General features: G+C 46.2%; 1 protein-coding gene across 1 annotated transcript; it reads right to left on the reverse strand.

Moving 5' to 3' along the window:
* Positions 1-2,360: 2,360 nt before the first annotated feature.
* LOC144132524 (sulfotransferase ssu-1-like) lies at positions 2,361-26,875 on the reverse strand. The gene is made up of 5 exons (XM_077664998.1): positions 26,748-26,875; positions 15,203-15,387; positions 14,932-15,084; positions 9,799-10,171; positions 2,361-2,639 (listed from the first exon to the last, which is right to left on the reverse strand). The coding sequence occupies exons 1-5, from the start codon at positions 26,817-26,819 to the stop codon at positions 2,409-2,411; spliced, it is 1,014 nt and encodes a 337-aa protein (XP_077521124.1). The 5' UTR covers positions 26,820-26,875; the 3' UTR covers positions 2,361-2,408.
* Positions 26,876-57,056: the final 30,181 nt, after the last annotated feature.

Below are 57,056 nucleotides of genomic sequence, written 5' to 3' on the forward strand. Positions count from 1 at the left end.
GCTGGTCATCCGAATGTGAGCTGGACAGCGCCGCCTTCCAGTCCTCACTTGTTGAGGTATTGTAGCTTGGTATTGCTGGGGTTTTCTGGCACGCCCATACCATATGCTATAAGTCGGCCATTTCACAGCAGAAGGCGCGCAGTGTGGATCATACAAATTTAGAAACATATAGCTGAATTTGACAGGATTAATATAAGTATTGTATTGCAATTTTCTTAAAATGACCCTTTGCTCCGGGTTTGGATTTTTGTGCTGTTCGGCGTATAATTTCCTTGTTAATCCCAAATGTCGGAGTAAATCCTTCTAGCTTAATAGTGGTTCAGAATAATTATGTTCTTGCGAATGTTGGGGGCCCCGGCTAATAGCGCGCGGGCAGCGGCTTGAGCGCCTTCGTTTCCACCATACCAAACGGTTCCTGGAGTCCATATGACCGTGGATTTAAGGCCTGTATCTTCTTCAGTTCTGAGTATTCTGTTTGCGTGTTTACCCATCCTTTCTCTTGTACAGTTACGACATGCAGCCTGGGAGTCCGTAATTGCACACGAGACCTTCCTGGAAACCATCGCCAAAGCTTTCGCCGCTTCCACAGTTTGGGCTATTCTCTGGCATCGAATTGATGCCCCATCAATTAATTTCCCTTGCGCATCCGTGCATGCTGGCGTTCATGTCCCGCTGACCGCTCCTGCCACGTCCACGTAAATTGCCCCTTCCATCTTGCCCCATGTTCTCCTAATAGCTTTCGCCCTTATCTTTCTTCTTATGATATTTGGGGTGCACATTTCTCGGAATGGGTTGTACATCGATTTTGGTGCTAAGCTGATCTCCCAAGTCCTCTCTCTTCTGCGTAGACCAAATGCATGGGAGCCCTAGTCTATCGAGTACGTCCCTTCCTGTCCTGCTTCCTGACTGCCGTATCCTCTGCGATATCTGATGGCCTTCAGTAATTTCATCTACAGTTCTGTGCATGCCCATGTGTAGTAATCTTCTGTCCCTGCATTGACTCCCCTACAGAGGGGAGTTTCTGCGCTGGCAGTCAAAACAGGATTTCACATAGCGTCGCAATGTAGCTGCAAGCTTGGGCCAATAGTAATTCTGGCGAATTCGTGCCTGTGTTCGAGTGAAACCGCGTAAACGTGAAGTTCCACGTCCACTTCATTTTCTCTCGTTTGCTGAAGGCGGTATTCATGGTTAGTAAATTATTCCTTGCTGCGAACTCTACCAATAACTCCACCCTGCTAATCTAAAAGCCTATGCCATAATGACCCACTGCCTGGTTTCCAGCATGTATCTTGCTTACCTTGGCACTGAAGTCGCCTATCAGTACAGTGTGTTGTATTTTTGCTTTGCTCTGCCGATTCCACGTCTTCATAGAAGCTTTCGACGAGCTGGTCGCCATGGCTGAATATAAGCGCGTAGACCTGTACCAACTTGAGTTTTTACCTGTTATTAGGATTAATTAGGTTAACTGGCACCCTATCGTTAATACTATAGAATGTCTTTGCTGACAAGTATATTCTGCCTGATCAGGAAACCCACGGCTGGTTCTCGTCTGTCCGTTAAACCACGGGAGCATAGTACGTGCCCGCCCTTTAGCCCTCTATACTCATGCTGGGTGAACAGCGCAACAAAGGCAGGACAAGACAAGCGCTGTAAGGTTAGTTTCTGCACATGCTAGAGCCCAAAGTACTAGACATCACATAGAGTAAAGCTGAGATTTGGGCTGATTGGTAAGAATTCATGGTGGGTAAAAAGCGCAACATAGGCGGGACAAAGACAAGGGTTCACCCACCATGAATGCTTACAAACTCACCCAAATCTCAGCTTCACTCTAAACTCCACAACTGTGCTCCTAACCTCACTAAGCCATATGTCATCCTTTATAGTACCGGCTAGTTCCTGGAGCAACACTGTTAGACTAGCCACACTGGATTAAGCTCTAGCATTAAAAGTGGCCAGGTTCAGTTTCCAACGGCGGCCTGTCTAGAGCCAGAAATTCCTAGCACCCTCCGTTGCGCCGCCTTGGACAGTTGCTCCGCAGCCGCTGGAAAGTGGTGACCGAAATTTATTTTTTCTATTCATATAGGAAGCTGCGGACAAGTACTTCGCCAGGGTGGCCAAATCCTATTCTAGTGTGAGTGTGCGTTGCGGGTCTTCGATGCCAGACCGCACCTCAGGCCTGGTTATGCAATGCCATGAACACGCGTTTTTTTTTCCGTTGGAGAATTTCTCGGCACCAGGGTTTGAACCCCGGTCCTCCTGAACGTGAAGTGGGTTGTTTACCCTACGCCATCGCTGCATTACCTCCTCCCTCCCACCCGCCCACACACGCTCAAACAAAACGAATCGGCCAAAACGCGGGATGAAATAAAAATAATTTTCTTTTATTATTATGCCGACCGTTGCCCTGATCACCGGGGGATGTCGGTGTCCTTCCACAGGTCCATGATGTCGCTGCCGGCGGTCTTGACCCTTATTCGCTCGAGGAGTCTCTGCACCTGTGCGGAGGACATGTGCTCCTTCCAGTCGCCCACAGCACCCTTTCGCACGAAATCGCCGGTCATCGGCGCCCGAATCAGCTCTTCCAAGCTCAGCTCCTTGGTCGCTGCAGGCGCGGGAGCTTCGCCAGTCGTCGCATCCTTCTGTAAGAGGCGCGGAGAGAAAAAGAATGAAACGCAGTGTTTAGCAAGGTGTATGCTTCAAGCGGCTGGGTGGAGTTATCGAGAAATTCAGAGGAATGATTCCTTGTTTTATCAGGCTGAAAACCCCCGAGCGGAAAAACTGACAGCACTGTCTTGCCGCGACCCCCTCCCAGCAGACTTCATTCCGTAGCCCACCACGATCACAGGATTACAGGAGACGAGTTCTAAAGCACTACTCAGGTTATCCAGGTGGCGCTGCTTCCATTCCGTGTGACCTATATGCTTTGGTTCACATAGATGGTAATCTTGACGAGGAGGTTTACGCTGTAGTTTTCGGTTACATTGTGCGGCGGGAGAACCTTGCAGCCGGCGAGCCCTGTTGTTTGGCCAGCGCCCTTGTAGACCGCAGCAGCGGTGTCATCTTCGCCGCAGAGTTTCCCGCCGGTGAGCCCTTCAGATAACAGCCAATCGGAGCCTAACCGTCATACCGACGGAATGTATCGCTTTAATCTTTACCCTTGACTTAGCCTTTGCCTTAGCCCAATCGTCATGCCTTTGAGGCGTACTAATAAGCAGCGTCTGCCATCAAGCCGTTTCAGTATTCGTCGTCTTGTTCCAACCTCACCCATAACAATTCCGCAGTCTACAACACAGCCTCTCGCTCGCATTTGTCGCAGTTGCACACATCATACTACGCCGACGCCAGCGAAGTCAGATATGAGGTTTAAAGTTGGAAAAAGGCCTTGATGCAGCTACAGATTTAAAGCGCCTCAGTAAGATTTCCATTTCTTTCAGAGCAATGGGTACATGCACGAAAGATTTTAAAAGTGGCCGTTACGTCGCATTTCTTGAAGCCGAACCTGACGGCTCCCCCTCCCTAGTTGGCCATCACCTCAGCGCGCTTGCGTTTGCGCAGCAGACCACCCCTTGTCGCGCCGGGACACCGGCAACTGTCAGGTACGCGAATGATGCAGACGAATTGAATGCTGATGCTGAAAATTTAGCAAGCTGACTGTTAATCCCTTTAAATCTAGCTTCGTAATCTTTTCATCTCCTCATAAGCCTGTTCTTGAATCTGCATATATTTTCCTTGGCCCTCACATACTCGTTGCTACTGATATGCAATGTTTCCTCGAATAGAACTTGCCTCTAAATTATAATTCCACATATACATCAACTGCCTACCAGGAAAAACAAGTATGGCATAATGATAGTGATTAAGGTACGAGAGAGAGAGAGAAACAGATTGATGGAAAGATAGGGAGGGTAACCAGGCGATGACCAGTAGGATACCCTACACGTGGGGAGGGGAAAAAAGGAAAGAAAGAGCGGCAACGAAATGAGTTTCTCACGTGTCCATCGATCACTATGGCAAGGAGACCGAGGGCGCACACTTAAATCTTAAGGTTTATAGTCGGGAACTCAACCCCGGGTCTTTTAAGAACTTCAGGAGCGCCTTCACTGCTGTCTTTTGTGATGAAGGTTTTGTCCAAGGCCACAGAATCTTGCTTTCTGTAAGAGGTCGAGAGTCCAAGCGGTGGAGTGTAGCAGCCAGGAAGGCCCGCGCTGGCTCAAAACGAGGGCAGTCACGGAGTAGGTGCCCGATCGTTTCATCGCAACCGCACTGCTCACACGCTGGGGGTCTGCCATTTGGATGAAATGGGAACAGGCATTTGTGAACGCCACTCCCAGCCACAGGTGGCACAACAGCGTAGTATCACAACGGAGGAGGCCGAATAGCATTTGAAGTTGAAGTAAGGGGTCTAAGTGGTGCGAGCGGGGTGTCCAGCCTCCAGGGGTATACCGCAGTGACTGTGCAGTCACGTTTCGGGCGAGCAGTTGAATGTGCATTGCTTCGTCAGCTCTTGTTAGTGGTATGCGGATAACGTTGGGTGTATCGGGAGCCGATCGAGGAGCATCGTCAGCTAAGGCGTTGCCAACAATGCCACTATGGCCTGGTACCCACTGGAAGATTATTTCGTGACCCTCTTTTATTGCCTGGTGGTGCAGATGCCGTGTCTCCGCTACAACTTGCTGATGGTCGCTATGGTTCAAGGCAGATTGAAGACATTGTAGGGCAGTAGAATCATAGAAAAGAGCCCATTTTTTAGAAGTGGCCGCAGTTCATTCGGCGGTAAGGTACGAAATTACTTTAACTTACAGAACCTCATTTCACGCTACTACGCTTTCATCCATAGTCATTTTAACTGCCGTATTTTTCTTGCAGAAACACCTACAGAATACACATATCACCGCTACAGCACATACGGGATAAAGCCATGCGCATTATTATGTCCATTATGTCCAATAACTATTTATGCAGTGCTGCACCCTTACTGCAGGCTCATAACACCCTGGGAGTCTCATCCATTGTTCCCTTGGCATTCTAATCGTTAAGTTCGCGAAAGGATCCGTCCCATTTCGATAATAAATGATATCTAGTTTTCTCGGCGAAGTTTCACTCGCTTCTCATGCGGAAATAATTTCCTACTACCGAAGCCTAGAGCTAACTGGATTAAATTCACAGTAAATTTCTCTGCCATATTTTTCTGCAATTCATTATCATTTTGTATAGTGCAGTCATCTAGCATTCATGCTTTCAAGTGAAGTTTTAGTACTTTCCTTCAATCTCGATAAACTTTTTCATTCATAGAACAAAGGGAGCACTAACTTGATTTGGTTTCCTCTTTTTTTTGCATACATATGCAAACAAAAATACGTTTCGTTGATAGTTGCATCATGTTGGATTTCTGCGTGTGTTACAAATAACTTGATGTAATCAGTTTCCGTTTTATCCGCTGTTGTTTGTATGTAATTAGTGTTTCCATGTTTGCAACAGCAGGTTCCCTGTGAAACTGTTGGCTTTGGGACCTCCTCTTGTATTTATCAAATATGTGTACGCACTGATTGATCGTTTAAAATAAACTGGTCCTGGTTCTGACAAAGCTGCGTTCAAAGTTACTACTCGCTGCGTCATCGGTCAAAGACTCCCAGTAGTCCTTGCGAAAACACGTGACATCCGGCACGCTTTCTCTCATGCAGCTCGGTTAGCGAGGGCCCCTCCTGAGCTTTCCTGCCTCTATGACGGAACACAATAAGCGCGAGTGGTGTTAGTGGAGGTCGCTTTGTCGCTGCGAATGCGTGATACCTATCAGTGCTGTTTGGTTCAGGAAATGTTCCCGCTTTGATAAATCAGGGGAAGTAAAATAAGGCAAAATGGAACTTTTACGGAGCACCAGGGGGTTTTAAGAAGCGAAATTTTCTCACTTTTTCAGAAAAGGGACGGTTCAAACTGCTGCATAATACGACGGCTTGAAATAAAGGCGTTTGGGTCTCAGTTAGGCACTTTTCGGTTACGGCATGGATGGAGAATCACTGGTACCCACAGTTGTCATTGTCGTCTCGTAAAAAAAAAGCACAGGTCTAAAAAGAACTTCTTAGGAGACAGATGCTCTTGGAGTGGAAATCCTGAAGACGAGCCTGTGTTCGCGTGAAAATATCCAGGACTATGAAGGGAAAAGGCATGATGAGTGCACCTTGAAGAACACTGCCGCGGAGGTGGCGAGATGACGGTGAGACAGTCTGAAGAGAAAAAAAATTTGAGGAGACACTTACGCTCCCCATTTAGGGCACGATGCGATAGCGTAATGTGTTAATACGCATATATGCAGAAGGTCAATCTATACATTCATAGATCCCTGGGAGTACTCGTACGACTACTGGCCCAGTGGTGCCGCGGTAAAGCGATGCGCCACTGCCCTGCGATGACAGGTGCTCCCAGCGGTGGGCCTTCTGAGGCCTTTGTTGCTCTTTCTGAGTGACCAATCATTAATCTAACTACCTCCTGCAAGAGCGGGCAGTTTTCTCACTATCCGGTGGTGAGGATGTGATGACGCCGCAAGGTAGAGTGACCTAGGTGGCCCACCTGCCTCCTAGGTTGTTCTTTGGAGGCCTCCTACCAGAGCCATCCCCGTGAATGTTCGCTCTCAACGCTGACGACGAGAACGATGACACCGGTTTTTCTGGAGAACGAGGCCATTGACGTTCTCGCGTTGAAACAAGCAGCAGAAGCTTTGTGGGATACGGTTCACCGGGTTCATATAGGGATGCACTTGAGGGAATTCAGTCTCTTGCCATCACGCTTTTGCTCGGGAGGTAGGACCGCTGTTTGGGTGCCACTGTGTTAAGGAAAGAACATGGCTGGGTGTCTTTTTGCGAACGTCGGAAAAGTGTATTGCTGAACCTTTTTTATTGTATTTACCACAATCAAGCGTATTTACCACAGTCAAGGTGACTGTTGGCTTCCTTAATATGTTTGTCAAACGAGCCCCTCACTTCATTTGCCTTGTCTGCTACAATATATATATATATATATATATATATATATATATATATATATATATATATATATATATATATATATATATATATATATATATGAAGGAAGCCAACAGTCACGGAAACTAAGGTGCACAGGGGAATGTTTTATTTTTTTAAATTTGTAGTGCTCATCCATTGGGAGATTAATACTTCGATTAATGTGTCGCTTAAGGAAAACTACTTAAAAGGCAGCAAAAAAGCAACCATGCCGCCGGTGGGATCCGAACCCACGACCTCCGAATATCGTGTCCGGTGCTCTACCAACTGAGCTACGGCGACGGCTGTCCAATCTGCTGCTTTCGTGGGTATTTATGTTTACTGGGTGCAAGCGAACCATTAGCCATTAGCGAAAATTAACGTTGTCTGCTATATATATATATATATATATATATATATATATATATATATATATATATATATATATATATATATATATATATATATATATATATATTCTCCCAAGACGAGGACTTTGTAAAAAATTCCAAACGCATGCGTGAAGTCCTCATTAAGCAACGATACCCCCCCGCCATTGTCGACGATGCCATTGAAAAGGCATCTAAACTCAACCGAGAGCAAATACTGGAGGGATGTCGCTACAACGACGAAACAGACCACCGGGCCAATCTCGTACTTACCTTCACCAGTAACCCGCCTAACGTAAACAAAATCCTCAGAAAACATTTCAACATCCTCAAACAAAGCGAGCGCCTCACCAAAATTTTCACTGCTCCCCCTCACGTGATCTACAGACGACCAAAAAACATTAAAAATATTCTTGTACACTCAAAAACAAATAACCAGCCGGTTTTGGGGTGCCGGCCCTGTGGAAAAAGTAGATGCCAGGTCTGCAAACACATACAAACATCAAGCTGTGCAGTAAGCACAGCTTCAGGCTTCAAATGGGAAATTAATGGCAACTTTGATTGTGATTCCTGCAACGTAATATACCTCCTAGAATGCAGTGTGTGCAGTATGCAGTACATTGGACAGACCGTCAACCCTCTACGAATTCGCTTTAATAACCACCGCGCGCATATCTTATCCCTACCCAACCTTCCCTTGTCAAAACACATTAATGAGCGAAACCACCCATTTGATGCAATTAAGTTAACAGTCCTACAGGGTGGGTTCCACAACACCCGGGAAAGAGAACAACGCGAGTCGTACTTCATTTACAAATTTGAAACAATTCCTCACGGCATTAATGAAAGTCCAGGTGTATTGTCCTCCATCCGCCCCTTGCAGGGCCGTTGCTGACATTACGAGAGCCAGCTTGACATACCTCGGTCGTTTCTTGCCAGCGACATCTTTTTCAAGCTCACACAAATTTCTTCATTCCCTACCCCATCCTGCCCCTATCTTCCCAGTTCGATTACCTTGACGACGGGGTGCAATTGAAGAACCCTTGCCTAATTGCTCACGCCATTCACATTTACCTCCCACACCACACTTGGCCGAACTCGGATGTTTTTCCACTTTTTTTCTTTTGTGGGTGTTTTCAGGCACAGTGCACGTGTGTGTAGTTAAGCTCACGGCGCCCTGATTCTACCTTGACTCGGGCTGCGGAAATGGTTCCAGATGACGGAAGTCTCCTGTCCTGTCTGCATTTTATTTTGTTTATTTGTTTACTTTTTCTGGCCAGGTCACGCGAGTGCAAGCATCTCCAATTTATATATGTTGGACAATTCCGCCACCGTCTGTTTCTGTACACCTTACTCGCTTAAATGCTCCCGCCATTGTCATTTAGCCGCCACACGACACTGGCATGAGCTCGGATGTTTTACTGCTGTGTGTCTGGGTGTTTTCATGCACAGTGCACGTGTGTTTAGTTAAGCTCACGGCGCCGCTGATTCGGCCTTGGCTCTGGCTGCCGAAGTGGTTCAAGATGACGGAAGCTCCGACCCTGTCTGCATTTTATTCTGTTTATTTGTTTACTCTTTGTGTACGGGGCACGCGAGTGCACGCGTCTTTAACTTTTGTGTTTAGGGCGATCCCGCCACCGTCTGCTCCTGTCCACCTTACACGCCGCCGCTCTGTTGCCTTGATGGGTAGCCATTATCCTCTCCCGCTCTGTGTTTTCCTTTTTTTTGTTTCCCTCGTCCGGGGTCGGCTCCCCGCGGCTTCGGGGTGGGCGGCGGGGTACAACACGTTTTTCTTTTTTATTTGTTCCCCCTTTTTTCCCTTTCTATCTGTATCTTTTCTAGTATTCTTTGCCACCGTTTGTTTCTTTTGTTCATGTGTCGTACATGTGTGCCAGTGCCAACTCCTTAAGAAGAGGAAGAAGACCCCTGTAACTTCAGTCTTGAGAAAGGACAGGCTCTGTCCGAAACGTCGACTCAAAATAAATCTATGGCTAAATGAAGCGTTTTCAACTTTGAATTTTTGCCTCTAGCAACCAAATACGTTTATCTTTCTATACTATATATATATATATATATATATATATATATATATATATATATATATATATATATATATATATATATATATATATATATATATATATATAGACTGCGCTGGAAAAGTCTATATAACGGTACATGTCTTTCATTTAATGATCTTTCGAATAGCTAGTGCTCCGTATGCAGTGAAATAATTTTGTTTGTCATTAGAGTGCAGTAATCCAGCGATACAGAACAACATTAGTTTGTCCTGCGAGATAACAGCAAGGTAACGCAACGCCTACAAGAAGGAAGGCAGACCATGCGTTTTGCTATTTCGTCTTTCAGTTTGTCCAGTTGTCCCAACAGTACACCCAGATATATGAGAACAGTACCTCGTCTTTGATGTTAAAGATTTTCTTCATACTGTTCAGTGCCGCTGTTTCTAGGATGCGACCGACCAGCCCCGGCTCCCGGTGCAGCCTGTCTTTGTACTCGTCGCCCAAGAAGGCGGCGATCTTGGCCACCGCGGCTGCGGTGTCCTTCTTGAGCTCCTCGTAGGTGAGGAACAGCACGTTGGAGTCCGCGCGGTGCGGATACCACGAGAGAACGTGGTTGAAGTAGTCCCCGTACTCCATGTCGCCCGTCACGAACAGCTCGAAGAACTCGTCGAAGGTTCCTTTGCTGAAGCAGTAGCCGGGCAGATGCTTGGTGTGGTAGTAGTAGGAGACGCAGCAGTCGAACGGGTTGCGAGTGATGTACAGGTACCTGCGGCAGAGATGCAGCTTTTACGTGCAGTACTGCGAGCTCAGGAAACGCAGGGTGGCCGAGCCTATTTACAGTGCTCTAGTATAGCATCGTAGAGAGAAGAGATCTGTGCGCACCGTTGCTCTGTTCTTCGAGTAGCATGCAATGTTCCGGGAATCGGACAGCTCGTGGAATGCGATAAGAGGTGGTAGTCAAGTAGGGTACACGAATAAAATGCATCGACAGCATAAAGACACTGGACTCATCATGCTTTTGTCTTCCCGTTCTGCAATATGTCCTTGCCAGTATGTTCTCCTCGAAGAGCCCTTGTCATAACATTTTTGACCATGATTCAACATTTTACGGTACCACCGGCAGTACGCTTAACACGAATGCTCGAGCGCGTGTCTTCCGCTGACATTAGCGCCGATAGGCGTCGGCAGCTAGGTCTTATCGAGACAACGTTAGGGTGGAAGCAGGACAGCAGCTGTCTGCAACCACCGCAAGCACACCACGCAGCATGGTCACAGACCCAGAGCCCAGCACTCATCGACTTACTGTTAGTTCAGGACGCGCACTCGAGCGTTCATGTAACGCGTGCTGACGGCGGTACATTAGGTATTTTCCTTCCGTAAAGGAAACCATGCATTGATGGTTTCCATGTGCTCGCTCTATGTATAGTAACCTGCAAATTGGCGCCTCATGTGATGAATCCATCATTAAGGGCGCAGCTGAATCATCATCATCATCATCAGCCTGACTACACCCACTGTAGGGCAAAGGCCTCTCCCATGTCTCTCCAATTAACCCTGTCCTTTGCCAGCTGCGCCCTTCATATGCCTGCAAACTTGCAAATATCATGCAAGGGTGGTCAAACGGGCTAGTTGGTAGCTCATATTTGGAAAAAACAGCGCACTTGCCGACAGCACTTGCCGACAGAACTGCAGAAGCCTTATGGCAGTACGAGCTCTGCTATCTACGAGCCAACACAGAGAAGCAGCGCTTCAGCTTCAACAAGGTGCACTCGCTCGAAAACGTGGTGCTGCCGGACAAAGTGACCAGTGTTCTCAGCCTGGGCCCGAAATATGCCGTTGAACCCAAGAAGTTGCCCACATAACTCCTAAGCATGGTGAGGCAAGTGGCAAATCGTGCTCCTGACTCTGAGACTTCTAACTGCTTGTCTGAAGGCGCTCAAGTTTTGCTGCGCTACAGGCAAAAGGAAAAAAACTGGACCAATTAATTATGTCGCTTCATTTCTAGGAAGACATGATTTATCGCTATTAGTTGCGGCCAAAGAGGATGGCTTTCTTGTCCTACCCGAAGGCTTGTTTGGTAAAAAAGCAGCTGAAGCGTTAGGGGCTGTTTTCGTCCGGCGTGAACAGGTTTCCCTTTCCAGGGTAAAATCAAAGGCTAAGCAGGTTTGCAAGCGACTATCTCTTGATAAACTTGTTGCAAGCATAGATGCGGCAGATAAGAAGAGCTTGGACGTATTTTTTTCAGCAAAAACGCATAAAGTTGACTGCCCATTGCGGGTAATTGTCACAGAAAAAAAACACTTTGCAGAAATCCCTTGGGCTATTCCTTCAAACCAAACTCAAAGTTTTGACATTAGATGACCCTTTCCTTTTGAAGGATTCAAGAAAAGTTGTAGAATTTTTTGCAGCTGAAAAGAGTGCTCTCATGCCTTTTTCGGTCGATATTAAGGACCTTTATTACTCTATTCCACATGAAAAGCTTCTTTCGTGCGTTGAAAGCTGTATTGACTCATTCGGATCAGTCTCCTTTCAGAATTCTATTGGTTTCACTGTGGCCGGCTTCCTAGAACTTTTGACAGTTTACATTAACTCTTCTTTTGTTTCATGGGATGATAGTACTTTTATTAAAAAAAAAGCGGAGTGTGCATCGGCTCCTGCATTGTTCCAATCCTAAGCGATATTTTCCTCGCCCATCATGACCGATTGCTAGAAGTGCAGCTTTCTTCGTCAGCTGCTGTTAAGGTATTTAGATTTGTTGACGACTACCTAATTATTTTGGCCAGTAACGAATATACTTTTCCTAATGCCGTTTCAGATGTGCTTTCTTCCTTTGAACAGTGCCTCGCGCCCGTTGCTCTCACCCATGAGTTACCTGAAAGTGGATCTTTACGCTTTCTAGTTTTAAGGCTATCGACAGCAGATAACCACCTTTGTTGGTGGTTCGAACCAAGAGGGGGCAAGTCCCTGTTACCATACAGTTCGGCTCACTCGAAGCTCGTTAAGCGAAGTATTGTCAGCCTATGCTTCACAAATGCTCTTATAAAATCTTGCCCACACTCTATGTGCCAAAGCTTCAAAGAGCAAACCCTTCGGCTGGCAAAAGCTGGCTACCCTGAGCACTTGCTGATCTCAGCAGCTGGCTCCGTCTTCAAAAAACTCAAAGGAAGAGTAGGGAGTGCTGGCCCAGACCACCAACATAATGTTGCTGTGGTGCCTTACCTGCACAACCTTTCGCACAGGCTCAAAAAGATTGGGCAAAAAGCCGGTGTCCGTGTTGTCTTCTCGGCGCCCGACAAGCTATTCAAGCTCTGTCGTAGAGTGAATGCCCCAGCCTTGCGAGGGCCAACCTGCCCAGTTAAACACCAGGCACCTTTCGTTCCTTGCGAAGTTGGTGTGGTGTACAAAATTGGTTTGAGCTGTGGCAAGGTTTACGTGGGCCGAACCGGGCACGGCCTCAATGAGCGTCTTATGGAGCATTCAAATAATGTCTGCAACACTGCAAAGAGAAACCTGGGAGCCCACTGCTTAAAATGCCCCTCCCGTTCCTGTGAGCCCTTTTTTCACGAATGCACTGTTCTCGCGAAGAATGCACATCAACTCACACGTGAAATCATAGAAGCCGCCCACATTTTAAAGCTAGGAGAAGACTGTGTGAGCACCCCATCGATAGCTCTAACCAAACGGGTATTAGATTATTTGAACCAGGTTTCCTTGGAGTAATTAGGCAGTCTTTTCTTAACCTCGATGTCTTTTTGGTGGATTCTGAATCCTATCCTCGACGTTTTTATTGGATGGGTTCTGAATTCAACCTTTTGATCTCATTGGCCCTTTTGGCATCAAATTTTCCTCCTGTTTTATGCTTTTTTTGGCTCTTTTAGTCGATTTTAATTGTCTTCGTTTTTAACGGCCTGGTTTGGACCTTTTAATGCATTTTATCTTCATTCTGCTTGTAATGCCCACTTGGCTTTTACTATATTTTTGTTATTTTTTCATGTTGTTATCGCATTGTCATTTGTCATTCTGTTACTGCCTTTCGGTGCCATCCTCTACCAGCCCTTACTTTTTTACACTCCCAGTTGCACTTTATCACCTCGTGTCTTTTCACCTCAGTTATCTTTCTGTCGCGTGCAAACATAGCAGCTGCTTCCCATGTATTCCCGCCCACTTTTCGTATATATATTGTGTCACTCTGCAATAAAGAACAAGTTGAAGTCAGCGCTGTGTCGTTATATCTGCCTCTGTCCGTATCTAAAGGTGCGCTGTTTTTTCCAACAATTCCTAGTATCATCCACCAACCAAACCTTCTGTCGCCCCGTGAAGCTGAATACATACCCGTTATTGTAACTTTGGAGTCAAGTCCCACTTTTGGAGATGAAGATACGAAATGAAAATGAAATGAAATCATTATTTCTCGCTCAACATTTACAAATGTGGGAATGGGCACACAAGGAATAAAGCTGCCAGCCGCAACTGCAAAAACCCCCTGTGCCTGTTGGTGAAATAGCAGCCATGGTTGAACACCATGGATTTATAAGAAATTTGTACCCAAAAAGCAAGTTATCAAAGCATGAAAATTACACACACTGTATAAGAATCGTATATTAAAAAAAAATTGAACGCAACACGCAACTTACAAAAAGAAGACAACGGAATGAAAGGAAAAAAGTACACATTTCAGACCTGAGGTAACTGTTTCTACTTCTAGGATATTTGATCACTCGCCTTTTACGATGATTGCCTCCATGTCCTCAAGTGGAACGTGCCTCTGAGGCTAAATTTATTTTCTTTTGGGGAGGGAACAGCTGTGTTGCTAATACCGGTCATGTTTTGGGAGCCTGGGAGATCCATGATCGCAAATAATGAGACTAAAAAGTTGCGTTTTTACCTTTAATGCGCTATTTTCAAGCTACTTCTGGTTATCTCTCACTAATGCTTGTTTCTTTTACGGCACTTTTCCTCTCTTCTCGTAGAAGATATCGGCGCGAAGCTCTAATGTTTGTTTGCTCATTCTCGAAGCCGCCTGTCTGTGGCCCGATCACATTGTTTGGCACGGTAGAGACTACCAGATTCCTCCGGCAAGATTGTGGTGGCGAGAAACAGCATCCCCGACGTTCGAGGTCACCGTAGGTGCTTTCCGTGCCGTTATCGGTAGTTTGCCTCCATTAAACTGAGCGCGGCCGAGAGCAGCGGTGATTATGTTCGACAACCACCGAGCGCACCTGCTGCTTGTACCATAGTCAAGTTGTTGCTTTTTGTGGCCACAAGATTGGCCAATACACAGTTTTCAAGTTCCACGCAAGTCTGCCAGTCGTCCGTCTTGAATGCCTGCAGTCAGCACATTGTGACCACTACGTGACCACCACGTTACTACTACCCCGACGGGGTAACGTCAGAACCACTACGAGGGACCTCTTATAAAGAACAGGCGATGTAAGACGGTTGGGAAGATTTTTGCCAGTCCTTCTCTAAAACATTAACCCCCATTATGCATGCATGTCGATATGCAGGCACATGGCTCTAGGATACCTGGCTTGCGGGTTGTATGGCTGCCTGTTGAAGGGAAGGTGCGTCTTGATAGCGCCAGGCCTGGTTCTCTGGATGGAGCGCGCCGCTCCAACCATCTCCAGGAAAGGCGTGTTGTCCGAAAATTGCTCGTAGTCTTTGGGAGGCACACCACCGCTGCACGGAGAGGGACCGCATAGCGTTCGTGAGAGGATGACCGAGAGTTTAAACGTTCTTAATCAGTGACTCTTCGGAACCGAGTACAACAGTGCCTGTGTTGTCGCTGCGAATTCACCTGTAGATGTTGTAAACAAGGTACTGGAGCCAGGTGGTGCCACACTTTGGGTAGCTGACGATGAACACGTCGTCCGGCCGTGCCTCGTAGGCGAGCGCTGAGCGGACGCACTCTTCGGAAAAGTAGTGGCTCCAATGCATGCCCGCGATCTCGCGGGTCAGCGGACGAGCCATGGCGATGCGCGCCTGCGTGTGACACAGTGTCGATAAGACAATGCCTACCAGATCGCTGCGACCACTGGTGCCTAATTAGTTCTTCAAATAATACTTCTCTTATATTTTTGTAGGGGAATATTACCGGCCTAGTGACGCTGACTGCAGAGCGATGGCCCCTCCTAATCACCTCACAATTCCTCCGTCGTGGACGCAAGAACGGCCACCGTAGACCAGAAAACCCGGCAACTTCGTCGGCCCGCGCACACGACTGTCTCGCGCCGTCGACTACGCTTCCGCCCGTTCATTCGGTATCCGTGATGTCAATTTAGGAGACTGCCGGAAGTCCCTCGTGCCTGTTGCATGTTCAGCTCAAAGCCGTTCACATATTGCGGATGTAGAATAAAATTATTTATTTATTTATTTATTTATTAGTACCTCACAGGCCCCGAAGAGCATTGGGTGAGGGGGGCAAATCGAAAAAAAAAGATACATACAGATGGAAAAAAAACCATAATATCGGTGCAAGAACGCGGTACAAGTCAAATACAAGAAAGGAACACGAAATTTATACAAAACCGAGTTAAAATAACATCAGACACGAAACAACGTAAAGAACAAATGAAACTGTTGTACATTTCGAACATCACTATGGCAATAAATGTATACATAGATGTTTTTTAAACTCACCAGGATCAATGAAAGAGATTATGTTGTCAGGAAGATCATTTCAGAGTTTTATTGCTCTAGGTAATGCAGAGGAATTAAACGACAGGGTTTTCCCATATATCCGGTTGAAGCTGAGTTGATTGTGTAAGCGTTGTGAAGAGCGGAAAGGTGATTCCAGAGGTAACAACGAAGGACGGGTGTGAACATATTTATGGAATAAACACAGAAGTGAAATGGAGCGACGAATTTCAAGTATCTGTATGTCATTAAGGTATTTAAGCTGGGATACACTTGCGAGGGGACTATAATTGCTAAAAATGTACCGGGCAGCTCTGCTTTGAATGGACTCGAGCATATCTATGAGATATTTTTGATGGGGAGACCATATAGGTGAGATAAATTCCAGCTGTGGGCGAACAAATGTAAAATATGCAAGTTTTCGAACGGAGCTAGGTGAGTTTCGAAGGTTCCGGCGTATGAAACCTAATGTCCTCGACGCTTTGTTGCAGACTGCAGAAATATGAGAAGACCATGAAAGATTTGGTGTGAACTGAATTCCAAGGTATTTGTACGACGTAACCCTTGATAGAGAGGTAATATTTATAGAGTATATGAAGTTAGAAACAACATGCTTGCGGCTAGAAGTCATTGATTTGCATTTATTAGGGTTACGAATCATTTGCCAGTTTTGACACCAATCAACAATAGTGTCAAGGTCATTTTGAAGGGTCAGGTGGTCAGTCTCAGAAGCGATCTTACGGTAAACAACACAGTCGTCTGCGAAAAGGCGTAAACGGGATGAAATGTTTGTGGGAAGGTCGTTAATGAAGATTAGAAAAAGTAAGGGTCCAAGTACGCTTCCCTGTGGTACGCCTGAGGTTACGTCACATAGGGATGAGGAAGAGCCGTTGACAACTGTGAATTGCTGACGTAATGAGAGAAAGTTTCGAAGCCAAGATAATGTGAGGGAATCAAGGGAAAGGGTAGATAATTTTGTAAAAAGCCGGCCATGTGCAACTCTGTCAAATGCTTTTGAGAAATCTAAAAAAATGCAATCTGTTTGCTGGTTATCATCCATGTTGAAATGCAGGTCAGTAGTAAATTCAAATATCTGGGTATCACATGAGTAGCCTTTCCTAAAACCATGCTGATTTGAAAAGAAGAAGTCATTTCGTTCCAGATGGTTGTAAATGTGAGAAGCGATAATATGCTCAAGTAATTTACAGCATATGCATGTTAACGAAATAGGCCGATAGTTATCAGGAGAGTTTTTGTTACCCGTTTTGAAGACAGGGATGACTTTGGCTTTTTTCCAGTCAGTGGGCAGTTCTCCGGAGGATAATGATTGCTGAAATATGTGACACAAAATCTGGCTGGAAATTGAAATGGTGTTTTTAAGTATCTTCGAGTTAATGTTGTCCACTCCGGCAGATGATGATAACTTTAGATTTTTAATTAGTGATGCGATACCCTCAGCACTAATGGTGATGGGCTCCATTAATGGGTAGTCAGACTCGAGAACAATTGGCATACCGGAATAATCTTCCTTAGTAAACACTGATGCAAAAAATCTGTTGAACGCGGTTGGACATTCAGTGTCAGCTAGCGGCAAGTCATCAGTATTGTGTAGTTGTATGAGGTCATGTTTACTTTCGGGAGATAGTCTGCCAAAACGTCTTAGGATTAGTCTGCAAAAGTGACGGCAGTTCATGAGTGAAGTATTTGTTTTTGGCAGCGGTAACAGCAGAACAGTACGCTTTCAAACACAGTTTATATCTTTCCAACGAGGTTGAAGAAGGAGCAGATCTAGCTTTTCTGTATAGGCGCTTCTTTTTATTCCGTAATCGACGGAGGGTCTTGTTGAACCATGGATTTTTTATGTCATTAGCTATTGTAATCAGAGGAACATGTTTCTCTATCAGTGCAGATAGTTTGTGTTTGAAGAGCAACCAGTTTTCTTCGGTAGATCGTTCGTTCCTTAGCGGGAAAAACACCTCATTGAAAAATGAGGCAAGTTCCGTGTTAATTCTATCATATCGTGCTTTACTATAATCTCTAATTTTTTTTAGTTGTAATACCTGCAAACAAGCTCGGAACTAGAATATCAAACTGCAACATCTTATGATCGCTAAATCCGTCGATACATAACCGGCCCTATGGTATCGGGAGCAGTAGATAGAGCTAAATCAAGAATGTTAGAACCACGCGTATGCTGGCTAATCACTTGAAATAAATTGAAATCTAGTGTTAGGTTGATGAATTCTGTTGCAGCATGACTAGTTGAAGACAAAGAAGGCCAATCTATTTCAGGAAAATTAAAATCACCCAACAAGTAGATGTTGCTATGTGAACTGTGTTCGACAGCGGCAGCAATGCTAGACCGAAGATCATGAATGAAAGAAGTCGTACAATCGGGCGGACGGTAACACACTCCAAAAAGTAAATTCGAAGATATAGTTTTGCAGGCAGCCCAAACTATTTCGAGGTCTGAGTTAGAATTGATAGCAGTGGATGGTAACGTTTTTTTAATACCAAGAAGCACCCCACCCCCTCTTTTATCTGCACGGTCATGTCTGTAGATATTGTAAGCATGGGCGTCTGGAAAGATTTCATTGTCTTTGATACCGGCGTGCAACCAAGTTTCAGTTAAAGCAACTATATCAGATTCACTGTCTTGCAGAAAAGAGCAGAGATGATCACGTTTAGGCATCAAGCTTCGGATATTAGAAAATGAAAGGGACAGCGTCGGAGCCTGGGGGCATGACGTGGACTGAGGACAATCACTCAATCTAGGTGCATTGCCTAGCTATGGTGATACTAATATGACCGAATCAGTGTCTCGGTCATACGCATATGTTTGTCCATTCTAAGTTTATCAAATGCCAGTTTATAAGACTTGGATTGTGACTTTGCAAATTTGGTCAACTTGCTTCTAGCCTCACGAGTTGTAGCGGAAAAATCCTCACGGATTGCAAAACTGGAGTCCTTCAATTTGTGGCCATTTGAAAGGATGTTCTGCTTGTCTTTAAAGAAGGTCATCTTGGCAATGATTGGTCTGTGCCTATCAGTTTTGAATTTGCCTAATCTATGAACCCTTTCAAACTGTGAAGCAGTCAGATAAATCTAGGTGCTCTGAACAAAATGCAATGACTTTCCCTTCACAATCTGCCCAGCTTTCGTCTTCCACATCGTCGATGCCAAAGAAAAGCAAGTTATTTCGGCGCAATCTATTTTCAGCATCATCACACCTTGAGTAAAAACTAGAAAGCTGGGAAGAAATGGCTTGTATGGCATTGTCAGTTACAAGAGAATCAGGCCTATCAAGTGAGGTTGCCGTTGCCTCGAGGGCTGCCACTCTCAACGTCAGCTGCTTGACTTCTTTATCGGTAGCATCCTGCCTTTCTTTAACACCTTTGATTTCATTAAGTATTACAGCTTGGCCAGCTTCAATTCTTTGGACAGTCAGCAAGAGGGCTTCCAATGTTTGTCTTTCAGTTGCATTCATAGGCCCAGGATTGCTTTCGATGTCACCCGACAGTGAGAGCAGCATACCATAAAAAAATAGGTAAAGGCGAGAAGGCAAAGACAATACACGCTTCAGTACATCAATACACTCTCCAGGGCACGACACCGTAAATAGACAGTAATCACTGCTCTTCACACAGGCAGCGCCTTCCAAATAACTAACCTGCAAAATCCGCAGCGGTAAGATTTCCATGGCGTTCACGGTGCCGTGCCCGAGGTGGGTGTTTCCGGGCTTGCTCTTATATGCGTCGTCGATGTCGGAGATAGTAGCTGAAGATCCATGTTGCCAGATGAAAAATCGGTCGCCAACTACGTATGGCCAAAAAGCAGGCGAGAGCGAAGGTCGCTCAGCGGCAGCGGATGGCGATGAAGCAGCGGGATCCGGGAAACAGCAGGAACCACATAGGAACGCGGCCTGCAAAATCCGCAGCGGTAAGATTTCCATGGCGTTCACGGTGCCGTGCCCGAGGTGGGTGTTTCCGGGCTTGCTCTTATATGCGTCGTCGATGTCGGAGATAGTAGCTGAAGATCCATGTTGCCAGATGAAAAATCGGTCGCCAACTACGTATGGCCAAAAAGCAGGCGAGAGCGAAGGTCGCTCAGCGGCAGCGGATGGCGATGAAGCAGCGGGATCCGGGAAACAGCAGGAACCACATAGGAACGCGGCCTGCAAAATCCGCAGCGGTAAGATTTCCATGGCGTTCACGGTGCCGTGCCCCCCGCGCTTTTGTCCTCTAATCCAGACCACTCATGGCTATAATGTCACCTGCACCATTTTTACCTCTATAACTGGCAGTGCTCTCTCTGTAGAAGTTTACAGCTTCTTCATTCCCCGGAAAGCTTCGGCCTCAGAGGTAATCGGTGTTAAAGTAACTGAAATCAAGAAAGCACTCCTTAGCCTTGTACTGAATATTGCTGATCGCTGAAAACTTCTTCAATTCCGGAGGAGAAGCGTGACGTTTACTTGTCAGCTTTTACGCTTCCAAACTGTCTTCACGTCTTTGGGAGTTGCTCTATGCGTGAGATGACTTCAGCACCACTAGCACCCGTTAATACGCTTGCATACCTGACTTTTATATTCTAAATGCAGCTTGCTCAGATAGAGCTGATGATGCCCGCATTAATTAAAGGGACACTGAGTTAGTCTGGATTTGAACGAAGCCGTACCGTTGTAATGACGAATTTGCTGTTTTCACCTTAAGCGGAGGTTTTATAAGCCAGAAAAAAAAATTAAAATGAAACTAGGGCATTACCAACAGCGGCAATTTAGGCAAAAACACTGCTGTGACGTGAAACTTTTTTTGGGGGGCAGATCCCATAAGCAAGACTGCATAAATTTTCACTTCCCAGCAGTGATAACAGAGTTTTGCTGATGTTGACGTCGCTGGTTTGAGTCCAGTGGCAGAGAAATATGCTTGGGTATATTTGGGGAAATGGGCTTTAGCAGGGCATGTAGTGCGAAGGCATGATAACTACTGGTCTTTAATGGTAACGGAGTGGATTCCAAGAGAAGGCAAGCGTAGCAGGGGGCGGCAGAAAGTTAAATGGGCGTAAGAGTTTATAAAGTTTTCAAGGACGATGGGCGCAGGTGGTAAAGGGCAGGGTTAAATGGAGAGACATGGGAGAGGCATTCGCCCTGCAGTGGGCGTAGTCAGGCTGATGATGATGATGACAGTTGGAGTATGCCACCTGTGGTATATACGCGATGCGGGAAGTGACCGCTCTTTATATCCAGTCTGAATCGCAATCTGTCAGTGTACATGCCAAGAGAGGATTTGAAGGTATATAAAAACGCAAAATACAATATATACAAGGACATGCATACAACATTACAGAGAGTTAAACGTTTCAATACATAGCATTCAGGATAAAAAAGCTGAGCAATCATAAAATGGAGACAACTGACTTTCGTGAAGTGATTCAAAAACGAAAAAATATTTAACTACGCTATGATCACACGCAAGATACAACACAATTCCAATCAGGTGCACAACAAATATTTACCGGAAGTGTTTGAAACAATGCACTGACCGAAACAGCAGCAACCAACAAGCAACAAAGAAAAAAAGGATTTAAAAAATGTGTTAAATGAGTCGCTAACATATTATTTCAAGTGATTGCAAATATTTGAAGCGGGCGTTTTTAAAACCTATTAAATCAAAGCACTCAAGTTATCTTTCGGTCATAATTTATTTTTTCTCTATGATTTGAACAAGAAATGAATATTTGAGATACTATGTTTTACAATCCCCTGGTGTGACGTGTTCGCAACGCTTTGTTCTAGTGACACTAAAATTCAATGCTTTCATGTGTCTCCAAAGTTATCTCATGGCCACCACTCAACACAAGGAAAAAGAATTGATCCTGTTACGCTGAATTTTCTGCTTCATTGTGTTGAGCACGACCCTGCTGTTAGGATCGGTTACTGGCTGGGCTCTACTGTATGAGTTAAAAGTAATTACATAGCTTATTATGTGCCCGCTCACAATTTAGTATGTTTTCTTTGACTAAAGCTCACGCATATCAACGGCATAAATTAGCACGTGAAGTACAATCATTTTAAAGCAATTATTTACTTCCGAGGTGGCATCTTCAAGTTTTCGTCACAGGAGCAAAGCTTACGCAAGGCCTTACTGTAAACGTTGTCAGCATGCGCTGACCAATTTATGTCTTGTCCGAGATAGATCACTAGTTATTAGGCTCCGCAACATGAATCCTGCATCATTGATATTGTAGGGCAGAACGAAATGTACGCGCATTTTGCAGTCCGCCGCTGTGGCTCAGTGGTTAAAGCCCTTGTGTACTGAGCCGGAGTACCCGGGTTGGAACCAAACCGCGTTTCGATGGTGGCCAAACGCAAAAGGCGGCCGTGTGCTGTGCGATGTCAGTGCGCGTTAAAGATCCCCAGGTGGTCAAAGTTATTCCCCACTACGTCACCTCTTGCCTCCTTTCTTCTTTCGCTCACTCCTTTATACATTCTCTTACGGCGTGGTTCGAGTGTTGACCAAGATATTTGAGACAATTACATTGTCATTTCCTTTCCTCACAACGAATTTTCACTGTTTCACTTTGCATGTCATACAGATGCAAAATATTTGGGATGAATTCGTTTCCATTTCCTACTCGTCCCTCCAGAGATATATTTCTTTCAAATTTCAGTTATGTTACAGCAGGTGATTTGAATAATATATATTTCCACACAAATTGGCTGTAATATACATTTTATTGCTACTTGAGGGGAAAGCCTAAGCTCATATCACTAATATGCAGGGTGATATCTTTTAACCTTTACATATTTTTATTTTAAAGATTGAGATACGTCGGTGTGGTCTGTTGAGCTGGAATGTGCAGCAAGGCGGACATTATGTACCACATATTGATAAATAATTAGACGATTAATAAGCTTAACTTAACAAACATTTTATTGTTGAGTTTAGGGGACAAGGTTATATTGCGAAACTGATGACAGTCAACATCGAAGGTGAGCCCTGTTTTAAATCAGCTTAATCGGCAATGTACCTCAAAATATCGAGCATTAAGAACACGGATTTGAAAACTTGTTGAGTTGTCTTAGCCGAGCGCTGTAGCGTCGTGGTAAGCAGGTTAAATTCTTGTGCATCCTCAAATACACAAACTGGGCGTGCATTAGATGCATAAGAGATGCGAGCGACGCCACTTTATAAATATACGATCCGAGAAAGCCAACTCAACCAGCTTTAAAACGGTTGTTTACAAATGCAATATTTTTGACGTTCGATATTTTGAACCTAACAGCCGATTAAAATATTAAAACACAGCCCACATTTGATGATGACGGTCATCAGTTTGGCAATTTAAACTTGCCCGCTAAAATCTAATACAAAAATTATTTGCTTCTTTAGTTAATTAATAGTTTAATTATTGATTCATGCGAGGCAAACAATATCCGTCTTTCTCTACAATGCAGCTCAATAGATCGTATCGACGTATCTCTCTCAGGTTTTTTTAAATAAAGGCCTGTAAAGTTTAAAAAGATCACCATGTACATGGAAAAATGTAAAATGGCCCATTACTGATCCTTGCTGCAGACCTAATAAACTCATTTGTTTGTACTGGAAACAGAATTTAAGGAAAGAAATTGCTCCGTTTATGACAGGCACGTGTCTGTTCAAGTTATTATGATTGTTATACACCACTTAGCTTTTTGTTTGACGCATGATAGCCTTGCTTGCTTATACGCCACAAAACCGAACCCAACGCAAGACGTTCTACCGCGAGAAGAGAGAATTTTATAAGAAGCTTTCTGTGAGATATTCGCTCGGATGCTTTCCAAAAACGCAGAAAAATGATATGATTTTTGAAAAACACATGGCACTACAAGTACGCGCAAAAGAGACGAGACGAAGCCAAACGTATGTTAATGATATGGATTTGTCGTTTTCCATCAATACACGCACATACTGCATTTGTAAGCTCCACCAAAATTCATTGGTTTGGTTTTAGGAGGGTTAACGCCCTAAAGGGACGCCGTAGTGGAGGGCTCTGGCTCAAGCACCTGCGGTTTTTTAACGGGCACTGAAAGTGCACAGTATATAGGCCAATAGCACTCTGCTTCCATCGAAATGCGATCGCCGCGGCAGGGATCGAACCCATCTCTTTCGGGCAGCAGCCGAGCCCTATATAACCACTGAGCCACCACGGTGGCTCTGTTAAAATTGCGTATTTTTAGTATCCTCGCCGTAAACCATGCTGATTTTTACCCACAATACCGTTTTCCTCTCTAAATTTCATGAAGTAGTTGGTTAAATTGTGCTCCAGCTTGTAGTACAGCAACTTGCCAAGCAGATCGGTTGGTAAATCACATCAACTTCTACGCCCTGTTTATGAACAGCATTACCTAAGCCCGCTTCCAATAGTTCGGAACTTGATCGGATTGAAGGGATTTAGTCAAAATATCGACAAGGTAGAATGCAGACTGCTTTGCGTATTACTTTTAAAAAGCAGTCCCGTCTTTTCCTAGCCAAGGAGCATCAAGAAAGGTGAAAAGAGTGGAATAATTGATTTTTCCTCAATACAATTATTGGACGGAGTTATCCTCACTGCCCCTTATACGGCAGACCCTTTCTGACAAAAACTTCGGTTCATATCCAGTACAACCTCTGCAGGAAGTCCAACGGGGACCGTCGAAAACTATTTCATGAGAATGCGACAGGAGAGGTTGAAATTGCAAAAATCTTTTTTGTAAGCCACCGTTGCTTGCAAAAGGAAACCGTAAGGTGGTCTAGTGCCGCATAAGCCCACTCTATTTCTCTGTCTGCTTTCTTGTGCACGCCGGCAGCTACAACTGAAGATTGTCACGTGCACGCTTTGTCAATTATGCCCACTTTCAGCCTGCAAGCGTGCTAAGCCGTTCATCTATATACGGCGAACACCTCGAACGTCATTGACAAGACACTTAGATAAGTCGCTTGTATTTGCACCACAATACGCGACTCATGTGCAACAGCTTCAAAAGGTGCGAGTTTCGGGAGCCTGCATTCAGGGAGGGCTACACCAAATGAACCAGCTTAAGAGAAATTCATTTTCTCACGACCAAATAAATGACGAGACTTTACTTAACAGAGTGTCTTGAAAGAGTTGTACTTTTACAGCAGCGCTTTCGATCAAACTCATGAACGCTCAGTGCAGAAACACACATCACAACGGATATGCATACTGGTCGAAAGCTAGGTATTCAAAGGCAGAATGGCAGACAGACAATTTTTCGAACAGCCAGAAGCTGCGATGAACTATTACTAGTTCGGATATGCTGTCGACGAGGACTATTCGTCGATTGTGGTCGAGTATGACGGATGCCGACGTTCTGTAAAAACAATGAAAGGTCAGAGAAGCAGACGGAAGCTCTTTAGCGAGACTTGATTTTGTGCTTTCTTGCAAAAATGTACCATAACTTTACCTTACTAACCTGTGGACTTAGGAGGTGAGTAAATTCAAGATAAATAGGACAAAGCGCTGATAAAGAACAATTTACAGCGAGCAATAAAACATGCGGAATTTTCTCTGGGTTCAAACAACATCAGTAAATTGTAAATTATTCTACACAGCAGAACCTTGCCCATGTTATGTCCAACGTTGTTCAAAATTATGAGTAAGTTTATTAAAACTATTTTAGTTTAGACTTTGCAGAAAAACCTAAGGGCTGGGAACAAAACGCACCACTAACCGGTGCTTGACACGGTCCTCTGACCCATAAACAATGTTGACAGCTGTGCTTGGAACAGCTAATGATTGGAAGCAACCGAAATAAATAGCGGAACAAGCCCCCGCCCCCCCCCCCCCCCCAAAAAAAAAAAAAACACTCAAAGAAGAGAACGATTCAAAATAATTACTGGGATACTTTGCACAACACTCGTGACAATAAATGAAAATGTAAAAGTCGTTCAAACAAAAACGAAAACATTAAAACACTTTCAGTCTCTAGATACAGAACTAAAGGTAAGAATCAAATTATTAATCAGAGTCCATTGAAGTGATAAACAGTCACTGTAGAAAAAGAAAACAGAACACAACAGAACATTAAAAAAAGAAACAAAGTGTCAACTAAATAGACCATAATACATCTACATAAACAAACTTTCACGCAGCACCCTTCTCAATGCTTTAATAGAAGGATCAGTAACTGTACCGCCAGCCCTACAATAAAAGAAAAAAGTAAAGTTTGTTTTCGAAAGAGGCTTTAAGTAAACTGTGTTGGAAACGTTTCCTACATGAAGAGCTTGATATTGAGCACTGAGCTCTACCGACCACCTGTCTCTGTATCCTTAGCCAAATATCAGAGCGCAAGGGGCGTACAGTAGGCGCAAATATGGAGGTGACAGCTTTAGGGCTAACCTACTTTGACAAAGCGCTTCACCGCAGTTTATACCGGTGAGAAGACCGAGCAAAATACATGAGCTTAGTTGTCTGCTACGCCTTTGCAACCTTCACTGCTATTTTTGGGAAAATGAGGGCCGGTATTAACAGGAAAAAAATTTTTTTTTTTCGCCCGGCACAATAGCGGTCACAATCAAACTGACACAGACTGTACGTAGGGCATGGACATGAATAGTCTGTATTTGCTCTACTAGTTATGAGCGGTATTCTCACATTGCATGTTACTCATATCTTCTCAACGAATGTTCACTGCCGAGGGCAATTCTTAAAAAGCAAAGTTCCCTTACAAGATCTCGGCCGGTGTCGCAGGAGGTTGATAATGTGGCTTGGTCGAAGGCGAAGTCACGTCTGTTGGGCATAAAGCACAAACCGGAGGAAGAGACAACGTTCTTATCGCACGAGTGCTCTCAAGGGGCGTACTATAAGCTGCGCCTTATCAGCCGTGCGTGTACATTAGCGATAATTTTGCCATGAAGCTTGCAGTATACCCCGCTGGCCCTGAGGCAGCATTGTCTCGGAGGACCTTTTTGCTGTGTGACGATTTCAGATTAGAACATGCAACGGGTGACTGGTCGACACCTTAGATTTACTTCATATTTTTGTAGTTCATTGCCTGAGGACCAGATACCTATGGTGTTATTTTGCCCAAAGAAGTATATTGAAGCGCAGAAATTAATGATTACGAAGATATTGCATTTGGTGGCTACATGCGCAGCTGTTTCGTCTCTTTAGCTGCAAATATCTGGACATATATTAAAATGATGTATCTGAAAATATATGCAGAAATATATATGAACCTGAAAATATATGCACCTTCCTTATTTCTCTACAACGCAAACTGCTTTTAGAAATTATAACATAATTCGTTTTGAACATATGCATGTTTTTCGCATTTTGAGGCTTTTTTGCCATTCTTCTCCTGCTTATAGAGATTTCTTAATACGTACTACACATTTAAGGACCGCTTCGAATCGACTGTACACCCAAAACACCGATCTTAGGTATATTCCATATTTTCGAAATAATTATAAACTACAAACGCTTGAACACAATTTATCGACCACTCTTAATAAGTACAAAGCTTGGCTAGTGTTAAACCAAGCGAGTTAAAAATGTATTTTGTTAATATATAGCCAGGTTGCATTTTATGTGCCTCTGTTGTCTGCCGGTGCCGTGTATGCCTATTGAGTGTTTTTTCTTTAATTTTCTTGGGTGCTCTCCATGTTTAACATGCGCCTTTAAACTATTGTTAGTGACCATACATGCTCATTGTTTTCATTGCATTGAATCTATATGTCACTTGCTCCGTTGTTTTTTATGTTTGTTCTAATCTATATATTTGTAAACATTTTTTTTGCTTGAAGTGCTTTTGTCGTGTACTGCCATTTCAGAGGTGCTTGGGTCCAGTCAAGCTGCTTTTTGGCAGCTTTTAGCCCTTGCATCTCTCTAGGATGTAACTTGCATTCTGGAAAAATAAAGTGAAATGAAATGAAGTATACTACTTCCGAAGAGTGCGCCCAGTTATTATGACAATTTCGAATTTTTATATTTTTAAATAAAAAATTGTGAACATGGGGATGCAGCTTTCTGAGGACTTGGGAGGTTTGCATAAAAAAGGCGAATAAAGTTGGAATCACAAACGTTTTAACTCTGCATTCTACATAAACTCTTCTAGTAATTAATATAAACTTCATCGATATGTTCCATATCCATACGAAAATGGCACACAACAAAAACTGTAGATGACGAGTAATGAAAACTACCAGTTTTCATATTTTTTATATTCTGTGCAGGTATTGTGCACTATATGAATATTCATGAGCAATAAACCATGTTTCATACTTTTGCTGCTGTAATAGATGCATGACCTCTAAATAGACACTTAATTACGTACATTGCTATTGGAGCTAACTTTTGTTGTGAATAACATATATGTTCCACGTAGGTGCTTGAAAACTTTTAGAGGACATCCCTACTACCAGTAGAGGGCACTCAGTTAGTCTTGCCAAATTATTTTCTCCAATATTTTGCAATTTCGCGCACACAATGTCTCTTGGTTTATTTCGGAAGAGTTCATCTTAGCAAAGAATCAAACCATAAGCATAAACAGTTGGTTCTGAATTCTATGTAAATTTATCTAGTAAACTATAAAATAACCACTAAAATGCATTTTCGGGATACGGAAGTATTAGTCCTCAGAAGTGTAGGAAACACAGATCAAGAAAGACATGTAAAGCGATAATATATTATTTTACTGATAGTTTTAAATTCAGCACATTATAAACCTCTTGCATAATATCAAACGCGCAAACCGCACGTCTAACGAGACCCTTCTGCAATACTGGATAAATTTCTGTCTGTCTGTCTGTTGTTGCCAGGAAGAAAGAAAAGGAAACTGCACAGGCCTGCCCACTGGCTCAAGTCGAGCCCCAATCGCTACCACGTGCAGATAGTAGGAGAGTTGAAAGATGGAATAGAAAGACAGGGTAGTAAAGACGCGCGGTATAATGACCAAGGCCGATCCCGCAGGCAGTGCAATAACGGGCCAACTGGTGGGGGAAATAAAGCAACCTTCGAACTCTCCGCCACATTTCCAAAAATAAGTCCAATTGGGACCCGCAACAGATATTCTACGGGGTAGGGACACCGAGATGTGAGGTACCCCATTTTCGCCAGCATGTATGAAGCGCCGGTGATTTTCTTTCACTTGAGTTACATAAATGAACAACATGATGTGCGAAGCCCCCATAACTGGTGCCATAACACGAAGTACCGCGGTGACGCACAACCCAAACTTCGGCTACCGCAATACACGTGCGTACATTCCCATTTCCGCCCCGGAAAACGCTGGACAGCGCAAGTTCTTGAAGAAGCTGCATCATATTAAAATCCTGTGTGAGTTATGCGAGTCTTCCGCCTCGTGGTGTGACGCTCGTGGCGGCGGCAAGCCCCGCCCACCAAACGCGTGGCCACGCACTCATTGATCACGCGGCTTCTCCTGTTCGGAAAAATTGGTGCGCCGTGCGCTCAGTGCAGCCCCAATAAACATATCCTTTTTTAATGCTCCGCATACTCACTTTTAAGTTGGTCTTTAACTATCACTATCAGCTTGACTACGGCCACTGCAGGGCAAAGACATCTCCTGTGTCTATACAATTAACCCTGTCCTTTGCCAGCAGCTCCCGCCCTATGCCTGCAAACCTCCTAATCTCATCAGCCCACCTAACCTTCTGCCGCCCCCTACTACGCTTGCCTTCTCTTGGAATTCGCTCCGTTACCCTTAAGGACCAGCGATTATCTTGCCTTCGCATTACATGCCCTGCCCAATCCCATTTCTTCCTATTTATTTCGACATGGATGTCATTAACCCGCGTTTGTTCCCTCACCAACTCCGCCCGTTTCCGGTCCCTTAACATTACATCTATCATTTTTCTTTCCACAGCTCGCTGTGTCTTCCTTAACTTAAGCTGGACCCTTTTCGTTAGCCTCCGCGTTTCTGCCCCGTAGTTGAGTACCGGTAAGAGGCAATTGCTGTACACTTTTCAGGGATATTGGTAAACTGCCATTCATAATCTGAGAAAACCTGCCATATATGCTTGTATTTAAGGAGTAAGAAAGAAATTTGTTTTTCCTATTGCAACAACCTTGTTGTTCTCTGCTTTCTTCAGTTGTTAGCAATGATATTTCCTTATCTGTAAAAGATATAGGCAACGGCGAACGTAACTCCTGCGCCGACGGGAGCGCCACTCGCGGCGAGGAGACCAACTGCTGCAGGATAAGCTCGCCGCTGCGCGAGCTCCAACGGCTGCAATTTGATCGAGGCGGCGGGTCCTGCTGCGTTCTCAGTTTTCTTACACTGCCGATTTTAAGCACAAATTGTCGAGCAGTCGCATTGTGGTCTATTGAAGAGGCTTGCACAACCGATACGTCACCACGAAGTAGGTTTGACAGCTCCGATAGATTGCGCTTGTCCCTCGGCAAACGTTAGATCGCACACACTGTAATGTGTGTCGATTACCGGATAATGAAGCAATGAATGCAGATTTCATGTAACAATAATTGTGATTGGCTGCCCACCCGGCATTGATGAGTGGCAAGCTTTTTGTTGGCGGTGCGAAACCAGATGAGACCCAAACCAGCTTACTACCGCTAGGCGCTGCATTTGTATAAGCGAGACGCTAACTTCTGCCTAGGGGATCTCTCTGGTAGTGCAACAGTTTCTTGGCGAAAAACATTACTTCTGGGCTAGTGTGTTTTGTGCACAAATTCTCATAACTCTGCTGAGCACTTGTCTCCGAAACCAATATGTGATGATTTCAGAACATGGCACAGGGGGAAGCGCTTCTGCGGCGGCGGCCATCAGCTCGCCGTGCTAAAAAAATACTGCGTACGAGATGCACTCGGATACTTATGACGCGCGCAGGAAAACTGCGCAAATAAAAAATAGCTTTAAGGGTGTTCTCTTCATTGCGGAAAGGTTTTTTTCGTGCTGCTTAAAAGACAATCATAATTCTTCTAATGGATAGTTACAGCTCGTTGCAAATATATGTCGCCAATCTTGTCCTGGTGAAAAATATCTTATTCGGTAAGAATGAATTAGAGTTTTTGTCAAAGATAGTGTAAATTGGTTTTAGCTGAAACCAAGTGCTTGATCACTTGGGATATCTTCACCTGAGCCAGTTAATAATTGTTAATTACTCCCTTCATTCACTGCTGTCCTCCTATATGCAGCAACCGCCGATTGCTTTCAGTGCGGTTTTCTACCTGCAGAAGCACCTCATGCTCGTGTTCGGCTGATGCGTGACCAAAACTTCGAATCTTGCGCGCAGTGCTGCGACAACTGCACCGTGATCGCATTATTTTGCCAGCCGCGCTACAGCCGTACGCCACCGGGAGTATTTTGATGTATGCAGCAGAATTCTAGCACTCTCTTACGGTAAACACGCTAACTACACTCTAAACAGGAATACGCCCATATGGGAGTAAAAGGGGAGTAAACTGTCCTCTAGCGCACACAATTTTTCAAAAGGGTGTGCTCCAGAGGACAGCGTACTCCCCTTTTTACTCCTTTCTGTTTAGAGTGCACGATACTGACCGCAGGGAAAATGCGGGCAAGCACAGCGCAGTGGTGGCGACGGCCAAGCTTTACCGTATTGGCCGGACTTTCGGCTGTGCTAAAACAGTCTAAAAAAGCATAATAGGCATGCAAAATACAAGCGTTTATTGTGAGGCAGTACAGCGGCGCGTTTATCATCGACGACGCGCATTTCGCAGTGATCTCCGCGGCGCCTGACAACACTGGCTCCACCACGTGATGTACGTGTCCTTATTCAAGAAAACTCTGGCCCATTTTAAATTTGTTTTGCCACAAAAGAAACCACCGAACTCTACTGTCGAGGCCATGCACTTCTTTTGAAATAATTATCCGCAGGCTTTCCCTTGCGATGACTTCGGTTTTGCGCTATGCATCTGAATGCTATGCCGGCTGCACCGGAGCGATCCTGCAGTACTCTCCCCGCCACTCGCTGGCTTCTAAGGACCCTGGCGGCTGCAAGCAAATGTCCGTTGCTTATAGAAATGATTTTTATGTCGCTTAGTAAAGAAGCTTGTACAGAAAGCAGTGCGTACTAATTTTGCTCACAGTTTATTTCTTTTCTGCGATGATGGTCTCCAATGCTAGCAAGAAAACTTCCTCCGTGTCATGTCTAAAATTTTGTAGAAGCAGTGCAAAAGTCGGTAATTCGGCAAGAACTAGACGCATTCTCCAGTAAGATCAAACCTCGGTAATAAGTTTCAGGCGTACCCTTAAAATATATTGCACGTTATTCACAAGTAAAGTTGGCCAAAAATGCCAGGTATGTAGTCGAGGCTTTGACAACATACCGTCTGGTTCAGGAATCATGGTGATTAGGAGTACTGATCACTGGCACAAGTCAATAAAGATGGAAATCTTTATTGACTTTGGCCAGTGACCAGTACTCCTCACTGCCAGTTATGTAAAAAAGCCTCTTGAGAGGTGATGCATCTATTACACCAGAAATATTATCCAGCGTGTTTTAATGCTTATGAATACTGATACACAATATCTGGATAATCTAAACAATAAGATATGCTTTTTCCAAGACCATGCAAATTTATTTTCGTTCTGTTCTTCCCTAAAGTTTTGCAATCACATTTTCTCAGCCTTATAATGAATTTTAAGTTGGCAGATAATTCTTAAAAGACAATAGATAAAGAGGAGAAGGGAAATGCAGGAATGTTAACTAGAAAGGGGTTCCGGTTGGCTACCCTGCACTGGGGAAGAGGAATTAGGGGACTAAAAGGAGGAAGAGGGAAGGAAAAAAGGCATAACACACACACACACACGCACAACGCTGGCACAATTTGTCACTCAATCCAGTCGCTCTCAAGTAGGAAAAGAGTGCCTTGTATGCCTTGAGGGCAGTCGACTGCTGTGGCCACGGACCGAGGATTTTTTGCTATGTTGATGGGCGAGGATCGAGGTGGTCCAGGGCACAACACAGTGTATGTCTTGCACTCGCAAATGCAGGGCACTCACAGAGATGATGAGCGATGGTCTCCTCACAACCACAGCTTTCACAGGCATGGCTGTCGGCCATCCCATCCAGAAAGCATAGTGGCTGATAAAAGCAACACCGATTCATAAACGGCATAACAATGTTGCTTCGCGACGTGCTAAGTTATGTGGAAGACGAAGACGCAGTCCAGGGTCCAGTGCCTTGAAGCGTAGGTTGCAAAACTCTCCCGTGTTCCACGCTGAATGTGTGAACTTCAGCGTCAAAGGGCGAAGCCCACACGCAGCGTCATGTCTTGATATTGGGATCCTCACTGGAAGTCCGTCGTTGTGAGCAGAACGCGCAGCCGCATCGGCCTGGTGATTACCGTTAATACTACAGTGTCCTGGCCGCCATTGAAAAAGGATGTGATGGCCATTGCATACGGTGCCGTGGTACAGTAGACAGATCTCAGCAACAAGTTGTTCCTGCGACCCGCGGCGTAGCGCAGCTTGCAGGGCTTGAAGGGCTGCTTTAGAGTCGATGAAAACCGTCCACTCATATGGAGGTTCTTGGCTGATGAACTCTACCGCAGCCCGCAAGGCTGCGAGTTCCGCACCAGTTGAAGATGTTGGATAGGTCGTCTTCACTTTCATGAAGATGGATCTGGCCGGTATCACCACCGATCCCGCAGAACTGGTTGAGTGAACTGATCTTTTTGTGTAAACATGTATGCGGTGACTGTAGTAAGAATGCAGGTGATTAAATGTCAGCTGTTTGAGAGCGGGCAGTGATACACCAGGTTTCTTCGTAATGCCACGAATATGGAGGTGAACCCGAGGTTCATGAAGACTCCACAAGGGTGAGCACGGTCTTGACGCAGGGGTGAACTCCGATGGAAAATATGCGCGATGGGCTTCAATGACTTCGGCGAATGCAGTACGCGGCCTAATTATTGGGAGTGTTGCGAGGTGATGACAGGGAACTCGTGTGAGGTGCCAAATATGTGTTCTCATGTTGTTAACAGCAATGTATGTAGTAACAGGATGTTCCCGGGCAACAAGAACAGTTGCTGCTGTTGATGCACATTTAGACAGTCCAAGGCGGATACGGAGAGCTTGCGCTTGCACACTTTGAAGAGCCTTGATATTTGTCTTTCTAATGGAACGGAATATCGGAAGGCTGTATCGCATGTAGCCCAGAAATAGGGAACGGTACAGTTGTAGCATCGAGAGCACTGGTGCGCCCCAGGACCCCCCGAGGAAGGAGAGGACGTGGACAATCGCAATTACTCTATTTCTCATGTCGTAGATATGTGGACTCCACGAGAGGTTCTTGTAGATGACAACACCAAGGAATCTGTGGTTTCTCTTATAGGGAACGGCTTCGCCATTGATGCGAATGGTGTAACGTGACATTATTTTGCGTGTGAACGCCACAAGTGAACACTTTTCGTTCGAAATGTTCAGGCCCCGCAAGCGAAGATAAGATGTCAGTATCGATGCCGCCTTTTGAAGGCTTGCACGAACTTGAGGACGGGTCACCCCTGATGTACAAATACAGATATCATCTGCATATACAGAGATCTGAGCAGATTGTGGCAATACATCGACCAGGCCGATGAGAGCAAGGTTGAAAAGAACTGGACTGAGCACTTCACCCTGAGGGACTCCGCGCGAATTTCGGTGTAAGGACGTTGGTCCGTCCGCAGTCAGGACCACAAGCGACCTCTCTGATAAATAGCTGCATATCAAGCTGAACGTACGGCCTCCGATCTCAGCAGCTTACATTGCGTCCAAAATGGCCTGATTCGTTACGTTGTCGTACGCGCCCTTGATATCCAAAAACAATGCCACGGTCCATCTTTTCAAACTTTTGCTGCGTTGCACCGACGTTACAAGGCCAACCACGTTGTCGATAGAAGAACGGCTCCGTCGGAACCCAGACATGAAGGTTGGATAAATTTGATATCGCTCCAAGTACCATTCCAAGCGTGTGAGCAGCATTCTTTCCATGACTTTGCCGACGCAGCTGGCGAGTGCAATTGGACGGTATGATGAAAGGTCGAGCGGTGATTTCCCCGGCTTAAGAAGTAGAACCAGACGACTGGTATTCCAATCATGAGGAACTATGCCAGCAGTCCATGACTTGTCCAAAAGAGCCCGTCGAGCTTCTTGGTCAAGGTTGGTAAGTGCGGAGTACGTCACACCATCGGGCCCTGGTGATGATGACCTTCTACAACAAGCCAGCGCAGCATCAAGTTCTTCCATGGAGAATAGTACATCCATCCGAGAATCCCGTGAGGGTGGAACATTGTTGCAGTGCAGCGTTGCGCCTGGATTCGGAGGGCCTGTTATTCTTGCGCAGAAATCCTCGGCTACCTCAACCACACTGCGCCTTTGGTGGAGCGCTACGGATATGAACGGGTAGCGCTGTTGAGGGTACGTGCGAAGACCCCGAATTACACTCCAAACACGTGACAAAGGCTTCCGCGGATCAAGTGTTTGGCAAAATGTCCTCCAGCTTTGTGTTTGCAGTGCCTGAATTCTGCGCTGAATCTTCTTCGGTATGCGCCTAGCATCTCTTAGGTCTAGGCGCGACTTTGTGCGTCGGTATCTGCGCTCTGCCCTGCGTCGTTGTGATCGCAGTCGCTGCAATTCGAAATCAAAATCGGTGTAGTTAGCGACAGGGTTAAAGGGGCAGGTGGCGTGTTCCATGGCCTCCTTAATTTTTTGTTCAAGACCGGTAGAGAAGCCCTCTGTGCAAGCAGCCTCCATAAGTAATTTAAAAACTGTACAGTCCATGCGCTGCCTACACGTGGCTGGGGAAAATGTGGAATGACCGGTAATAATCAGATAGGTTGGGATATGGTCACTGCCATGGGTTTCTACATCCGAAAACCACCGGACGCTGTTGGTAAGGCACTTTGAAACGAAACTCAAGTCCAAGCAGCTGCTATAAGTCACCCCTCGAATATAGGTCGGCCTTCCGTCATTAAGGCACTGGAGGTCATGGTCAGAGGCGAAGGACACAAGCTGTATTCCCCTAACGTCCATGCTAACGCCTCCCCACGTGGTGTGATGAGGATTGAAGTCACCCATAATGACAAACGGAGCAGGTATAGCTGCCATTAAACCACTCAACCTCCTGGCGTCGAAAGAACTTGATGGCGCCAAGTACACCGCCAGTAGCATAAACGTCAGGTCTCGGCTCTTCACTGTCAGGGAAATGTACTGATTGTCTTCGTTCGGAGGAACTGAATGTTGCACATATGTAAGTTCACGTCGAATGTAGATGATGACTTTGCTGGATCTGTTGCGCGTGGATGATGCAAATGCCTCATAACCGGATATTCGTAAAATTGCCGGGGTCTTCGGTTCACAAATGGATGTAGCGCGTCCAGCACTTGAAGTGCGCGATGTGCTGCTGGCGTGTGTAGGCTGGAAAGCAGAGCACACATGGCATTCATTAGTGTCGTGAGCATTGCAATCACTTGCTTATCTGGGCCATGGCCTTGATCGTGCCTGTTGGCTGGATCAGTCGTAGGCGCTGCACACTGCCCTGAGTGTGCCAACATACCTGAAACAGTAGGCGTAGAGGGCTTTGGCAGTGGTGGCCAAGTTGCATCTGAGGCAGCAGGTCCAGCCTCACCAAGCTCCGGGCTCCCTTGATTTGGTACGGTTTTTGGTGGAGGCGGACAAGCTGCAGTTGTGCTTGGGGCATTCTCACATGTAACTGGTTTCTTTGACGACCTTCGGCGGCGCGAACGACGTCGTCGCACCTTTGCGGCGGCTTCTTTGTGCGTAGAATGGTCTCGCACCATTTGCTTCGGTACCGCCGGTTCGGTCTTTAGACGGGGGCAGTCTTTCGAGGAAGAGTCATGAGGGCCGTGGCAGTTGGCGCACTTCAAGGTAGTCGCGCGGCAAACGTCACCGCTGTGTGACTCGGAGCATCGCGGGCACACGATGGAGTTGATGCAGACGCCGCTCACGTGGCCGATCCTCATGCACTTCCTGCATTGAAGTGGCTTAGGCACAAAAGGTCGAACTGGATGACGAAAGTGCCCAACCTTTACGTACGATGGTATGCAGTCACCCTTGAAGGTCAGCTTGATGCATGATGATCTCCATAACTGCTGAACTTGAATGATGGAAATGCCGTGCCGTTGGTTGCCGGCTTGATCAACATGGGTAAATCTGCGTCACTGATGGCGATGTCGACGTTGCAGATTACGCCAGCCGTAGTGCCGCTGTTCTGGAGAATAAGGGGGCGTACACTGATGTTGCCGAGTTTGGTGAATGCGGTTAAACGCTCTAGTGCACTTCGCTCCACCACATCAATGGCAATGACCGTTTTTGAACGGGTTTATTCTGACATCTTTATTGCCTCGCGGTACGAGGCTCTCCAGATAGAGATGGCTTGCCTGTTCAGGAGGTTCAAGTTGTCCGTTGGGCTCAACGGCACAAAGAAGGCTGTATGCGCTGAGGAACTTCGCGCCGTGATGATCGTTGGCGTTCTTGATGAGGACACCGTTGACGTGCTCGATGAGGACAATTCGGCTTGTCTATGCAGTCTGCGCTTGGTTTTCTTGCCAACAACCGGCATAAAACCGTCGTCGGCCGAGGACGAGCAGTATTCACTTGGCACCGAGTGCACAACAGTGCCCTGGCTTCTCGAGTCACTCTGGCGGTGCAGGCGGTTCCTCTGGGCGGCGGCTGCTGCCGACCCGCCGGGTTCCAATAGAGGCCCAGGAGCCTCCACTTCCATCGCCGTGGCAAAAAGGGAGCGGCGCCTCCCTGATTATAGCACAAATTACCAAAACACTGCAGAGACGTGAAGGCAGCGTTCTGATACAGAACAACTTCCAATTCTGAGTAGAATGCAGCGTTAAGCGTTTGTGGTTGTGGCTTATTTCTTTTTTTTTGGTTAAAAACCTCCAAAGTCGCCATAAAAATTTCCTGCGAGCCAGGCCTGCGATATTCATTAAAAATGAATATAAATCGTCAACCTGTCCAGCGTTACTTTGCGTAAGCACCCGTATCATGTCTACTTCCGGAATTTCGCATGTGCAATTCTGGAATTTAGACCACCTGGGGTTCTTTAAAGTGTATTAATAGCGCACTGCACATGGACCTCTAGCATTTCGGCTCCATCAAAATTCGACCGCTGAGGCCGGGATCGAACCCTATAGTTTTTCGGGTCAGGAGCTGAGCACCATAACCACTGAGCCTCCTCGGCGGCCCTAGAGATAATGAACATATATTATTTCACTCCGTACAGTCAATACAACGCATAATAATTCAGGCCTATTGCTGTTTCCTACTGAACGCCTATTCATCGCGTGCTGCGCACTCTTCGTCTGGAATCACGTAAAGTCTTTCAGGGGCAGCAGCGGCTAAACTTACGACTGGAACCGTGGCTCGTATAGCGTAAAGCAAGCGGAGACGCGTACTCGATGAGAATGCCGCGCGAGGGCATAAAGGAGCAATGCGCTTGAAGTTAACGGCCATAAAAGGCGATCCGCCGCACGCAACGAAGTTACGGGATAGCTGGATAGCTGGATAGCTGTTCGCATAACCGACGCTGCTGCTCGGGGGTGCTGAGAAAATAAAAAAAAACTGTTTTTTACAGGACAACCCCTGGTCTTTCCAAAGAGTGTAACTTGTAAACAAGTAAGAGTGTAAACAAGCAACTTGTTTGCTATTTAACTTATGGACCGCAAATATATATTCAAATAATTTCCTTCATTATGATGTTCCTCCACTAACTTCATTTTGGCGCTTCTGTCCCACTGGCGCTAGCCGAAGACGCTGGCACTTGTGTCTATACCCCATTCGCGACCTATGTCAGTTGGCTTTGCATACAGGAAACGGTGCAAAATAAAGACACACTGAAAGAAATTGTGTGAAACGGGCACGGGTTTTCCGTTTTTTTTTTCACACATTGGTTCATTGCTCGTTCGGGGTTTCCCTGTTCTTGCGCGATTATCGCCCATTTTGCGTTGTTTGTGCTCAGGATGGGCGCGAAAACAGCGTGCTTAAGTTAAATGTTTCGTGCACTACGTATCCTTCGATGGAGTCGCTTGAGACAAGCATTTAGGAGCAACCGAACCGGCAGGTCTGTTGGCCGGCGCCTAAAATAATCGCCTCATGTAGCAACGAATGTACTACGCCTAGCTCCCGTGTGGTCTACCATAATAATGACTGGACGTAAATTAGCTGGTTGCATTTGGTTGCATTCTGTTCTCTGGTAGCGCAAGCTACAAGATTCAACCCTTAATCTTACTGGAAAGGCGCGCTCTCCGCCTCTGCCTTGGTCTCCCAAGATCAGTTTCAAACGTCCTGCTTTATCTGGAAGCCCGTATCCCTGATCTAACTTCCCGTTTTCAAATACTCACGCTGCGAACTTTCCTCAGGTCGATGGACCCAGTGACTGATGTCAGTACTCCTATTTTTGTGTCTCAGCCGGCCTTATTCTTTTCTCATCATTGGCCACGGTATCAAATGTCACAAATTATGTTAACGCAGAACCTTTTAACACAGATTGGTGTTGATCTCAGTTCTTTGCAGTGGGTTGATGACACGCCGGCAGCAGTGGAATTCCATTTCGACCACATCTTCCCATCTCATGCGAAACACATGCCAGCAAACATTTTAAACGGTTTTCTCTCGGATCACATAAGAAATACCTCCATCATACGGTGGTTGCTACCGATGCCTCCGTCAAATGCCAAAAAGCTTCAGTTGGCATATTTTCGCAGGATTTGGCATGGAGCTATTCTGTCCGCATCCCAGATGATATTACTATATTCTTTGCAGTACGAATGCAGTACGCCTAGCTCCGGTGTGGTCTACCATAACAATGACTGGACGTAAATTAGCTGCTAGAATGAACGTTGTTTCAGACGCCACGGCATAGCAGCTATAAAAGGAGGACGCCAATGAGGTACACTTCGCACTCAGAAGCAGCAGCGGCCTGTCGGCCAGAACCTAAAACAATCTCCAGACATCGTAGGCCGGTTGATTTTTCCGGTAGTTGCAGCTGCTGTCTGTGGTGCTGACTCTTCTATGGGTCGCGAATACAGTTTTATTAGAAAAATGGCTGACACATGCCTAGTGCGCAAAGAAAAACTTATATGTGATTTTCTGTTCCTAACCGACTCTAAATGCGAACAAAATAAAAGAAAAGAGGTTCAATTACAGCATATTGCTCTACGACCTCTTTCTGTAGGATGAACCTGCGCATGCATGTATGTTCCATGTATTTCAAGAAATAAACTTCAAACACGGAACCCGGAAGACTGGGATACTGACTCATTATAAGGTTTTTGATTAAAACACGTTCAAGAAAAACAACACCAACAAAAAGCATGAAAATGCCGCACCCAAAAACTGTTATGGCTTGTAGTAAGCAGCGCAGAAAGAAAGCTGGCGAGTAACCGGAAGAAGAAAACCTTGCAAGTTAAATTGTAAAGATTCATAAGGTGATCACAGAAGTGCTGCCTGTTGTTGCCAGGAAGAAATAAAGTGCACAGGCCTGCCCACTGGCTCAAGCCGAGCCACAATCGCTACCACGTGCGGATAGTAGGAGAGTTGAAAGATGGGATAGCAAGACAGGATAGTAAAGACGCGCGGTGTAAAGACCCAGGCCGATCCCGGAGGCAGTACAATACCGGGCCAACCGGTGGCGGAAGTGAAACAACCTTCAAACTCTCCGCCACATTTTCAAAAATTCCATTTCAGATATTCTACGGGGCCCGGACGTTAAATCGAATGCAGACACGCGTTTGGACGTAAAGGTCAACGAAGATAGTACCGAGCAGTTTATGCAGGAAATGTCCAACAAATACGGCGATCTTTATAGATAAACAACACAACAAAGGTTGCAGACATATCAAGCCTCAAAAAGCCTCAAAAGCCTCAAAAAGACTCGAGCTCTAGCTTAAAGGACCGCAAGTCCAGAAATTAAAGTAGGAAGTGATTGCCTTTGAATAGCACAGCTGGGGACAGAGTTTAGAGATATAAGGGGTGCCTATAGCTGCTATGTCAATGAGAACCTGCCGGAGAAGCTTAAATTATTGGACACTGATTTCTAGCTTCGGCGACAATTTTTTCATTGCTTTCCTTCTCAGATAGAGTGTTAAAACGGCTTCACCTTTTCTCGTACGCCTCTCATGTCGCTCAAACGGAGACGCAAGGCCAAGGGGTTGAGCGAGGCCGCCCACTCGCAGCCCGCCTCGTCACTGCAGCCACTCAGGTTCGAAGCCGAGAATTACCCGCCGCACCTACCTGAGCAACCTGTGCCCGATATCGACGACGGGATCGTTCTACCAGTGGAAGACGAGATATGAGGACGGCTGAGTAGCCGCATGCGCTTGCTTCCGTACCACGAACTAAAGATGCCTATGGTCCATTAGACTTCCGGTTCACGGGTTATCAGTGTCTCTGTTATCGCCAGAACAATGCGACACTGCGCTGTTAGCAGACAGGTACGGCTGCGCCGATTTTCGGACACCTGGCCGCTTCATTTGGCACCCGTGTTGTCATGGCATGTGTTCAAGTTATATACTAACATCTATCAATAAATAATAATTGGTTTTTTGGGGGAAAGGAAATGGCGCAGTATCTGTCTCATATATCGTTGGACACCTGAACCGCACCGTAATGGGAGGGATAAGAGAGGGAGTGAAAGAAGAAAGGAAGAATTAGGTGCCGTAGTGGAGGGCTCCGGGATAATTTCGACCACCTGGGGATCTTTAACGTGCACTGACATCGCACAGCACACGGACGCCTTAGCGTTTTTCCTCCATAAAAACGCAGCCGCCGCTATCAATGACGTAAGCAAGATGTAGAGGCGCTGCTGTCGCCGACTGGGACGACTTGGCGTAAAAAGTACGGTTAGCGGCCAGAGGAATAATTTCTTTTATTTTTATTTGGAACATACTGCTAGCTTCTTTCGTGGCTGTTGCAGGAATGGGGGCAGGTTGGTTTTCTTTTTTAGGTACGTCACAAAGGGAAAAAAATCGCAAAGAAGGTTCACACAACTGAAATAACATTGTAAAAGGGATAATAATGGGAAACAGTTTAAAAATACATGACGCAATATTAAGCAACACAATATAAAGCGCAGTGTGGAAAAAGATTGTTTCAGAAAAAAAGCACGTGCAATGTTTGACTAGAAAGTTCAAATAAGTAATTATGACAGGTTACAAAGAAAACTGCTCAGAGAATCACAGTTAACAACATTTCCAGGTAACATATTCCATTCCCTAATAGCTTCCGGTAAAAATGAATAACGAAACGTGTCAGTATTAACTTTATACTCTGTTAAGTGCTGTGAGTGTTTCGTTCTCGTGTTGCGTTTGGGTGAAGGAACTAAGTGGAGATCAGAATCTATTTTTAGAAAAGCCTTTAAGAGGAGAGGAGGAGGAGGAAAAACATTTATTCAGAGTATAAAAACTGGTTGGGTTCAGTACGAGAACCCATTTGTCGCCATCATAATCCGGCCCCTCTCAACCAGCGATTTCTGGTCGAGGGGGCTGTGGCTATGAAGGGTTGCCTGCCAGCGCTCATAAGTCGGATCGGGATTGCTGTCCAAGTCTGGGTTTTCTTGAAATTGACAAACCGCGTGAAAGAGTGTGCCTACTGCTCCTCAGAAGGGGCAGGACGAATCGTAGGTATCTGGGTACCATTTACTCATTAGGTAAGGATTGGGCAGAGTATTAGTTTGTAGTCGCCTGATTATGTGCTCTTCATATTTACTTAGGGTTTTGTGAGGAAGAGGATATTTCCTTCTTATGATCTTATAGTACTCCGTAATTTCTGCGTAGCTTAGTAAGAAGGGTGATGGGTTGTCAACTGCGTCAGAGAGAGGCTGCGTGCCAGATGCTCGGAGGAGGAGAGCTCGAACAGCTGTGTTGGCCGCCTCATTGCTCGTCGTTGAGAGGTGCCCTGGCGTCCAGAAGATCTGGATGTTGGAAGGATTAGACCTTTCCAAAATTTCCCAACACGGAGCGCCAACGCGGCCTCTGAGGTAATTGCGTACCGCTGCTTGTGAGTCGGACATAACCGTGGCCTCGCTGTTCTTTGATATCGCTAGTGCGATAGCTGCTTCTTCAGCCGATGTGGTACCCACCGCTTGGATAAGGCTGCTTGCAATGATATCCCCCCCGGGGTGAAACTGCTGCAATTTCCGCGACTCCGTTAACGGGTCCAGCCGCATCGACGTAGATCGTGTCCTTGCTTTCATCCCAGCGCTTAGAGAGGTGTCTAGCTCTGGCTAGTCTCCGTCCTCTGTTGTATTCCTCATCCATGCGTTTTGGTATGGGGTGAGTCGTGATGTGTGATCTCATCTGCATGGGCATGTCGATCTTGTCAGCGGCTTCCCGGGGTGGACTGATTCTCAGCTTCTGTAATATTTTTCTGCCAGGCTTAGATGTTGAGAGCCTGACAATTTGATTTACACGGTGGGCCTCTATTAGTTCGTCGATGGTGTTATGGATCCCCAGCTGTAGTAAGCGCTTAGTGGATGTGCATAAAGGGAGTCCCAGCGCCGTCTTAACTGCATTTCGAATAATAACATCTAGTTGGTCTTTCTCCTTTTTGCTAAGCCGTAAGTACGGGGTGGCGTATGTTAGTTTAGAGAGAATGAAAGCCTGAACTAATCTTAGGGCCTCGTCCTCTCTTAGCCCATTTCTTTTCTTGATTACCCGGCGTAGCATTCTAGAGACTTGCTCGGAACAGGCTTGGAGCTGTCTGATTGTAGTGGTGTTAGTGTTGCCGCTGGGTATGATGACTCCCAGGATCTTGATCTCTTTCTTGATCGGAATGCTCATACCCTGGACCGTAATGGCGACAGAGGGAGTGGACGGCAAAAGCCCCGTATTCTGCTTCTTGCCACGGTCGATCAGGAGTAACTCTTATTTCTCGGGAGAGCACGTTAACCCCTGCCTCGCCGCATGCTAGCACACGACATTCGCTGCTTCCTGAAGCCGGTCTTGAATTTCCCCTTCATTACCGCTGTAACACCAGATCGTAATGTCGTCGGCGTATATAGCATGCTCAATGCCTTGGATGCGGTCTAGCTTCTCTGGTAGCCCACGCATGGCCAGGTTGAAGAGAAGCGGAGACAAGACCGCTCCCTGCGGGGTGCCCTTGGAACCTAGATTGAACGGAGAGGGGGTCCGATCACCAATACTTATTGACGCTTTCCTATTGGAGAGAAAGTCCCTGACGTAATTATACGTGCGGTTACCACAGTTGATGCTGTTAAGCTCATCCAGTATTCCCTGGTGGTTGACATTGTCAAATGCTCCTTATAAATCGAGCGCAAGGGTGACCTTGACCTGACATCTGCCGGGGTTGTCCAGAATATCGTCTCTGATACGGAGGAGAACATCCTGTGTAGACAGCTTTTCTCCAAACCCGTACAGCGCGTCAGGGAGGATACCAGTCTTCCTCAGGAGTCGCTTCAGTCGGGCGTTCACGACCCTCTCGAACAGTTTACCCAGATACGACGTCAGGGAGATCGGTCGTAAATGATCAATATCGCATGGCTTTTTGGGCTTGGGAATAAATCGCACTAAAGCCAATTTCCAGGAGTCGTGGATCTGGGCCTTGTTGCAGCACTGCGTGTTCAAGTATTTCACTAATTTTCTTAAGAAGATGTCATCCATATTAAAGAACATCTTGGTGTTTATATGGCCCGGTCCAGGAGCGGTGTTCTTACGCATGACGTCAAGCTCCGCTTTCAGTTCCTCAAACGTTACGTCTTGGTCCATCTCTTCATTGGGTGCACCGGTGTACGCAGGGAGAGGGTAGGAGGATCCAGATCGAGGAATTTTTGTGCAATTTCTGCAATGAGGGCTTCGTTGTCCCCTTTATAGCTGTGCAAGGCGTTACAGAGCGTGTCTGTTTGCTCTTTCCGGTTTGAGTTCGGCTCGATAAGGGATCTGAGGAGTCCCCATGCTTTAGCCGTGCCCATTCTACCGTTGAGCTCTTCACACAGCTTGAGCCAGTTTTGGTTAGCGAGGTTATTTGCGTAGTCATCCGCTTCTTTGATGAGTTCTGCAATCTTGGTCTTCAGCTTGCGATTTAACTTTTGCCTTTTCCACCTCCTTGTCAGAGGTCTCCTGGCTTCCCACAGATGCAACAGGTGCGGGCCAACTGCCGGAGTTTCCGCCGTGGTGTTCGCTGTGGTAGAGTGCCTGGCGACGGTTTTCATCTGCAGCGCTGTCCATGCCTCAATATCTGTGGTATCTTCGTACGGGAGACGTGCAGTTTCCTGTATCCACTTGTCCCAGTTCACAATCTTAGCCTTGCCAAATGGTTTCCGACATTTTACTCCCTGAAGAGTGCAGGAAACGATGAAGTGATCACTGCCCCGGGACTCGCCAGTGTTAGACCAGGTGGCCTGCAGGCAGTTTTTCACAAGCGTGAGATCTGGACAGGTGTCTCTGCTGACGCTATTACCAGCTCTGGTGGGTTGCAGGGGATCCGTTAAGATTGTGAGCCCTTCTCTGTTAGCGATCTCAAGGATCCTCCTACCTTTCGGGCTGTTAAAGTGATATCCCCATGCTTTATGGGGCGTATTGAAATCACCGGCTATGACGAGGGGGTCCTTCCCTGCCCTTTTGATAAAATTATTAAATAGCGTGGCTATCTGACGACATGAGTCCCTGGGGCGACAATACACGTTCAGTATGCGCAAACTGCGTTTTACCCTGTGTTTGGGAAGAATTTCAATGTAAGCATATTCGATATTTTCGGCTAGCGGTTCTTGCAGCGTTGCGGTAAACTCCTTGTGAACAAATATTCCTAGGCTATGCTCGTCTTGGAAAGTTTTGTACCCCTTCATGCTGATAACCGTATTTGCTTATTGAAGTACTATTACAGCAGGTGGCGTCTCCGACGTGTCGGTGAAAAATTTAAGGCTTGCTTTTTATTTTTGAATCCCTGACAATTCCATTGCCAAATTATTGTTTCCTGTCCCCTATGTGCCATGGTCCTTATTCATACTCTTCTGGAAGGGGGTGCCTGTCGGCATATTTGGATTTCCTATTTCGGAAGTTGCACTCTTTGAGTTTAGATTTGAATTCGTCCCGGACTGTGGCAATGGCGGAGTTTATGTATTTCCTAATGTTGGCGGACTCGTTTGCGAGCTCGTTTTTGAAAATCTGAATAACTTGTAAGAACTTTTTATCCTACTCCTCTCTGTCAGCCCTCAGCTCTGCAATGGCGCGCTCATAAACTAACTGAGTTTGGCCGGGCTTCGGGTGTTTTGTCGGGAGTTGTTTGTGACTGCAGCCTGACGAATTTAAGCTCAGCTCGCAACGCCTCGTTCTGTTTTTTTAGCTGAATAATTTTTGTTATCAGGTCGTTAAACTCCTTATATATCGCGTTTCCGGGAGGGATGGAGGCAACCCAGCATAGCCCACCTTTACGATGTGTCTTGAGTCTTCTTGCTTCTCAGAAGACGGTCCGCGTTCTCGGGTGCGTGGCGTCTCCTGTGCCGGTGGATCCGCCTTAGGTGCAAAGGAGACCGACTTGGTGGTCCCCTGCTCTTTATGATGTCTTAACTCTTCCGTTCCGGATCGGCCTGACGAGTTGCGATGTTGACTAGTCTTAGATCTTGACTTAGAGCTGGACGTAGAATTGGAAGCCGCTCTTCTGGATTCCTTCTTCTCGAACTGCTCTTTTCGGCTGGTGCGTACAGCTGCCGCGTAGCTCTTGCTGGTGCCACTGGTTGTCGGTTTCTCTTCCTGATCACCGAAATGTTGATGTTTCCTTGGCTCATTGATGGGATCCAGAAACTGCTTTGCATTCCCTTGAGTAGGTGTGATGATTCCCCTGGCATGCCGCACAAGTTGGGGTGCAATCGTGAGCTTCCCCGGGATTCAGCTTGCCGCACGCGTCACATTTCGATTCAACTGGGCTGGGGCAGACGTCCGGTCTATGTCCTTCCCGGCCGCACAGTACGCAAAACGGTCTAGTTTTCCTATAAAGAAAACATTTGCGCTCGATCCACCCGTACGTAGCAAAGAAAGGGACTTTGTATCCACTGAACAGTATCACAGCCGAGTTGGATCTGCCGAGCCTTCGGACGCCTAATACCTCAATGCCTTCGTGAGAACACCGCAAGACTCATGCAAAGGAGTGGTGCACGGGATTGACCCCAACGCATCAGACAGACACCTATAGAAAGACTTTTCCTCGGAAACCCACGAAAAATTTAAAAGGAGAAAAGCGAATTTAAAGCGCGAGGTTCGGGCGCGGCTACTAATAGTGGTGAGATTTGCCTTGTTTAAGAGTTCAGTTAAGCGACAGATTAATCGAATATTATTCTCACATTGATTAGCACTAGAAATTATGTTAGAAACATTCCCATCGTTGGCTGCCTTCACACACACACACACACACACACACACACACACACACACACACACACACACACACACACACACACACACACACACACACACACACACACACACACACACACACACACACACACACACACACACACACACACACACACACACACACACACACACACACACACACACACACACACACACACACACACACACACGCACGCACGCACGCACGCACGCACGCACGCACACACACACACACACACACACACACACACACACACACACACACACACACACACACACACACACACACACACACACACACACACACACACACACACACACACACACACACACCAGGCTTCAACTCGACTAACAACTTTGTGCGCCGAATAATGCGGATTCACACTTTTGTCATCAATGGCAACCCAAAGTGGCACCATTATCGGCACCCTCTCAGACGGTACGTACATATATGGCGGAATGCCAACAGGGGGGTAAACCGGCCTTATTGCCGGGCCGACGACTGCGCGCGCGCGATGACATTTTCCACGATCCTGCAGCAATTTGATCACATGACCGGCCGCCATCTTGAAATCTCGGACGGACGAGAAACGCAGCCAAAGCAGAAATCTGAGTTAGTTGGTTGCGATTCATAACCGTAAGACTAGCGCTTAACACATGGACATAGAAACGTTATAATGTGAGTAGTAAGAGCTAGCTCTCTTAAAATTTTAGTTATGTTGCAAACTAGTTAATCTTATTTACTGGTTTTCTGGTTCCCGCCAACCCTGGCATTACGATGCTGTGAAACCCATATTTGTACCTCAAAAAGAGGTGCCGTAGTGGAGGGCTCCGGAATAATTTCGACTACCTAGGTCTTTAACGTGCACTAACACTGCACAGCTAGCAGACATGCGCCTTTGCGAAACGCCTCCACTGAAACGCGGCCGCCGTGGTCGGGTTCGAGCCCGGGCACTCCGGATCAGTATCCGAGCACTCTAACCATTGAGCCACCGCGGCGCCCTTCCCTTACGGCGCGGTTGAGTTGTGCGGCAAGGTGTGTGACAGATTCGGACCTTTTCAACCACTACTGGCATGAAGGTCGCCTTCCAGACTTCTGGAAGCATGCCAAGATAATTTTCATACCTAAACCAAGCAAATGACTCGAGCTGGGTAACCTCCGGCTCATCTCGCTCACGTCTTGGCTTGGGAAGGTTATGGACCACATAATTCTACACAGACTTCACACCCACGTAGACAAGGAGGACTACCCCCCCCCCCCCACCATGATTGGTTTCCGGCTGGACAGTCCACCCAGTGCATCATGTGGCATATACAACACGACATCCTCGACCCGGGTGCCATCCGGGCCACACGCACCATTCTCGGCCTCGCCGTCAGTAAGGCGTTCGACAACGTGTCGCACGCATCTATACTGACCAACCTTTCCCAGATGAATGTAGGCACCCGCACCTACAACTATATTGCCAACTTTCTCCACAACCGCACTGCAGAACTCCACAGTGGAGACCTCTGCAGCGACAGAATCACCATGGGCACCCGGGGGTCACCACAGGGAGCAGCCTTGTCCCCGTTCCTCTTTAACATCACTATGCGAGGCCTCCCCTCACTTCTGGACACCATACCCCATATCAAACACTCACTATACGCCGACGATACCACCCTCTGGACGAACTCCGGCTCGGACGGGGAGATACAAGATTCACTCAACAGGCAATCGACACCGACCGCGCTTTCGTGCAGGCAAACGGTCTCGGTTGCTCTCCCACCAAATCCGAACTGTTAGTCATCCGGGATAGGCGGGTTCGCCGAACCATCTCCGATCTCCAAGAGCCGATCACACTCCACATCGACACCCACCTCATACCTCACGTGCAGACCATCCGCATGTTAGGTATGCCGGTGCAGAACAACACGCAGAACTTTGAAGCCATACAACGCCTTCGAACCACCGCTCACCAGATCAACAGCCTCATCCGCCACATCGTCACTCGGCGCAAATGCATGCGGGAGACCGACCTCTGCTGCCTCACACAAACCTTCCTTCTAAGTAGGATTGTCTACTCCTTCCCCTATTACCACCTGCGCCGCAAAGATGAAGAGGCGGTAAACAGCGTCATCTGCTCGGCGTACAAGGCGGCAATGGGACTGCCACAGTTCGCCAGCACGCAGCGTCTGCTCCAGCTCGGGGTATACAACACCCTCACAGAGCTTATTGAAGCACACAAGACTGCCCAGATACAACGCCTTTCTCACACCAAATACGGTCGTTACATTCTCGACCGTCTTAACATCCACCCTACTTCTTCTCTTCCAACTGGAGTCTTTAGTCAGCTGATCGTCAAACCCATGGTCAAGAACATGTTGCCCGGCCGCCACGATGCGCGTTGCCAACTCAAGGCCGAGGCTCTGGAACTGTAGAAGCTTGGGCAAGTTGGTGTGACATGGTTTTTCAGCAGCACAGGGGACAAAGGACGTGACAAGTGCACAGACAGCGCCGTGTCTGTGCACTTGTCACGTCCTTTGCCCCCTGCTCTGCTGAAAAACCAGGGTCTGGAAGACACGTACTCCACCGACGAACACGCCATGTACGTGGACGCGGCGAAATGCGACTCCAACACATACGTGGCCGTCGTAGCCACGCCAACCACCACCCTCATCAACGCTGCCACAGTGCGCACACACTCCCCCACCGCTGCTGATGAGTTCGCGATTGCGCTGGCCATCGCAGATCACCGCACACGCACGATTCTCAGTGACTAAACGAGCAATTGAAAATTTCTCGACGGACTCAGTTTGTCTACCTGACGCACACATCTTTCGCGGCTGCACTCTCGACCGCACTGTAAGCTTAGTGTGGGTACGTGCGCACGCGGGGAACTCTGGGAACGAGGGAGTCGACCTTTTAGCCCGAGGCCTAACCAACCGGGCAGCCGACCCCTAGAACCCGGATGCTCTCGCCGAGGCCCCCTATCCTATGCGGAAATCATCAACTTCTACAAGGAGACAAGACGCATGGGGCCGCCTCCCTACCTCGTCCACGACCGAGCGAAAGCCACCATGCTTCGCAGACTGCAGACCAATTCGATTCTCAATCATTCTAGTCTGTACCTCGTCACTGACGGGGAATACGACCCCGTCTGTCCTAATTGCGACCACGTAGTGTTTTCCACTCAGGCATACTTCCTCTGGGGATGCGAGGATTACCCGCCCCCACAAACTTTACTGCCAGTTCCCTCCTTGGAGGGTTGGATCTAATTTCTTGCAAGACCAGACAAGAAGATACAACTCGCACTCGTCTCGTGGGCTCGACTTCGCCCCCACCTGGGGGCCACACTCAGACAACCTACCCTAACTCCCAACCCTTCAGAAGTGGCAAATGAAGTTTTTCTCTCTCTCTCTCTCTGCGCCATTTCCTTCCCCAAAAACGAATATAATATTAATTTACCTCAAAAATCCTATCTGAAAATTACTTAGTCTTCCTTCTAACACCCGGTATAATGGATCGAATGTATATGTATCAATTGAGGCGCCACGCGCCCACTATTGCTGTGCGATATAGTGTGGTAACGTGGTAACTGTTTTGGTCAATGTGACCTTCGTTGTTGACAGACGCGTCCTTGACAAACGCAAGTTAGAAGAGCTAATGCTCTTAAAATCACGGAGGTCTCCTGACGGCCTCGATCAGGTGGAAACGAAGCCGTTAAATGCGCCTTACATTGAAAGAATAGATCACTTCTGTGGCTAATAGTAGTTGCCATTGACAAGGGTAACGAGTGGCACAATATCTCATTACGAATTAAATGACTGCTCCCCACAGAGCCATCTGTTCTGCAGTATGCTAGAGCATGCTTTCTTAGCCAGCACACAAATGTGCATTGGATGAGCAGGGTATATTTGCTGAATTAGTTGCAGAATATAATGGACACTGACCCCAAATTCACGCATGACGCTGACCATAAAGAGCCGGAGCTAATTGTTAAATTCTTAAAGTTTACAGACAGTCAGCCAGCAAAAAAGTATTGTGTTAGTGTTTGTAGAATTTTATACTTGTTTGCCCATTTGGGCGAGAATTCTCACACGAATACGAGGCGCATTTAATCTCTGTAAAAAAAAAAAAACTTCTGGTGCTTTAGTTTCGGTTAACCCTGGTTGAAAGCAAAAATATGCATTTCCCTGGCTACGTTGGTGGTCGAACGACTGGCGGTTTCCATATATAGTCATACTGACACGCACACAGTAGTAGGATAGGGTAGGGTAGGAGTAACTTTACTAAAATGCCGGAAGTAGACGGTTTTACGCGTCATGACGTTGGCAAAGCGTCGACCCGGGGTTTTTCCCTACTCTGCACTACCCCAGTTCGGCCCGTTTGTGGTGTGTCTCGGGGCTTGTGCTTTTTGAGTGCACCCCGGGCCTGCTGGACAGTCCATAGTTGAGTGCCCTTGTCTGAAGACTGCACTGCACAGTAGTAGGATTTTTTTATTTGTTAAACATCTTGCTTTCTTCGAAGCGACATTAAAGGTGCTCACACAAGACAGTAAATTATAATTGGTTTTTGGGGAAAGGAAATGGCACAGTGTCTGTCTCACATCTCGGCGGACACCTGAACCGCGCCGTAAGGGAAGGGATAAAGGAGGTAGTGAAAGGAGAAAGGAAGAAAGAGGTGCCGTAGTGGAGGGCTGCGGTATAATTTAGACCACCTAGGAGACAGGCTCCATTTCCTACCCTTAAAACCAAGTTTATTTCAGTTTCCTTCTCTTACGGCGGGATTCGATTGTTTACCGAGATAATGTGAGACATGCTTAATTCCCTTCCCTTAGAACAAACTTTCTTTTCACTTCGTTTACGGGTGCGGTTCGGGTGTCCACCGAGATATGTGAGACAGGCGTCATTTCTCATGGTTTGATCTCTACCTAAATTGAAGGTGAAACTTGCGGCCACATTGCCCTCTGGCTGCATTCAAGGTCAAACATGCGGCCCCGCTGGCTGCTCGAAAAGCTGGTGTAGTGAAGCTGTTCGTTTCAAAATGAAAATTCAAAGAAAGGGAATAGCGGAGTAGCTCCCTCAAATCACGGAGGACACCCCATAGCCTTTCTCTGCTTAAAAAAAAAGCTCTGAAGCTCACGTGGGCTCCGCCGCGGTGGCTCAGTGGTTAGCGCACTCGGCTACTGATGCGTAGTTCCCGGGTTCGAACCCGACCGCGGCGGTAGCGTTTAGATGAAAAGGAAACGCAAAGGCGCCCGTGCGCTGTTCGATGTCAGTGCACGCTAAAGTTCCCCAGGTGGTCGAAATTATTCCGGAGTCCTCCACTACGGCACTTCTGCCTTTCTACTCTGAGTCCTTCCTTTATTTCTTCCCTTACGGCGCGGTTCAGGTGTGGCCGATATGTGACAGATACAGCGCAATTTCCTTTTCCAAACAGCCTAAATTAATAATAATAATAATAATAATAATAATAATAATAATAATAATAATAATAATAATAATAATAATAATAATAATAATACAGCGCCATTTCCTTTTCCTAAAAAAACAATTTTCCAACACTCCCTCTCTTATCCCTTCCCTTACGGCGTGGTTCAGGTGTCCAACGATATATGAGACAGATACTGCGCCATTTCCTTTCCCCCAAAAAACCAAAAAAAAAATTTTCCGCAGTGCCGTTCCGACGACTGCGCGGGCGTGGTGACATTCTGCACGATGCTGGAGCAATTTGATCACATGACCAGCCACCATCTTGAAACCTCGCACGTGCAAGAAACGTTCGGATGCTAGTAGTAAGACCTAATGCTCTTAAAATCGAAATCTTGAATATAATTCAACGAAACCTTATCCTCCGAAGATCGCGGTCTTTTGGCGAGTGAGGGCGAAGGCTCCAGAACATGTTTCATCTGACTAAAGAATGGAACAACGCTTGGCCGTCAATGCCCCCACTACGGAGTTATCAGAGATAGGACGACAGATGATGTGTACAGGGTGCGCTGAGGAACGGGCCGGAAAAAAATTTCACACCCGTTTGATGCAACATCCTCGTAAACGACAGCCTAGTTCGCGTGTTGTGCTTAAGTGGGCGCCGATTTGGTCAGAATCTACGCTTCGACATGAAAAAAAAAACAGCTTTTCGTATTTCATTTAAATTGGCAGGTTACATAACAAGCAGGTGTCTGTAGAAATGCTCTTGAATACATTACACCAAGAATTGTTAGATTTCACTTAGACTTGGCCCACGCATGAGTTTGATGAAATACATCTACCGGGATACCTATGTGCGTCAGTTTCAAGGAACTGCGTAAATTTCGACATCATAAACGTCCCAACCAATAAATAAGCGTTAGGAGTGCCTCACGTTAAATTAGTTTTTGGGGAAAGAAAATGGAACCCGCCGCGGTGGCTCAGTGGTTAGGGCGCTCGACTACTGATCCGGAGTTCCCGGGCTCGAACCCGACCGCGGCGGCTACGTTTTTATGGAGGCAAAACGCAAAGGCGCCCTTGTGCTGGGCGATATCAGTGCACGTTAAAGATCACCAGGTGGTCGAAATTATTCTGGAGCCCTCCACTATGGCAACTCTTTCTTCCATTCTTCTTTCACTCCCTCCTTTATCCCTTCTCTTAGGGCGCGGTTCAGGTGTCCGCCGGTATGTGAGACAGATACTGCGACATTTCCTTTAATAATAATAATTCGTTTTTGGGGCGCAGGATAATGATAATAATAATGATATCTGAGTGGCAATACAGGTTTCAAGATAAAAATAACAAATTTGAACAGGAATTGACTTAATAGGGCCGTTTTTAGACTTTAAAAACGCCTTGGATTTCTTTGCACCCATTTGTACTACACAAATGACATAAATGCGGCCTTAGAGTAAGATCGTTCACGCTGGAAAAGAATTGCCTCTAATACCCGTACGCCAATATTAACCATGCAAAGTCCATTATGAACAAATAGCAATATGAATTACCGTAGGGTTCTATTCTTGTAACATTTATTTTTATTTATATAAGGGTGATTCCACGAGAGATGAAATTTCCCAAATATTTGAAATTTTTTCATACTATTGATTTATTGATTATATTATATATTGTGCATGCATTATTCATTTAGGCCAACATTGATTTTTGTTTTGTGGAAATGCTAATATTCCAGGGGGAAAAAATCGTAAACGACGTGATAATGAGGATGATAATTGTAGAAAGGAAATGACGCAGTATATGTCTCACATATCGGCGGACACTTGAACCACGCCGTGAGGGAAAAGATAAAGAAGGGACTGAAAAGAAGAGGTACCGTAGGGGAGGGCTCCGGAATAAGTTCGACCACATGGGGATCTTTAACGTGCACTGAAATAGCATAGCACACGGGCGCATTGGCGAACCCGGGTACTCCCCGGGTACACCCCGGGGAGTAGCCGGGGAGTACCCGGGTTCGAACCCGGGTACTCCGGATCAGTAGTCGAGTGCCCTAGCCACTGAGTCACCGCGGCGGGTCGCCGGTTTACCCCCTACAGTAGTGTTTATAAAAAAATCTAAATGAAAAAACTCCATCCCCAATATTTGTTAAAATTCATGAAACTAGTCTAGAACTAAAGGAAAACGAATACAAAGGACCTGATGCATTATTTTGTTTCTAACAATGGTATCCAAGCTCAAAGTTGTAGCTTCTTGAGCATCGGCAGGAGCGCCTATATGAGGTGGCAGGAGCAGCGAACACTCCCTCCGCTGCTCTAAATTTTTCCCCAGATCCCAAGACCTAGACCTTTTCTATTAAGAGAGAGCGTATACCTAATTACGTTTCTGGGCAAACACCGATCTGTGACATAAGCAGGATTCTATGGCGCTGCTATCTCCGACAAGGACCAAAGGAGACAACGACTTTACACACCACAACCATCAAGTGAAATTTAATGTGACAAAGAGGATATTATGGAAAGGGTCATGGAAGCTTTTTTTATCGTCAACACACAGGAAGGTTGGTCAGATGTTTACGGGAAGCCCCCAAGGTGGAGTAGATCTGTAATAAGGGAGTAATTACTTATCGGCATCTACCCAAGCGCAGCCATACGGCTCCAAAGCCGTATGGCTATATTGCTGCGCTTGGGTGGGCGCCAATGAGTAATTACTCCCTTATTACACGGAAAGGTTGCGCCAGCACGCCTTCAACAGAGCTAGAACCAGGCGAAAGGGCATTCGTAGGTACGTAGCTTAAACAGTTCATAATGAAAATAAAATGGCACGCATGCTCAATGATGGCATCCATTTCCTTTATGACCTGTCTTGTCAAATAGAGCTACCGTTGATATTGGCGCTACGTACAATCGTTGTCTTGTTTCGTCCCTGCCCGCTCAGCGCATCCAAGCTACATAGAATTACATTACGCCTCATGGAATTGTACCTCCTTAATTTAGATAGTTGCCGTGAGAACAGATTAATTTACTGCATGTAGAAAATCATGCACTCATAGATCATAGATGAACATAGACATTTTCCCTCTTTTAGTAAAAACGCCCCAAGAAAGGACCTCTGTCGCTTAATAGTCTCTCGTGTAAAGGCTCTCTTGGTTCCTTTTATTATTTGTCATGATATGGCGCGAGAATTTGGCTCACAGCTAACCACAGGTGTGCCTCGCCAAGAAAGTAGTTCTTCAAGAAGCGCCTAGAACAGTCGAGAAGGAGGAAGCAGATACACGGTGTAAAGAACTTCGACAAAAGACATTAGCAGAAGCTGCCGGAGACAGAACATACTGCCGCCGAGATTACACCAGTACTGGCACGGCAAGCACACACAGCCAATCCACTATAGAGCAGGGGCAGACGAGGAAGACAGGCGGGTTCCAACGCACCGCATGGCAGCGGATAAATGACCAACAGTGTGGGAATATGAAACTTTATTGTCAGGAGAGAACTCCGGACATCTAGAAGGTCAGTGAAAGCAGAAAGGAAGGGTGAATGCATTACGAGGCGCCACAGAAACCGACAGAACCAAGCGCAATCCGCAACGACATTCCGTGCCACCCCGGGAGATCTGGAGACAATAGGCTAAGGAGATACGTTACGCCTCGATGACAGTAAAGGGAAGGGCAATCAAGGGAGGAATGAATGAAGAGACAGGGAATAAAGTGGCAGCTACAGTTCTCGGCTCGTTTAGATACCTTTTTGGATAAGTATGTGCTTTACAAAGGCTCAACAAAACTAGAAATATATATATAAGCTATTAGCTGCATAGAAGTAAACATTCTCGAAGGAAGCTTTAGCGGAGTGCCATTTTTGTAGAGAAAATGCAAGCCATGAAAGATTTACGAAAATATGTGCAATAAATTTTAAGTTACATTCGCAGATACATCAAGCGTAGCTACTTTCACTCGTTCGACATTTCAGAGCACTCCTATTCGTGGGTTTCTTTTTGTCGAATTGTGGTGCTTTCATTTCTGCGTGGAAAGAAAACAATCTAGATTAGATATAAAAATAAAAATAATGAATTAAAGGTTCTTTGGGGCCACTCTACAATTTGGCAAGCGAATTTTCGCCCGAAACGCAATAGCTCAAAAGTTGTATTTCTGTTTACTTAATTACTGAATTAAAAAATAAATAAATTACTCTGCGTTCATCCCTTGTGCCTCACTGTATTATTAAACCTTGGCTAAAGTTAGCTGGAACACATGGCTTATAAGCCAAATGTTTTTGGTGAAA

Source organism: Amblyomma americanum, chromosome 5 (genome assembly GCF_052857255.1).
Source record: "Amblyomma americanum isolate KBUSLIRL-KWMA chromosome 5, ASM5285725v1, whole genome shotgun sequence".
NCBI classification, from domain to species: domain Eukaryota; kingdom Metazoa; phylum Arthropoda; class Arachnida; order Ixodida; family Ixodidae; genus Amblyomma; species Amblyomma americanum.

Coding starts and splice junctions, on each gene's coding strand:
- LOC144132524 (XM_077664998.1), bottom strand. CDS start 26,819: ATGCCCAACAGACGTGACTTCGCCTTCGACCAAGCCACATTATCAACC. Junction 15,388..26,747: donor GCGACACCGGCCGAGATCTT/GTAAGGGAACTT, acceptor TGTCACACGCAG/GCGCGCATCGCCATGGCTCG. Junction 2,640..9,798: donor TCTTTAACATCAAAGACGAG/GTACTGTTCTCA, acceptor CGCCTCTTACAG/AAGGATGCGACGACTGGCGA.